The sequence below is a fragment of the Giraffa tippelskirchi genome, chromosome 8 (assembly GCF_054371585.1).
Source record: "Giraffa tippelskirchi isolate mGirTip1 chromosome 8, T2T-mGirTip1v1.2.pri, whole genome shotgun sequence".
Taxonomy (NCBI): Eukaryota; Metazoa; Chordata; class Mammalia; order Artiodactyla; family Giraffidae; genus Giraffa; species Giraffa tippelskirchi.
Window position 1 is genome coordinate 102870375 of NC_137282.1, and position 60948 is coordinate 102931322.

Sequence of the window (60948 nt, forward strand, 5' to 3'; positions counted from 1 at the left end):
AGCCCCTCTGATGGCAGAAATCTACCTATCCTTTCTAACCTGGCCCAGCTTGAATGCCTCACAAGGACTTATTAGTTCAGACATCTTCTCCCCAAAGGATTCTTGGGCCGAAGTTCTCACAATAATCAAATCCATCTAGAAGCATTACTAATTTTAAGAAAATTTACTGCATGCTATACTTGTTATATATTGATAGAATTTATAAAGCAAAATTCTAAGGGCCACACTTTTGAGTAAGTAGAGTAGCTTTCTACCTCCCTAGCTTTTAACAGGAAGGGAAGAGAAAAGATTTTCAGAATCACCCTATGAGTTCTTAAATGTGTTCATGCCAAGACAACCAAAGGCAATGAGTGATCTTTAATTGCATCAGAACTTAAAACAAACAAACAAACAAACAAAAAACAAATAGGAAGAATTATTTTAGAAACAAATAAGAAATTTGAATATGGGATGCATATTAGAAAGTGTGATTTAACAATGTCAAATTCCTTAAGTGTGATAATTGTATTCTAGTAATGTGGGATAATATTCTTGGGTGATACAGGTTTAGTTACTTTGGAGGGGAAGGTAAACTGTCATGATATCTACAATTTACATTTTAGTGATTTTTCTTATAATTTCAAGATAGGAAATACTCCCAAAAGCTCAGGCATTTTGATTCTTTAAAAGAAACTGAAATCTGATACCAAGAGCAATGTAGCAGCAGTATAGAAATTTGAGTGAAATAGTTAAAATAGAATACAAAGAAAAGAGTCGTGGCACTAACATTTTGAATTCATGGTAGAGGGAAAATGATGCAGAGAGAGAAGTCAGTCCAGGGGAAGTTGCAATAGAGTCTGCTTACGAGATGTTTCAAATATACCCTTGAGCTTTGATTCTGAAGAATGTAAATGACTCTTGGATAGATTGGGGAAGAAGAGACAAAAATCAGTGACCATTACATTCCTGTTGAAAGGGAAAAAGGAGATTTAAAGGAGTCTCTGAGACTCTTTAAACAAGGACCAAGAAAGTGAACTTTTAAGAACACTTAAGAAACAGAAAATTGTGGCAATTTTTTGCCAACTGTAAAATTGTTGATGTCTCCACAAATGACCTAGTCCTCTTTCTGTTTCAGTTAACTAGCTTCAAATAGTTGTATTTCATTGCTTCGTGTTACATAAGAAAAAAAAGTGTGTACCTACCAAGCTTTATCACCATAGACCAGGAAGATAGTCACTTTTGCATGCCTAACCGTATGCCGTGCTCTGCCCCAGATCCCATTTTCCGCCTGTTTCTTTCATTCATTTTGAGTAATAATACTATCATTTATTGCAATTCCATTCTATCAGTCACAGTGATAGACACTGTATATACATCTTATGAATAATTATCCTATGAAGTGTCATCACTATCCCACATATTATGCTGAGGGAAACAAAATTAGAGATGAAGCAATGTGCCTAATTCGGCCTTAGAAATGCTAGGGCTAGGATTCTAAACTCAGCTGACATCTCTGCTCTGACTGCTTTCTGTATGAACAGAGTCCCATATGTTCCTGCCTTTCTGATCTGCCTGTCTGGTAGCAGACATCAATTCTGCCTGGCATCCCTTACTTGCCCTGTGTCATGGCTGCACAGCATCACTGACAGACCCTAGAGAAACTCCCCGCTTCTTAGAGACCGTACTCAGGATATAGAATAGACTTGCTCCTGTCCCTGGAGGACACAAAAGGTTGTTAGAATCAATGTCTTATTACTGGCTGCCCTTCTCCTGATCTGCTTGCCCATGTCTGGTTCTATTAATCTTTTCTACATAATCATATCCGATATGCTTTTCTGCTTTTTTCAATAAAGGAGTCTTAATCAATGATAATTATAATTCTCTAATTAGTTTCTTAATAACATTTTTGTAGAAGAGTATAGAACTCTGGGAACACTTTTCAGCAGTTAGAAATATTTTTGCAAAAAAAACCTCAAAGCACCTTACCTGCCATTATATATTCCTACAGCATATTTTTAGTATTAATTGAGTTGGCAGATCAAGTTTATCCACACTTTCAACTCTCTTTAAGTTTCGTTAATGTCTTACCTTCCTTTAGCATATATTTCTCTGCAACCTCTCACACCTGATTAGCTTCAATCAGTTGTCTCTGAATATTTAACACTACTCTGTCACTTTCTAGTGCTTAGTTTGCTTTTTAAAATATTATTGACCTATGCATGCATGCCCAGTGAACTGATAAATTTTACCCAGATTTTTAGAGCTAATTGTATGAGACATGCTTGGGGAATATGCTGAGTGTCTGCCTTTTTCTTTGAACATTATCTTTGTTTCCTCTGCTGAAGTGATGTGCTTGGGAGGCCGTGAACTGCCACAGAGCCCTCTTGGGCATCCCTGATTGGATCAGTAGTGGGACACTTCATCTGGTGGGAACCAATCCATAGGCCAATCTATGGCAGATCAAAGTGATGAAGGGCAACACTAACAAGCTTGTGGAGAAAGCTAGTCCAGAAAAAACAAAAATGTTGCAGACATATGGAGTGAAGGGGAAATGATGGACTATGTGGCCACCCTAAGAGAAAAATATTATCTCATCATTTTCCTGGTTCTATGAAGCTTAGCTCTACTTCTAGCAGGTGGATGCTTTGTGAGTTTCTTTTGTCCTGTTTTTATCCCTCCTTCATTCTTTCTTTGCTGATATTCAGAATGATTATCATCTGTACTAGGGATATAATACAGCCTCCCTGGACAGTAGAAGAGAACAAAAGAGGTTTCAAGAATCTAGATGTGGCCACAGCCAGGAAATCAATCACTATAAGGAAATATATGTTTTTAATTTAAGAATGGGAAGTGAAGCAGAGACTGGGGTTCAAGGAATCAGCATGAATATAAAGGAAGAGTGTGTAAAGAAGGTACTAGCGTGCAAGCCATGCCATGAAATATTGATTAAGATAGGTTAAGCCTCAAGCCAGAAGCTTAAGCAACACAAAAGCATGAGGAAATTCTAACTACATGGCAGCCAGGAAGCATTGCATGAAAGGGGTGGCTTAAATAAGTTATTAAGGAGGTAGATGTCCCAGGAAGCTGAAATAGCAGTCAGAATCATCTTAAAAGCAAGGCCTGAAAGAGAGTACCACTAGAATTCTAAACTAAGGACAGAACTCACAGGTAGGGGTGAGTATTCATGCTTCCATACATTAGAGTCTAGAATAAGGATCCAGGCAGATCCTAAGATTTGAGGAAATATTTTGACCTTTCTATAAATATGAACATATAGCACACCTTGAATGACTCAGGCTCCAGACATAATAGGTCATTTGGTCACTGTCAAAGGAATCTGAGCCTGGAAAATGCAACTCAAGACAGAATGAAAGCTCAGTCCTTATTCTGAAAGTCAGTATCCCTCTCATGAACAGTCAGTTGGGCAGGTGAGATATGGCAGGAAAATCTGACAGTGTCTGTGGTCAGGGGCCAGATATGGAGTAGCTGGCTGCTGTTTTGTGTGGCAGATCTTACTTATTGGTGGGAGACACCTGGTCGAACCAAGACAGGATTCTATAGTACCAGTCACCTGTCTGGACAGGTGCAGAGAGGAGTTCCATCCTAGAAGTTGGAAGCAGCACAATCAATCACAATTAGTGTTGAGGGGACAATTCAGCCAGTGTCATGAACATGAACCAGGCATGGGAAAGAGGAAGAAGAGAGGGAGTAATGGATCTCAGAGGCAATGTGGGAACCAAGCTGACTCTTTCTGAAGGAACATATGTGTTCTATGCTTCCAAACAACTGGTTCCCAGCCTCCATCTCCTGTTTCTTTCAGAAAAAGACAGACAAATGCAGGCAAGTCTCCTACATTCCACACTAGAGTTGAAGTAAGGGATTGTTGCTGTTGTTTATTTGCTCAGTCATGTCTGACTCTTTTGCCGCTGCATGGACTGTAGCCTGCCAGGCTCCTCTGTCTATGGGATTTCCTAGGCAAGAATACAGGAGTGGGTTGGCATTTCCTTGTCCAGGGGACCTTTCCAACCTAGGAATTGAACCCACGTCTTTTTCATTGACAGGTGGATTCTTTACCACTGAGCCACCAGGGAAGCTCAGGAGTAAGAGGTAGGGGCTGAAAATTGGAGGCTAAATGTAGAAGCTGGTGAGACTTTTCCTGATGTGTATACTGTGAACAAGCAAAAAGAAGTTCACTGTACTGATTTTCTCTGGGGTAAGTGGTAAGGAAACCTGTTTTCTTCAAGGATCTTCATGCTTAAGGATATTCTATTTCCCAAAGTACAGGACATGTTGTAAGTTTCAGTACTGACATTCAGTTCCCAGAGGCAGTTTTGACCACCTCTTTGAGTTTTAAATGCAAATTAATTCAGCTGGATAACAGACATGCAGTTATTTATGGTGTATTCACACCTACACAAATTGCCCCTCTCCTAGTCAGTAAAGGGCGTCAGTCCCTTAGGCTTTTCATACTTTGTCACCTTCAATTAACATCAAGTTCCTCCATGAAATGATGCCTCTGATCTCTGGCTCAAATTCACCATGTTACAGACTGTATTTTATTCAGCCTTTTAGACTACGGTTGTGTAAGCCACAAAGGTGAGACCTCCTTACTTAGTGTCTTACATTCTGACAAAAATCAAGAATGTGACTACCTAAACTTCTTCTCTCCAAACACACACACACACGCACACACACACACAAAATCATCACCATTTTAGAAACATCTAGTGGGCTATTATCTTCCCTGGTCTTGCTAAGACTGAGCATTGCTACCCTATATGCCATCAAATAATGACTAATCTTGAAGGAGGTATTTTCTCATTACAGTAGTCCCCCTTATCCACTGTTACACTTTCCTTATTTTCAGCTACCTGCAGTCAATCCTGGGCCAAGAGTATTAAATGGAAAATTCTAGAAATAAGGAATTCTTTTTTAACATATAAATATTTTCAATCAAAATATAGTTGATTTATAATATTTTGTTAGTTTCAGGTGTGTGGCAGTTTTATATACACATATTCAGTTTTACATATGTACATATTCAGTTTTATATATACATATTGATTATTTTCCATTATGGGTTATTATAAGATTTTAAAAAGAGTTCTTTCTCTGTGCTATATGGTAAATTCATGTTGCTTATCTGTCTTACGCAAAGTAGTTTGCATGTGTTAATCCTACACTCCTCATCCCTCCCTTCCCTTTCCCATTTGGTAACCAATATATAAGTTTATTTTCTATGTCTGTGAGTCTGTATCATGTCATTGTTGTCATTGTTCAAGTCACTAAGTTGTGTCTGACTCTTTGTGGCCCCATGGACTGCAGCATGGACAGTTACCCATCTATCACTATCTCCTGGAGTTTACTCAAACTCATGTCCATTGAGTTGGTGATGTTATCCAACAATCACATCTTCTGCTGCTCCCTTCTCCTTTTGCATTCAGTCTTTCCCAGCATCAGGGTCTTTTCCAATGTGTCGGCTCTTTGCAACAGGTGGCCAAATATTGGAGCTTCAGCTTCAGCATCAGTCCTTCCATTGAATATTCAGGGTTGATTTCCTTCAGGATTGACTGGTTTGGTCTCCTTATAGTCCAAGGGACTCTCAAGAGTCTTCTCCAGGACTGCAATTCAAAAGCATCAGTTCTTCAGCATTCAGCCTTCTTTGTGGTCCAACATGAAATGGCAACTCACCCTAGTATTTTTGCCTGGAGAATCCCATGGACAGGGGAGCCTGGCGAGCTACAGTCCACAGGGCTGCAAAGAGTCAGACACTACTGAAGCAACTTAGCACGCATGCACGTTCACATACGTACATGACTACTGGAAAAATCATAGCTTTGAGGATTCAGACCTTTGTCGGGAAAGTGATGTCTTTCTTTTTTTAATATGCTGTCTAGGTTTGTTAAAGCTTTCCTTCCAAGGAGCAAGCATCTTTTAATTTTATGGCTACAGTCCACAATGACTTCAGAGCCCAAGAAAATAAAATCTGACACTATTTCCACTTTTTCCCCTTCTCTTTGCCATGAAGTGGTGGGACCGGATGCCATGATCTTAGTTTTTTGAATGTTGAGTTTCAAACCAGCTTTTTCACTCTCCTCTTTCACCCTCATTGGGACGTCTTTACTTTCTTTTCATCTTCCGCCATTAGAGTGGTGTCATCTGCGTATCTGAGGTTGTTGGTATTTCTCCTGGCAGTCTTGATTCTAGTTTGTGATTTATCCAGCCCAGCATTTCACATCATGTACTCTGCATATAGGTTAAATAAGCAGGGTGACAATATACAGCCTTGTCATATTCCTTTCCCAATTTTGACCAGTCCATTGTTCCATGTCCGATTCTAACTGTTGATTCTTGACCTGCATACAGATTTCTCAGGAAACAGGTAAGGTGGTCTGATATTACCATCTCTTTTAAAATTTTCCACAGTTTGTTGTGATCCACACAATCAAAGGCTTTAGCATAGTCAATGAAACCAAAGCAGATGTTTTTCTGGAATTCCCTTGGTTTTTCTATGATCCAACAAATGTTGACAATTTGATCTCTGGTTCTTCTGCTTTTTCTAAATCCAGCTTGTATATCTGGAAGTTCTTGGTTCACATATTGCTGAAGCCTAGATTGAAGAATTTTGATCATAACCTTACTAGCATGTGAAATGAGTTCAACTGTATTGTAGTTTGAACACTCTTTGGCATTACCCTTCTTTGGTATTGGAATGAAAATTGATTTTTTCTGGTCCTGTGGCCACTGCTGAGTTTTCCAAATTTGCTGACATATCAATCCTTATTGATCAACAGGAAAGATGTGAGGAATGGAAGACAAGGAAATCTGTGCATCTTACTGCTTCTAGTGAAAACAAAAATAGAATTTTAAAGCTCTATAATAATATACATTTATGATAAAATTATAAAGGAATAGAGAAAGTAAACAGGACAACCAACACAGGAAAAAAAGAAACTATGCCATGTGATTTTTTTTTCCAAAGTACAAAACACTCTCTGTCTAAAAAGTTATTTTCTATAAAAATTCCCTGTCTATAAAATTATGCTAGGGTCATATCATCTCTAGCAGTAGGGGGAGAAATGATCAGAGAAAAATCATAAGCAATTCATGAGACTTAGAGCAAGGCAGTGTGTTGATCAACAGCAAGAACATTATTACTAACTACAGGAGGGCACCCTCTGGAGTCCTGTAACAAGGTGGCCTAGCAAGAGACCAAATAAAAGAAACAGAGTAGGCTTCTCTGTCAACAAGCATTCTGAATGACAATATTAAAAAAAGATAATATTAAGAATTATATTTACCAGTAGCAGATAATGTGTACCATTAATTCTTAATGTAAGAAGTAAGTTCTTTTATAATTGTGCGACTTCTCAAAGGTTTGTTTTCAGTGACCGGAAAATGTTGCCCATGTTATGAGAACAACTATTTATAGAGAAACGTGAAAGTGAAAGTTGTGTCCTGCTTTTTGTGACCACATGGACTGTAGCCCACCAGGCTCCTCTGTCCATTGGAATTCTCCAGGCAAGCATACTGGAGTGGGTAACCATTGCTTTCTCCATGAGATATTTCTGACCCAGGTCTCCTGCACTGCAAGCAGATTCTTTACTGTCTGAACCACCAGGGAAGCCCATAAGTAGAGAGAGTGTAAATAAATCTCACAAGTCACAGGGAGGGCTACTAACTCCAAAATCAGATCCACAATCACTCCCAAACATTCAGTGATTTGGACTAAACCAATGGAGCCATCTGTTGGGGCTGTTTCATTTTAGGTGGGAGCTTTGCAGCACCTGAACTCCCTAAGCAGTTTCAACCACTTAGATAATACTTCTCAAGTCTTCAGCAACACTCTCAGTTTATGGGATAGAGGATGACTGTTACATTTCACAAATCTCATGGTAACTAAATGATCAGCTTAATTCAAATTAGTTTAGATGTGCTCAAGATCCTAAATACCAGAGATAGCCTGAAGCACTGGGGAAAAAATTCTGAAATGGAAATACACTGAGTTACAAAGAGGATTCTAATGTGTAAATACTCAAATCTTATTTAACAACTTCACTGGAGAACAATAAGGAAGAATAAAAATTAAGGTTATAGAAGTGCAGAGGATAAGGTACATTTGAAGTCACTAAATTACAAAAAGAGCATTATGAGAGAATTTCCAGAAAGGAAATCTCCAGAAACAAGAAATAAAATTAGATTCAAAAAGGTATAGTATAAACATGTGAGTTTAAGAGAAAGTAAATTTTCAATACAAAAGTCTTGAAATAGGTGTCTGAACAGTTCTAGCAAGAGAATCACGGATTAATTTGCAACATTAATTTGCAACATTGATCATAGTACCCTTGCCCACTGTTGTATGGGTTGCTGAAGAGGAAGTGACCTGTTCTGTCCAAGAGAAGAGCCAGTTAGTTCATGAAGCTGTGACGCTTCTACTCTGTCTGTTTGCACTGTGCCTCCCTCCTCTTCTACCATGGCTGAGAGAGAGGGTCACTTAAGACCGGCCCTTCCAGTCTTGAGAGGAGGTCAATGGCAGCTGAGATTGTGAACTTGGGATGTATGCAAACACAAGAGGTTTCATCTCTTGTGCTTTCCTTGAAGTTGGTTCTGTGAATATGTTGGTTTTGGTTCTTTGGCTTGCTCTGCTCCATCAGGACTGCAATTAAAAAATACTTGAGATATGGTGCTTTAATCCAAAGTAAGGCAATTTCAATGGTAGAATTTCAGATGGTGTGACAGATCGATGGGAGTGATATACTTGGGTGAAGGAGACTGGCATGTCTAGAAACTTTCCCAGAAATAATTGTCTTCCTTGCTTATGCAGAAGCCTGCTGCCTAGATGCTAGGACAGAATAGTAAGCAATTGTCAAGTTGGAAAAATAAAGCTTTGTTCTGTTTGTCTTTCTATGTTTCCTGTTCTACTCAGTTAGAACCTGTACATCATTAGTCTTGACTATATACTTTCCATGTAAAATTCAGTGCCTAAAATAATCCTTTTCCACACCCCTTGCCAAACTGCCATTTGTATCTCAGCAAGATTAAAAAAGGAAACTGTGAGGGAACAAGGATGAGAGATGGAAGATCTTGGAGCCTGTGACCCTGTGCTCCAAAGGGACATTGCTGGGAAAGTTTGTACCCTCAGTGGGTATCACAAGGACCAGGTCTCCCAAGGAAGCCCCAAGAAGGGGATAGTTCTACCAGAAAAGGAGTGGAGAAGGTGCCTTCGGAAAGCTTGACCTTCTCTACAGCTGTGTGTTCAAGGGAGTTCACACCCTTGAGATCTCACGTTCCCCCAGCTTCCTAAGAGCCAACCTTATCTTCTAGTTATTTTCAGTCATAGAAGACATATACTTCAGGACTTACTAGTTTAATCCTTGTCAAGTTCTACATGCCCAATCTGCCTACCTGAGTTGGTAACTTCAACTGATAAATACTTTCATTTATGAAATGCAACTCTGTTCTATTAACTCCAAATAACGTAATTATCATTTTCAAAACGATTTTCCCACAAATCCACACACTCTTTAGGGCCATGTAGTTATTTGATTGCTTTTGATTCATTTCAGTTTTCAAGCTCCTCCCCTCCTCTTTATGGGTCAATACTTCCAAGGCCACTGTGATGAAATGAAGGCAATCCTACAGCTCATTGGTGCCATTTGTTGAGGGGAGGGCAGGGGCCAGCCTATGAAGTCTCCTGAGTAGAGGTGTTCACAGATTGTCTTAGGTGTGGATACTCTGTTTCATCCCTTGTTTAGCAGTCCATTTTCCAAATCATCTGATTCTTACTTATCTCTGGGTTGGCTGTACCTATCTATCCAGCTTCACTATCATCCCAGACCTATATCCCTATGATTGCCCACATCTCTATCTTCTCATTAAGTCTTTTAACGGTCCTCCCAGTGACACACACTTTAGTTGGCTGTAGCCCCAAGACTGCTCATATTACCCATATCACAATGACTTAAAGGGCTCTGATAAAGCCAGATGTGCTCCCTGATAGTGAGATAGTTATGTCATCCACGTGGAAGGTGAAAGTGAGCTCTGCTGGCAGGACACAATCCACATGTGTGCACATAAACAGGCACACACACACACACACACACAGAGTCTAAATGTAGTACACGTTCTGCATAAAATATATACCATGTCTTGGCCTTACAGCTATTTATAGCATTATGTATAATATGTATACGTGTATGTTTATATAAGCAGGGCTAACCAGACTAAGGAGGAAAATGAACTGTTTGTACCCTTAGTTTGACTGTTCTATGTACTTCCATTTTCCTTTCTGGATGACGACTGTAACGAGGGACTTAATTTGAGTACTATGTCTAGCCCTTCCTATTTATCCTGATGCTGTATGGTACAGTGGGAGAACTGGAAATGTACAAAACATAATACCTAGCTTTCAGGAGGTTATTTTCTGTTAGGAAAATACAGAAAATAAAGACTTCCTTGGTCTTCTGATTTAGAAAAAACTTTTGAGGCAAGCAAATTTGGGGGTTCTCATTTCAATGAGAGTATTAGAGGTGTAGAATAAACGTAAAAAGATTGGTAACTTGCAGGCTGTTAGAGAAAGGTCATCTCAAGGCAGCAGAAGAACTCAAATTGTTGCCTCAAAGAATAATAAATAATGCAGTTAGACTGCAGGTGGGACCAGGCTCTCGGGTTTCATTTGTATTGTCAGTTTCCACAGAAAAATATAGTTCTCCAGGGTTTTAGCTTTTAATAGTTTAATGTGGTTTCAAAACACAAACAACAGATTATTGCTAGTGAAGTAGAGAAAAGTAGACAATAAAACAACTACAGGGAAAACAGACAACAGCAATTATCATTTAAAGCAGCCAAACAGCCTTGTGAAACTGTTATTGTTGGCTGGGGCAGTATGAACTCAAGCATGGAAAAAGAACAAAGTAAAATGCACCTGTTTCTTCAGTGATAGCATTACACTTTATTTGGCAGTGGTACACACAATTTCTCATCAAGTAACAGTCCTGTCAGAGATATTTGTGGCCCAAATGACTATGAAGTCCCTCATTTCTATCGTGTAGGGCCTTTTATCCTCTTTGCGGCCTCACTGTGAACAAAGTACATGCTCACCACAGGTTTTTGCTTGGTGGCAAATGGGTAGAAAATGGGTCAATAGTACCATCTCAAGTCTCTGATTGAATTTAGCAAAGTCTCAGAATCCTGAGATCAGCTCAATTTTCACTACCAGGGAAGAAACGCAGATTTTATAACTAGTCCAAAATAGACTGATCTCACTGAGGTCATGGTGTCTTTTATGTGTAGAAGTCAATGGCTCTGTCTATGGTGTGATGTGAAGAAACCTAGAAGTTAATTCTGCCTCCCCAGCCAATCCTCCACAGTAACTCAAATTCCCACCATGAAAGGGACTTATTTCAGTAAGTACTATGCTTCTCCAACATATGACCCAAGAGAGGTGATATATTATGCACATATCACACTCCTCAAAGTGAAAGTGTTAGTCGCTCAGTCTTGTGTAATTCTTTGCGACCCCATGAACTGTAGCCTGCCAGGATCCTCCGTCCATGGGGTTCTCCAGGCAAGAATACTGGAGTGGGTTGCCATTCCCTTTTCCAGATGATCTTCTAATTCAGGGATCGAACCTGGGTTTCCTGCATTGCCAGCAGATTCTTTACCATCTGAGACATGAGGGAAGCCTTATTATACTCTTATGTGAGCATTATTGAGTTTATAGAATGGGAGAGTCAGTCATCCAGGAGAACCACAATGGATAGGGATACAGCTCTCTCATCTAAACTAAATTATCCACCATATCTGTAACTCAGTTTCCTTATCCGGAAAGAAGGGATCCCTATGTTTATTTATTTATTTTAATTTTGTTGGAGTAGAGTTGATTTACAATATTATATTAGTTTCAGATGTACAGCAGTTATTCAGTTATACATATATTCATTCTCAGATTCTTTCCCCATGTGAGTTATCACAAGATATTGAATAGAGTTCCCTGTGCTATAGAGTAGGTCCTTGTTGGTTATTTTGTGTATAGTAGAATGTGTTGTTAATCCCAAACTCCTGATCTATCCCTCCCCTACCACGTTTCCCCTTTGATAACATGTTCGTTTTGATAATGGTAAGTCTGTTCCTGTTTTATAAATAAGTACATTTGTGTCTTTTAAAATTAGATTCCACATTTGAATGATATCATATGATATTTGTCTTTGTCTGACTTCACTTAATGTGGTAATCTCTAGGTCCATTCATGTTGCTACAAATGGCATTATTTCAATCTTTTTTATGGATAAATAATAGTCCATTGTATACATGTACCATATTTTCTTTATCTATTTCTCTGTTGATGGACATGTAAGTTGCTTCTATGTCTTAACTATTGTAAATAGTGCTGCAATGAACATTGGGGTGCATGTATATTTTTGAATTATAATATTCTCCAAATATATGCCCAGGAGTGGGATTGCTGGATCATATGGTAGTTCTACTTTTAGTTTTTAAGAAACCTGCATACTGTTCTCCATAGTATTTGTACCGATTTAAATTCCCACCAACAGTGTGGGAGGGCTCCCTTCTCCCCACACCCTCTCCAGCATTTATTATTTGTAGACTTTTTGATGATGCCCATCTTGACTGGTGTGAGGTGATACGTCATTGTAGTTTTGATTTGCATTTCTCTAATAGTTAGAGATATTGAGCATATTTACATGTGCTTTTTGGCCATCTATATATCTTCTTTGGAGAAATGTCTATTTAGATCTTCTACCCATACTTTTTTATTGTGTTGCTTGTTTTTTTATATAGAGCTGTATGAGCCTTTTGTGTATTTTGCAAATTAATCTCTTGTTGGTCACTTCATCTGCAAATATTTTCTCCCATTCGATGGGTTGTCTTTTTGGTCCTTTCTATTGTTTCCTTTGCTGTGCAGAAGCTCTAAATTTTGCTGTGCAGAAGCTTTAAAGTTTAACTAGGTCTAATTTGTTTATTTTTCATATTATTTTCTTTGGAGGGTTGATCAAAGAAGATCTTGCTGTGATTTATACCACAGTAGTCTCCCTATGTTTTTCTCTAAAAGTTTTATACTGTGCAGACTTACATTTAGGTGTTTGATCCATTTTGAGTTTTATTTTTTTTATATGGTGTTAGGAAATACTCTAATTTCATTCTTTTACATGTAGCTATCCAGTTTTCCCAGAACCTCTTATTGATGTTAGTGTCTTCTCTCTATTGTATAGTTTTTCTATTGTATAGTCTTGCTTCCTTTGTCATACATTAATTGACACTAGGTGCAGGGCTTATTTCTGAACTTTCTATTTTGTTCTAATGATCTTTATTTCTGTTTTTGTGCCAGTACCATAATGCTTTAATGACTGTAGCTTTGTAGTATAGTCTGAAGTCAGGGAGTCTAATTCCTCCCACTCTATTTTTCATTCCTAGGATTGCTGGGGCTACTTGGGGTCTTTTGTGTCTCCATGCAAATTTTTAATTTTTTTGTTCTAGTTCTGTGAAAAATGCCATTGGTAATTTGATAGAGATTGCATAGAATCTGTAGATTGCCTTGTGTGTATATTTGCTTGGACAATATTGATTCTTCCAATCCAATAAAGAAGGGATCCTTTTAAAATGACAATTTTGGCAACCTTTTAAAACAATTTAAAATCTAATTCTAGTAAAAACAAATAAACTATTGCTATTTTTCTTCTATACTTTGGTTTTATCTTCTAATCCCAATACTCTGACAGGTTATGAAACTTTTGAGTGCAACAGAATCACCTGGAGGATTGTTAATATTTCTGGGCCCCAACTCCAGGATTATTGATATAGTAGATACGAGGAGGATCTACATTTTTAACAAGCTTCCAGGAGAAACTGATGCTGCTGGTCCAGGGACTAGACTTTGAGAACAATTGCTCTAAATGTTAAGAATGGATTTCCTGGGTCATACTTCACAGTGAAGCACTGAAAAAAAAAAAAAAGGTCATATTCTTAATTATCCCAGACACTTATATCCTAATTTTTACAAAATTACTCCACAAACATTTATATATATATATATATTTTTTATTTTTGCCCAAAAAGCATTATTGTTTCCATTTGGTCCAAGGCTTGAGAAAGAGCTCCAAGGTGTTAAAAAGCTGCCTAGTGGTTGCGAGAGGGGCTTCGGGCAGCCCTGATGTTAGGGGGTTCCTCAATGGCCACTGGTCTTCAGAGGCTCCTAGTTGTGCTTAATGGTGAGCCTTTGAAGAGATATTTGTCCAACCCAGCCTGGGGACTAGCCACCCTGCAGAAGTTGGTCAAGTGGTCACCCATCTTCTTGATGAGTTTTACCTCCTCAGCTGGGAAGCAGTTCTCCAGGAAGTCACAGATGTGGGGGTATGCAGGGTAGAACCCAGATCATGCAGATCCAGAAGGGCCTGGCTCAGGTTCTTCTCTATGAGAAGGGTAGCTTCCATAGCATCCTGGGTTTTACCCATTCATCTTGAGATGGCTTCTGCATGTCCAGGAAGAGGGCACAGCTACCATTCTGGCTTTGCATTTTCAAGAGACTATGAACTCTTGTGCTTCTCCTTGGCCAATTCTCAAAAAAAGTGGCCCACATACTCCGGAGCCACATTGTCATGCTCAAAATAGAAGTCCAGAGAGGGGTAGGTATAGGAGGCCCCAGATGCATGTTAACCAGGTGGTTGACGGCGGCCTCCATCTTGGTGGAATAATTCTGACGAATCTGGGAGCTCATGGTTGATGACAATAAGGAGTTAAGCTCAAAAAATGGTGGCTGGTTCTGGTGATTGTGGACAGCTGAGTGGCTGATTCTGAAGGTTGTGACTGGAGAAAATGTTGGAGTGTGGTCGGAGGCTAGAGCAAGTGGTCTCCCTGCGTCTGTTCCATCCAAGCACTATTGAAGCAAAAGACCTATCCAAGGGACTGCCAAGCACACTTTCACTCCATAAACTTTTCACATATCAGCAACACCCAGGGTAATTTATCAGCAGGAATGGTGCCCAGTCATAAATCTATCCCAGGAAGCCTGGGCCACAGAGCTGACTAGGGGTTATATATGTACTGATTTTTCACAATGATTATTGTGAAAGAGGCCAAAAGATTAATTTATAATGCTGTGAAATCTCCCATCATTCAGGCAGAAGGATTATATAATAAAAAATGCCACAAATGGGTTCATTATTCACTCAGGCATTCCTTCCTCAAAACCTTTTTGAACACCTACTTGATGCCAAATATTAAGATAGATACTAGGGGAAACTGAAAATCTTTCAATCTAATTTGAGAGGAGAGTCAAATAATTACGAAAAAAGTTGGTACAATAATAAACATTTGTTTAAATATTGAGGTATATAAAGCATTTTCATATTTTATCTCTTGTGATCCTCTGTGGATATCTGGGAGGTAAGTAATATTCCTGACTTTTGCGAAATTAGGAACTCAGGGTCCTGAAACAGTAAGTGGCTTTATCATTGTCACTTGACTGCTAAGGTAGAGTCAATGTGCAACCAAGACCTCAAGATCGCAAAGAACATGGTCTTTGCCTTGCGCTGCACTGAAGTTCAGATCCTACAAGATGCATCACAAGGGTGCTAAAGAACTGAAGATGAGAAGGCCTTCCTCCCAGGAGTCTGACCTGTGGGAGAAATCAAAGTCAGTGATTATGGGATTTGATAGAAAAAAATCTCCATGGCCAGAAAAGAAATGGCTGAAACGCTCCCTTTTACAGTTCCTTGAGTCATGTTTCTTGATCAAATATTACATGAAGTTTTTTCTTGCAAACTCCCTATGTGTTTTAGCTCATAAAATTCATCCAACTGTGTCACCAACATTTTTTGCCAGTTACATTATTTTCAGCATAATAGGCAGAGAGAATCAGAGATTAAATCCACTGCATCATGTTACAGAGTCCAAACTCACTCTGCTCCCCACATGACAGGCCAATAAATCCGAGAGACAAGGTACTGAGGCAAGGAATAAGACTCTATTTGGAAAGCCAGCAGACTGGGAAGATGGAAGACTAATGTCTCAAATTAACCATCTTATCAGGTCTGAATGCTACCAGGTTCTTTTGCTAATCAAACCTGTCTAGTAGAGTAGCCATTCCTCATCACTTGAAGTCCTTTATTTAAATCCAAAGATTATAATACTATAGGATGTTGCAGTATCAGAGAGTTGATACAGAGATAGTTAATTTTGTATTGACCCAGTAACAAATGTGCTCATGCTTAGTCATCGTGCTTAATTGTTGAGTCATATCCGACTTTTTGTGACCCCATGGACTGCAGCCCACCAGGCTTCTCTGTCCATGGGGTTTCCCAGGCAAGAATACTGGAGTGGGTTACTATTTCCTTCTCCAGGGATCTTCCTGGCCCTGGGATTGAACCTGAGTCTACTGCATGGGCAGGCTGTTTCTTTACCACTGAGTCACCAGGGAAGCCCTAGTACAAACTAATTAAGCAAACAAAACTGGCTAATATTGTTATCCTCATTTTATAGCTGAATAAAAATATCTAGGGAGATTTAAATGCATGCTAAAATGATTTATTGAGGAGTTAAATGCAGACTAGAGATGTTTCAGTTAAGGAGGAAGAAGAGAAAGACAAGCTGAATAGTGAAACAACAGAACGAGGACTCTTGGAAAGCTCATTGGTGTCATATATGTTTCAAACTTTTTTCAATATATTACCATGCTTAAGTGTGAGAAGGAATTTGAAACAGGTAAAATTGCCCTTTTTTCTGAACTCCTCAATAAATTCATTTGAATTAACTTTGCATTGTTTATGCACTAAAATGAAGCAGGATTTCACTGATTCAGCTTTCATTATTTCTCTCACACCCTAAGCCAGCTCAGCCTGGGATGAATCTGGAGTTGTTTGGCAGATGCAGGCTCCAGAGAGTCAGAAACTGGAGCAAATAAAGAGCAAATGCTTTAGTTTTCTTATGTCATACTAAAGGAGGAATTTGGACATGTTATTATCCAATAAACTGAGATCTTTATAGCAGTCTTTTTAGAACTATCAAAGATGGTTTCTCATTAAAAGAACATATATATTAGAAGTGAAATATATATTAGAAGTGAAAACAGCACTCAAACCAGAGATAAATGTGTGTGTAATAATGTAGAAATGGATGGATTCATAAGTTTTCTAAGGAATTTCTTGTATTAAATACTGTTGGTTTCTCAGCTCTATAAAGCAAGAATAGCAACTGAAAAGATTTTTGAACACATCTCTCCTGCTGGGCATTAGTTAACCATTGCTGCCTAACCAATCACCACAAAATTTAGATGTATAAAGCAATGATATTAGTTTCTGTGAGTCAGGAATTTGGGATTAGCTTAACCAAGTGTTTTTGGCTTGGTAACTCTCATGAGGTTACTGTCAGATGGTGGCTTGGACTAGGGTCCTCCAAGATTTCTTCATTTGCATATCTGGGGCCTCAGTTCAGAAGAATTGGGCAGGGCCTGGAAGAAATAGGACTTCTTAGGTATCTCTGTCTCTTTGTGGTCCTTCCTCATGTTTGTCTAGTGACTTCGCAGTAGCCAGGACTCTTCCATAGCCTCTCAGGGATACAAAGTTGTGCGTCCTGAGTCATATCACATTCAATAAGAAAATCTCAGAAGTCACACAGGAAACCTTCCTCCACATTCTATTGATCTAGGAGAAAAAGGGAACTGATGAACTTCTCAGAAAAGTTGTAATATCACGTTGGAAGGAGAACCTGTAACATTTTCCATGTTTGTAAAATATACACTGCATAAGGATTCTTGTAGATGTATTTTTGATGCATCTGTGGGGGAAGGTGATCTTCACGTTCTCTTACTCTACCATCTTAATCTTGGTCTACACTGCTCATTGTATTTACGGTAGTCCCCAGCATCTGACACAGGGCTTTATTCAGGGTGTTTGCTTGATAAGTGTCTATGGGCCTAGCCGTGATGTGTTCCAAAGGAAAAAGAACAGTCACAGCTGAGTTCTAATTCTTATCCAACACAAGTTATTGTGTGAACAGATTTGGCCTCTATTTGCTTTTACTAATTCGTAACATGAAGACCATGTTAAATTCCCTTTCTATGTCACATATTTTATGAGAATAATTCATGTATTCGCAATCCACACAAATTTAAGAATAAAATAGGAAACCTAAAATAGTAGCTTGTTCCTTGAAAGACGCTGGTTCCTTGGAAGAAGGGCCAGTACAAACCTAGACAGCATATTAAAAAGCAGAGACCTCATTTTGCTGACAAAGGTCCGTATAGTCAAAGATATGGTTTATCCGGTAGTCATGTAGGGATGTGAGAGTTGGACCATAAAGAAGGCTGAGTGCCAAAGAATTGATGCTTTCGAATTGTGGTGTTGAAGAAGACTCTTGAGAGTCTTTGGATAGCAAGGAGATTAAACAAGTCTATCCTAAAGGAAATCAACCCTGAATATTCATTGGAAGGACTGATAACTGAAGCTTAAGCACCAATACTTTGGCCACCTGATGCAAAGAGCCAGTTTATTGGGAAAGATCCTAATGCTGGGAAAGATTGAGGGCAGGAGGAGAAGGGGATGACAGAGGATGAGATGGTTGGATGGCATCACTGACTCAGTGGACATGACTTTGAACAGACTCCAGGAGATAGTGAAGAACAGGGAAGCTTGGCGTGCTGCAGTCCACAGAGTTGCAGAGAGTCAACCATAACTTAGCGACTGAACAAAATGATAGCAGAACCATATTTTCATAGAATTCAGAAACTCCATCCCTATTCAAATTACTCTTTGTTTGTAAAGTTCCAGAGGGATGATTGGCATATGCTGTACTGTTTCCTTCTCTACAGTTTCCAAATGTGAAATATTAGGATTTCATTCTTACGCTCCAGTGGGAACACCACTAGCCATTTCTGTCAGTGCAACTTACTCATAAAGAATGTTTCCTTATGCTTCTTAGGATTCAGCTAGGGGGCTGTGGCAAAAAGAAATAGCACCTAGCAAATGCCACCCTGCTTTCAAAACCACTTTTTCCCTTTAACAACAATTCTTGTCCTGCAATCAAGCTGCTGTATATTAACCCCTCTTACTTTTGGAAGAGCTCCTTTCTGATAAGCTCTTTACTTCCCCATATAAATAGAAACCAGCTGACCAGCCTCATGGGCACTCCAAGCATGGTTAGACTCTCTAAATCTCCAGATTAGTTTAGGCTTTGCTGATTTCAACTGCTGCCAGTTCTAGTTGGTTAGGCATAGTGAAATGGAATAACCTAGAGGAGAGTATATGGTCAGGAGAAACAGTGCCTTGGATAGTTAATAGCAAATGCCAAAGGCACAAGAGGAAGAAAACAATAGCCAAAAGCCTCAGTGTCCCTAAAGCTAAGCGTGATCCAAGGGAAACTGTGCAGGATTCTTACACTGCTAGTTAAAGCAACTGAAGATAATAAGGTGACAGAATTACCAAGACAGTCTGAATGGTATCTAGGATCATGATTTGGGGATGAGAAGATCAAAATAGAAAACCCTATGTTATCAATGAAAATAATAAAATTATGTTCAAATAAGTTATTTTTCCTGATTACAAAATTATATGCTTAATATAAAAAACTAGAGGAAAAATATTTCTAAAATTATAATTTCCCACAACTTCACCATCCCATCCACTGTCGATATTTACATGCACTTCTTTCCACTCTTTTTCTATGCATATACCTAAAATGTGTGTGTTAAACTTAAGTCACAACCTAAGGCATTATTAACATTTGAAACAGTCAGGAGTCCACTCTCAGGACTGGAGCTGTGAAAGAGTCTTCAGATATCAATATTCAAATCTTCACTAGAAGGTTCATATATTATTACAAAGAACTTTGGAAGTAAATTTTCATTGGTGAAATAATATTGTTGAACATATGTCTTGGCTAGGAAAATTTTACGGGCACTTCTGTCCTTGTGTGGATGAAGTCTAAATCTCTGGTGAGCCCAGTAGGCTACCACTTTCAAAGTAACCCCCATGGTCTCAGACTCTATTTCATCCTGTGTCTATCCATTTAATGCTGATTCTGTTTCCTAATCCAACTGGGCTAGCTAATGCTGCTGACAGAATATTGTATTTTCACAAAATGAATGATTCATGTAAGGTCCTTGTCAGAGTTCCTAAAAGGACAAGAAGCAGAGGCTTCAGAGTGTTTGTAGGAAAAAGGTGTTTCAATGTTTTGTGCCTGCTGACTAAAGTAAAATACTATTTTGCTGGAGAAACTGATTTTCATTCGAACAGTTCATGTAGTCACGGCATTATATGGAGGAACTATGGTCTCCAGATCTCTTTAATTGTCAGACATCCACTTTACCAGAGTAACCTGACAATTGTAAATAGTCAATTGGCCAAATCAATTTACAAGTCAAGTACAGCACAAGATTACTGATTAATAAAATGCAATATGGAGTTTATCTATTTCCCTATAAAGCTGCTTATCAAGTGACAAATTTGGCTAAACAGGAATCTCATTTGTAGTATTTAGAGACACTTACCTGTTTTGGTGCATCTACTTTCAAAGCAGTCTCTCTCAGATATTCTAGAGATTTACAATTCTGAAGTACCAGTACTTCTAAGATTTTACTCATTGTAATTAAAAATGCACACCAGCACAAGAAGGTCTTTTTTCCCCCTGTGTTTGGTGTGTAATTATAAGAAAAATGGGACACCTTCCTAAGTCTCAGTTTTCTCATGGTTGAAATGAAGAATTAAACTAATTTCTATGTTTCATACCATTTCTAGTAATTTATAAATCTATTCATTCCAGAACCATTTATTGAAGGCCTATCCACTTAACCTAATACACTAGGCAGGAGGTAAATGAGGGTGGGAGAAATATAAGAGTAAAGACAAACACCGAGATCCTGAATCCAAGAAGTCTATGATGTAGCATGTGAAATGTCATGAAACAGATGAAATCAACATTTGGAAAACTAAGAGGTAGATTATATTACTGTCAATTTCTCCCTTTACTATTTGGTTTATGTATTTAGGTGTTTTTGTATTGGAGGCATAGAGATTAACCATAAGTGTGATATCCTCTCCTTGTATTGATTCCTTTATCAATATATAATGCCTTTCTTTGTCTTTCATTATAGCCTTTGTTTTAAAGTCTATTTTGTCTGACATGAGTATTGATATCCTTGCTTTCTTGTCATTTCTGTTTGCGTGAAACATCTTTTTCTATAACCTCACTTTCAGTCTCTGTATGTCTTTAGCCCTGAAGTGACTCTATTGTAGGCAGCATATTGAAGGGTTTTGCTTTGGTTTGTTTTTATTCAGTCAACTACCCTATGCCTCTTGATTAGGGAATTTAGTCTATTGACATTTAAAGTAATAATTGATAGGTATGTACTTACTGCCATTTTACTACTTGTTTTCTGGTTGTTTTGGTAGTTTTTCTCTGTTCATTTTTTCTTTTTGTTTCTTCCCTTTTGATTTGACACCTTTCTTTATTAGTAAGCTTTTGTTTCTTTCTTTTTTGTGTGTGTGTGTATGCATTGTAGGCTTTTGATTTGCAGTTACCACGGGATTCATGTGTTAATCCATAATTATATATACTTGCTTTGGTAGGTCAATTCATTCTAAAGGAGGCTTTCAAAGATTTTGAAAGGAAAGGACAATTAGATTGAAAAATCTTCAAGGAAATATAGAATTTAAACAGACACAAATGGAAACAGGAAAAAATGTTTATTAAGTACACGCAGCCCATAGGTGAGTGCATATAGCAAAGAAATATATGTCCTTCCCATTCATCCCCTGGCCTTTTCTTGAAAATTCATGTTACTATTTTTATTTGTGAATGTGGTTACAGATTTATTCATGGAACATTTGAAAAATTTACTAAAGGCAACTGTGAAAGTCTTACTATTAACAAAAAGAAAGAGCAGAGGTAATCATGGCCTTAGACATCATTATATCAGTTAATTATTGTATTGATTTTCCCTCTTGAAACAGTTGCAGATGAGACCCAAGACTGTCAGTATTTCTCAGCAGATAGTGACTCAAGAAAAAGGGAGGAAAGGAGGGAAAATGTTGCTAGCATTTTATATAAAGAAAAGCATAGGCTACTCAAAAAGGAAAAATCTAAAAAATACTTTTCTTTTTCTACTTTACAAGAATGACCCTGTGGAATATCAGAATTCACTACATTATATTATGTGTAGAAAATATAGAGTGTCATGGGCCATCTCTGCATGTGTGATAGTGAAACCAAGCAGATTCATTTTAAATAAACACTAATTAGAGTGATCCCTACACACACACACACACACACAGTGCTATATATATATGTCCTATTTTAAGTGCTTTAAATGTATTAACTATGTTCATCCTCCTACAACTCTATAAGGTAGTGATTATTACCAGCCCCTTTTATTGATGAGTAAATTAAAGCACAATAAGATTAAATAACTTTTCTAAGGTTATTACTAAAAAATGGGAGACCATGGTTTCAAACCCATGGCTGTCTGGTTCTAGAATATGCTCTCAATGCCCCTACACATGAATGCTTCTTAATATTTCCCTAATTAACAGAAACAGATGCAAAGTTCTATACCTGTTCTACCACAGGTATAAAGACAGCATCAAGCAAACCAAAGGATGAGACGTACACATAACAGTTTCTTCTCCTGAGATTCAGTAGCTCTGATGCAAATAATCAGAAAATGTATTTAACATTACAAGAGATTTCAATAAAAAGCTGAACGGCAAGCTGCATATATAAATCAGGTAAAACTTGAATCTTATAGGAGCCATATAAGTATTTCTGAACCTGAAAATGTTAATGCTAGCAAAGAGATTGAGACAAACAAGATGGTAATTTTAAACATACTGCAGGGAGACTAAATTAAGAAAAGTAAAAGCTGGCATCTAGAAAATACACATAGTGTTAATTTTAAAAGTCTGAGACTATTAAATACAATTTTCAAAAACTAAATCTTTATTGCAAAAAAGGAAATAATGGGTTTTGGCACACAGAAAGTCATAAAAATAACAAAAGTGCTTGGAATGTGTTATGTTTGTGAAATCTTCCAAGAATTCAATAGTTGAAGTAAAACTGATGAAGAAGAACTAGTATATAAGAAACTGTCAGAATGAATAAATTCTCTGCCTAGTATTATAAAATCAGAAGAGTTGATGACGATGTTTACTGATTCTTTCAAGTCATACATAAAAAAAAATACTGAAAGATTAACAATTTTGACACTAAAATACTTAAGAAAAAAGACTGAAATTTTGTGGAAATATTAGATAATAAAAACATAAATTATAGTTCTATGACTTTCCATATAAAAAAGTATTTCCTGTGATAAATAAAAAGCAATGTTAATACAAACATTCTCAAAGTATAATATTTCTATCTACTATTAGAAGCATCCTCATAATAGTTGGGAAAATATGATTTTAAAAGCAATAATTATGTATATAATTATAAGCACAATGCTCCCAAAAGAAGTTGTATCAAGACTTATGGACAGCTGGTTGAGTATATAATTATCATTTAATCTTAAATTAAAAAATAACCTATAGAAGCTATGAAGACTATCATTGAAAAATATATATTAAGGCAAGAAAAAATAATCTATATTACACATTAAAAAGGGAAGAGAGTAGTGTCCCTAAATAAAATGGACACTGAGCACACTTTAAGATATAGTGAGACTGATGTTTAAATGCATACAAGATGAGATTGATGTTTTGTATGCCTAAAGCAAACCTCTACCATGTTTCCAGCTACAGACTTAAAACTCTAAACCTCATTTTAATTGTCTGTAAAAAAGGAAATAATACCATGAAGAAAAAAATTAAAGGACACTATCGAGGGCTTCCCATAATATTGGGGACATAGTAGTGTTAAATAAATACTAGTTCTTTTCCTCCCATTCTGTTCAAAGTTATCTCCTCTGGAAAATAAAATTAATAAAAATTTAACTTTCAAGGAACTTGTGATGTTGTTAGAATGATGATTCTTAAACTCAGGAATCAGTTCAAAAATATAAGCAACATATGTATAAAAATGAGAAGTATAAACACTTAGGTTTCAAAAAGGAAAAAAATCAAGGAAAACATAAATTCTTGTCACCTGTAAGGCTTCAAGGAAGAAATAGGACCTAAAGAAGATTCTGATACACAGGTAGGATTAGATAAGTGGATGGGCAAGAGGGGCCTTTTACAAACCAGTTAGAGCAACAAGATCTGGAAATTGGCCCTGGGTCTTCATGGGATAGGGAGATGACCTATCCAGGCAACACAAAGCTTAACCTGAGGGAGCAGCAGTACCAGACACCATCTGCTTGCCAGTTACTCAACTAGCACATCAGTAGAAATCAGACATATGAATAGATCTGGACAGTAGAGTATACGTAACAGCTGCATTCAACAATGTGTGGTTATAAGGAGCTGAAGAAAATCTAGGCCAGAGTCATCTGTGTATGTCATTAATTGATCCATGAACCCAAGATACTGAAAATTTATTCAGAATTTTTCTGCAGAACGTGAGCTACAGGGCTGAGATTACCAAGTTTTTCTTTCCAAATGAAAAAGGGATGTATTCAATCTGTTCACTTTCTAAAACAGGATTATACATGGCAACAGACCTCTCAAAATCATGACTTTGGTCACACAAAGATTAGTCTTATGTACAATGTGGAAATGTCAGTTGATTCTGGATCAGAGATTCAACAACAGCCACACATAGTTATTGGATGAGGAATGTCAAAATGCTCATCATGACAGGTAAGTGTTTATGAAATGAGAGGTCCCTCCCCTTGCATGCAGTTGTCCACAGCAAGCAAAGCTTAAGAGCAATGTTACATATAGCTCAGGTTCACTAATATGCATACCAAGTGTCATGTTTGAATCCTAAAATGAATGCAAATTGCCCTGAGTACTTTTTAGACTAAAAATAGATGTAAAAATATGGTAATGAGTGTCATTTCTTTCATTTGTAAACATATTACTGCTGACCCAGCATTAGGAGGGCATACACTTGAGGTCACTCCACCCAGTGTTGGATAGTGATGGATTTGCAGGCTGTCTGTGACCACATAGCACACATTTTTGATGTGACTGGACAAGGAGACAGAGCAGAGCAAATCAACCTGAGCAGAAACGGCGAGTACACCTTTGGCCTCATCAGAGCTTGTATTGGTACTTCAAGGTCATGGTGAGACTCTACCAACTACTTCACAACCCTGACCTCACCTCCAGCCCATCACCACCCCCAGTGGCTGAAAATAAGGGAAATAACAATGCTTTCTGAGTGTTCAGCTCTAATACTAACATTTATTAATAGTAGCCTTGAGTCAGGAGATGCCACGTTACTTTTGAGGTAGAATGGCCTCTGGGTCTGTAGGATTTATGTGCTAGAATTTACTGACTTAGGAATGTTCTCAGTCTTCCAAACAAGAGATTTTTAGTTTTCTAGCTCACCTTCCCCATTGCTTCCCCCATGTACTCACTTACTATGGAAGCAGACCAGTCCTAGGCTTTTAGTATTACAGAAAAGGGAGAATAGGAAGAGAGAACCAACCTGGAAAGCCAGGAAGAAAGAGGGAAGGATTTTCACTTGCAGGGTGAATACCAAGGTTCCTAGGCTCCCTTTCTTATGGGGAAACTGGCAATGGATCCAAATACTGGAAAGCATTTTTTTTTTTTAAATAAGTATGGATCTGAGAATAGGGCAAAAAGTCACATGGAAGAAAGGAGGTTTCTTCTGTGAGCCTTTGAATGAGTTTGGAAGGAAAGAGAGATTAGAAGAAGTGTTATATAAGTTTTGGTTTGGGTCCCACTTAATTCTGTGTGGGTTTCCCAGGTGGCGCTAATGGTAAAGAACCCATCTGCCAACGCAGGATACATAAGAGACATGGGTTCAGTCCCTGGGTGAGAAATATCCATCCCCTGGAGGAGGAAATGGCAAGCCACTCCAGTATTCTTGCCTGGAGAATCCTCATGAACAGAGGAGCCAGGTGGGCTACAGTCCATGGAGTTGCAAAGAGTCAGACATGACTGAAGTGACTTAGCACAGCACGTATTGTTGTGTGCGAGATGAATAAAAGAAGGGAACTCATTTTTAAATCATTTCTAGTAACTGAAGATTTCATTAAAGATAACTGTGTGTGCAGAATGAGCCACTTGAGGCCAAAGGCTGTTTCATCCTGAGGACATTTGAGGCTGGGTGCTCCACTGCACGTGTTCAGTAGAAGAGAACATACTTCTGTCCTAGCATTCCTAGAAGAAACCCAAAGATACACCCTAAGAAGACTGCTTAAATAAGAAAGTCACACACACACACACACACGTATATATACACACAGCCTATATTGTGGATATGTGTGTGTGTTTAGTTGTTTATTTACTGTAAGGAATTTGCTCATGTGGTTACAGAGGCTGGAAGCCAAGAAGTCCCAAGATCTTTACTCAGCAATCTGGAGGCTAATAGTATAGTCCCCAGTCTGAATTCTAAGTCCTACGAGCCAATGATATGTTTCGGTTCAATGCAAGTTCAAATACACAAGAAGATACTCTGTCAGCTTGAAAAGTCACACAGTGAATTCTCTCTTACTCTATCTTTTGTCTTTTTTTCTCTTTTTAAGCTTTGAAGGTATCAGCTGAGGCCCTTCCTCACTGGAGACAGCAACCTGCTCTATTCAGTCTGTAGATTCCACCATCACCTGTGTGCAGACTCAATCGCTAAGTCGTGTCTGACTGCAATCCCATGGACTGCAGCCTGCCAGGCTCCTCTGTCCATGGGATTTCTTTGGCAAGAATACTGGAATGTGTTGCCATTTCCTTCTCCAGGTGATCTTCTTGACGCAAGGATAGAACCCACGTTTCCTTTGTCTCCTGCAGTCACACTGGCAGGCAAATTCTTTACCACAGTGGCACCTGGGAAGCCCACATTCCACTGTAAATTTCATTAAAAAAACACCCTCACAGATACACCAAAAATAATGTGTAACCATATACTTGAGCACCCCATGGCCCACTTAAGTTGACACAAAGAATTAACACTCACAGTTGCTGTGTTAGCAACTAAAGTTTTTCAATAGTTATGAACAATTATATTTCTGGTGGAAAATTAAAACATTGGTTCTCTGCTTTATAAATGTTGTTGTTCAGCTGCTAAGTCATTTCTGACTCTTTGCGATCCATGAACTGTAGCACATTCTTCAATCTCCTTCAATATTCCCAAAGTTTGTTTAATCTCATGTCCACTGAGTTGGTGATGCCACCCAACTATCTTATCCACTGTCACCCCTTTCTCCTCTTCAGTTCAGTTCAGTTGCTCAGTCATGTCTGACTCTTCATGACCCCATGGACCACAGCACACAAAGCCTCCCTGTCCATCACCAACTCCCGGAGTCTACTCAAACTCATCTCCATGGAGTCAGTGATGCCATCCAACCATCTCATCCTCTGTCATCCCCTTCTCCTCCTGCCCTCAACCTTTCCCAGCATCAGGGTCTTTTCAAATGAGTCAGCTCTTCACATCAGGTGGGAAAAGTATTGGAGTTTCAGCTTCAACATCAGTCCTTCTAATGAACACCCACTACTGATCGCCTTTAAGATGGACTGGTTGGATCTCCTTGCAGTCCGAGGGACTCTCAAGAGTCTTCTCCAACACCACAGTTCAAAAGCATCAATTCTTCTGCACTCAGCTTTCTTTATAGTCTAACTCTCACATCCATACATGACTACCCGAAAAACCATAGCCATGACTAGATGGACCTTTGTTGGCAAAGTAATGTCTCTGTTTTTTAATATGCTATCTAGGTTGGTCATAACTTGCCTTCCAAGGAGTAAGCGTCTTTTAATTTCATGGCTGCAGTCACCATCTGCAGTGATTTTGGAGCCCCCCAAAATAAAGTCAGCCACTGTTTCTACTGTTTCCCCATCAATTTGCCATGAAGTGATGGGACTGGATGCCGTGATTTCAGTTTTCTGAATGTTGAGCTTTAAGCCAACTTTTTCACTTTCCTCTTTCGCTTTCACCAAGAGGTTCTTTAGTTCTTCTTCACTTTCTGCCATAAGGGTGGTGTCATCTGCATATCTGAGGTTATTGATATTTCTCCCGGCAATCTTGATTCCAGCTTGTGCTTCCTCCAGCCCAGCATTTCTCATGATGTACTCGGCATATAAGTTAAATAAGCAGGGTGACAATATACAGCCTTGACATACTCCTTTTCCTATTTGGAACCAGTCTGTTGTTCCATGTCCAGTTCTAACTGTTGCTTCCTGACCTGCATACAGATTTCTCAAGAAGCAAGTCAGGTGTCTGGTATTCCCATCTCTCTCAGAATTTTCCACAGTTTATTGTGATCCACACAGTCAAAGGGTTTGGCATAGTCAATAAAGCAGAAATAGATGTTTTCCTGGAACTCTTTTGCTTTTTCGATGATCCAGCAGGTGTTGTCAATTTGATCTCTGGTTCCTCTGCCTTTTCTAAAACCACCTTGAACATTTGGGAAGTTCACAGTTCAGGTATTGCTGAAGTCTGGCTTGAAGAATTTTGAGCATTACTTTACTAGTGTGTGAGATGAGTGGAATTGTGCAGTAGTTTGATCTTTCTTTTGCATTACCTTTCTGAAGGATTGGAATGAAAACTGACCTTTTCCAGTCCTGTGGCCACTGCTGAGTTTTCCAAATTTGCTAACATATTGAATACAGCACTTTCACAGCATCATCTTTTAGGATTTGAAATAGCTCAACTAGAATTCCATCACCTCCACTCAGTCTTTCCCAGCATCAAGGTCTTTTCCAGTGAGTCAGCTCTTCCTGTCAGGGGGGGCAAAGTGAAACCATTTACCACAGACTGGGACTTGAACCCATGTGCCAGGATTCAAACCCAGCCAATACCTAGTTTGGAACTCGAACCCACGAGGCCAGGACTCCAACCAAGCCAAAACCCCACTTGGAACTCAAACCCATATGGCCAGGAGTGGAATCAGGCCAAAATCCTGCTTGGGTCTTGAACCCATGACCTTCTCATTAGAATCACTTATCTGGTGTCTGGATATACTGAGGCTCAGATTCTTTCTGTCTCATCACAGAAAGAATTCAGTGGAAGGCAAAGTGATAGGTAAGAAGTGGATTTTATTCCGAGAAAAACACACATCACAAAGTGTGAGCCATCACAGAGAGCAAGTGAAGCCTAAAAATATGGTGTGGTTAGCTTTTACGGACTGGGTAATTTCATAGTCTAATGAGTGTGTGGATTATTCTAACTATTTTGGGGAAGGGGGGGATTTCCAGGGGTTGGGCCAAGCCACCCTTTTATGTTGGTTGATCTTGGAACTGTCATGGCATCTCTGGGTATGTCATTTAGCTTGCTGATGTGTTACAATGAGCTTATACTGAGGAGCAAGTTCTGTTCAAGTTGACTTGTCTGCCATCTTGGACCCATTTGGTTCTAATCAGTTTCTATTGTGCCTTCAGGCTACGTCATTCTTTCAAAAGTTTTGCTCTGTCCCCTTCCCTCCTGTTTCAAAAGGATTGAAACTTCAACTTCAGCATCAGTCCTTCCAATGAATATTCAAGACACATTTCCTTTAGGATTGACTGGTTTGATCTCCTTGCTGCCCAAGGGACTCTCAAGAGTCTTCTCCAGCACCACAGTTTGAAAGTATCAATTCTTCAGTGCTCAGCCTGCTTCATGGTCCAACTCTCACATCCATACATGACTACTGGAAAAACCGTTGACTAGACAGACCTTTGTCACAAAGTGATGTCTCTGCTTTTTAATACTCTATGTTTGTCATAGCTCCAAGATGCACACATCTTTTAATTTCATGGCTGCAGTCACCATTTACAATGATTTTGGAGCCCAAGAAAATAAAATCTGTCAGTGTTTCTACTTTTTTCCCATCTATTTGCCATGAAGTGATGGGACTTGATGCCATGATCTTAGTTTTTTGAATGTTGCGTTTTAAGCCAACTTTTTACACTCTCCTCAAAAGGCTCCTTAGTTCCACTTCACTTTCTGCCATTAGAGTGGTATCATCTGCATATCTGAGGTTGTTGATATTTCTCCCAACAATCTTAATTTCAGCTTGTTATTCATCAAGCCTGGCATTTTGCATGATGTGCTCTGCATATAAGTTAAATAAGCAGCGTGACAATATACAGCCTTGACGTACTCCTTCCCCAATTTGGAACAAATCTTTTGTCCCATGTCTGGTTCTAACTGCTGCTTCTTGTCCTGTATACAGGTTTCTCAGGGGACAGGTATTCCCATCTCTTGAAGAACTTTACATTTTGTTGTGATCCACACAGTCCAAAGCTTTAGCATAGTCAATAAAGCAGAAGTAGATGTTTTTCTGAAATTCCCTTGCTTTCTCTATGATCCAGCAGATGTTGGCAATTTGATCTCCGGTTCCTCTGCCTTTTTAAAAATCCAGCTGTACATCTGGAACTTCTCAGCTCACATACTGCTGAAGCCTAGCTTGAAGGATTTTGAGCATTACCTTGCTAGTATATGCTGTGTGCTTAGTTGCTCAGCTGTGTCTGACTCTTTGCATGTGAAATGAATGCAATTGTATGGTAGTTTGAACATTGTTTTGCATTGCCTTTCTTTGGGATTGGAATGAAAATTGACCTTTTCCAGTTTTTCAAATTTGCTGACATATTGAGTGTGGCACTTTAACAGCATCATATTTTAAGATTTGAAATAGCTCAGCTGGAATTCCATCACCTCCACTATCTTTGTTTGTAGTAATGGTTCCTAAGGCCTACTTTACTTCACACTCCAGGATGTCTGGCTTTGGGTGAGTGACCACACATTGTGGTTATCCAGGTCACAAGACATTTTTCTGTAAATTTCTTCTCTGTATGCTTGCCACCTCTTATTAATCTCTTCTGGTTCTATTAGGTCCTTGCTGTTTCTGTCCTTTATTGAGGCCCATCTTTACATGAAATATTCCCCTGGTATCTCAAATTTTCTTGAAGAGATCTCTAGTCTTTTCCATTCTATTGTTTTCCTCTATTTCTATTTTTTTCACTGTTTTAATTTATTAATTGAAGTATAATTGCTTTACAGAATTTTTTTGTTTTCTGTCAAATCTCAACTTTAATCAGTCATAGGTATACATATATCTCCTCCCTTTTGAAACTCCCTCCCATCTCCCTCCCCAACCCACCCCTCTAGGTTGATTCAGAGCTGCTGTTTGAGTTTTCCTGAGCTATATAGCAAATTCCCATTAGCTATCTCTTTTACATATGGTAATGTAAGTTTCCATGTTACTCTTTCCATACATCTCTTACCCTCTCCTCCCTTCTCCCCATGTCTATAAGTCTATTCTCTATGTCTGTTTCTCCACTGCTGCCCTATAAATAAATTCTTCAGTATCATTTTTCTAGATTCTGTATATATGTGTTGCTGCTGCTACTGCTGCTAAGTCGCTTCAGTCGTGTCCGACTCTGTGCGACCTCGTAGACGGCAGCCCACCAGGCTCCGCCGTCCCTGGGATTCTCCAGGCAAGAATACTGGAGTGGGTTGCCATTTCCTTCTCCAGTGTATGAAAGGGAAAAGTGAAAGTGAAGTCGCTCAGTCGTGTCCGACTCTTAGCGACCCCACGGACTGCAGCCTACCAGGCTCCTCCACCCATGGGATTTTCCAGGCAAGAGTACTGGAGTGGGGTGCCATTGCCTTCTCCGGTATATATGTGTTAGGACACAATATTTATCTCTCTCTTTCTGACTTACTTCACTCTGTGTAACAGGTTTGAGGTTCATCCACTTCGTTAGAACTGACTCAAATGCATTTATTTTTATGGCTGAGTAATATTGCATTGTGTATATGTACCACGACTTCTTTATCCATTCATCTGTCGATGGACATCTAGGTTGCTTCCATGTTCTAGCTATTGTAAATAGTGCTGCAATGAACAATGGGATACATGTGTCTTTTTTCAATTTTGGTTTCCTCAGAGTATAAGCCTAGGAGGGGGATTGCTGGGTCATATGGTGGTTTTATTCCTAGTTTTTTAAGGAATCTTCATACCATCTTCCATAGTGGCTGTATCAATTTACATTCCCACCATCAGTGCAAGAGTGATCCCTTTTCTCCACACCCTCTCCAGCATTTATTGTTTGTAGACTTTTTAATGATGGCCATCTGACTGGTGGGACATGATATCTTATTGTAGTTTTGATTTGCATTTCTGTAATAATGAGCAATGCCGAGCATCTTTTCATGTGTTTGTTAGCCATCTGTATGTCTTCTTTGGAGAAATGTCTGTTTAGGTCTTTTTCCCACTTTTTGATTGGGTGGTTTGTTTTTCTGGTATTAAGTTGTATGAGCTGCTTGTATATTTTATAAATTAACCCTTTTTCAGTTTTTTCATTTGCTATTATTTTCTCCCATTCTGAGGGTTGTCTTTTCACCTTGCTTATAGTTTCCTTTGCTATGCAAAAGCTTTTAAGTTTAATCAGGTCCCACTTGTTTACTTTCATTTTTATTTCCTTTACTCTAGGAGGTGGGTCATAGAGGATCTTGCTTTGATTTACATCATCAAGTGTTCTGCCTGTGTTTTCCTCTAAGAGTTTTATAGTTTCTGGTATATTTATTTTTACTGTTCACTTAAAAAGACTTTCTTGTCTCTCCTTGCTATTCTCTAGAATTCTGCATTCAGGGCATATCTTTCCCTTTCCCCTTTGCCTTCTACTTCTCAGCTATTTGTAAAGGCCTCCTCAGACAATCACATTTGCCTCCTTGCATTTATATATGTGAATTGTTGTTAACTTGATTAATGTAAAACAGTACCTGAAAAGTAAATTTGTTTTCAGTGTGCTGATGTTTATAGAAACTGAGTCTCTAAGACTTGTGTTTAGCTATTAATGCATTCATGAAGATAACAAATGTTGCCTAGAAGATAGCCAGCTGACCTTTCTCTGGGGAGTGTAACTTTCCTGTTGTACATTGTCTTTATTAATACACAGACTAGCTTAAAAGACAAATTCAAAATGAACAATGGATTAAGCAACTATCCAGTAAAATTTGAAGGAGATAGTCACTCAATATTTTAAGTGCTATACCCAAAAAGCAGTTAACTCTTAGTGTAGAAAAAAAAGGAAATTAAATGTAACAGAAAGAGTGCCACAAATATTTTAGATCTTGTAAACCAAATGGTTCATTGATATTATCCTTAAAGAACAGTTGTTGTTGTTATTCTTTAGCTGCTAAGTTGGGTCCAACTCTTTTGTGACCCCATGGACTGTAGACTGGCAGGCTCCTCTGTCCATGGAACTTCCTAGTCAAGAACACTGGAGTGAGTTGCCATTTCCTTCCCCAGGGGATCTTCCTGAGCTAGGAATCAAACCCATGTCTCCTGCTTTGCAGGTGGATACTTTGTTGCTGAGCCACCTGGATAGCCTAGGAAAATAATGTTTTTGTTCAGTCGCTCAGTCGTGTCCAACTCTTTTGCGACCCCATGGACCATAGCATGCCAGCTTTCCTGTCCTTCACTATCTCCCAAAGTTTGCTCAAACTCATGTCCAACAACACATCCCATTAAAATTATATCATATTTCTGTCAGAGGGGAAAAGTAGATAAATTATGAATTATTCAGAATCTTGAATAAAATTTTAATATTCTTTGGTGTTGAGGTTTGACACATACTTTTTCATCTTTAAGACAAAAGATCTTCAAGTTTAATGGTCAGGTATGAATTATTACATCTTGGATTCAGAATAATTAGAAGAGATACTGAACTTCAGTTTTCTCAGGATAAAAATACATGCATACGTCAACTGGCTGTTCATCTCCCTTTAGTTCCAATACTTGGAGTTAGGGAGATTTCTTTTGTTTATTATAGACTTATACACTCATCAACCTATGCTAGAAACAGAACCACAGTGACTCTGCAAATACCCCTTTCCCTCATAAATTTGCTCTTCACTTATGATTTCCATCCTATCCATGTTGTCCTAACTGGTCTGTGACTTAATCTTTATTCTCTTGAGTGGCCTTGTTTATCTATGCTGAAGTGCAGAAACCTATATTTCTCACTGAAGGGAGTTATTGTAAGAGCTTGAGATGTCTATGGAGCCTGAGACTGTGTATGAACATAAAGGCTGATACCAGTTTATCACTTAGAGAACACTATAGCATAGAGGTTGGCCAGTTCAGCCTCTCACTGGAAAAGCAGAGAGGGAAGCAGTATGAAATCTTGAACTGTGATTATTATTTGCTATAGCAATAATGTGTGGTAGGTATATACCATGGGATATTACTCTGCCATGAAAAATGACATAATACCATTTGCAGCAACATGGAGATTGTCATACTGAGGGAAGTCAGATAGAGAAGGACAAATATTGTGTTATATTGCTTATATGTGGAATCTAAAAAATGGTACCAAATAAACTTATTTACGAAACAGAAATAGAGTTACAGATGTAGAAAACAGTCTTATGTTTATCAGAGGTTAAGGGGGAGAAAGATAAATTGGGAGATCAGGTTGACATATACACACTAGTATATATAAAATAGACAACTAATAATGCTTTACTGTATAGCACGGGTAACTCTACTCAGTACTATGTAATGATCTATATGGGAAAAAAATCTAAAAAAGAGTGACGTGAAAGTGTTACTCACTCAGTTGTGTCCAACTCTTTGCGACCCCATGGACTGTAGACCACCAGGCTCCTCTCTCCATGGAATTTTCCAGGCAAGAAGACTTGGGTGAGTTGCCATTTCCTTCTCCAGGGGATCTTCCTGACCCAGGAATTGAACCCAGGTCTCCTGCGTTGCAGGCAGACTCTTTACCAAGTGAGCCACCAGGGTATATTTACAACTGATTCATGGTGCTATACAGAAGAAAGTAACATAACATTGTAAATCAGCTATGTGCTTGCTGCATGCTCAGTCACTTTAGTCATATCCAACTCTTTGCGACCCTATGGACTGTAGCCTGCCAGGTACATCTGTTCATGGGATTCTCCAGGCAAGAATACTGGAATGGGTTGCCTACACTCCCATTTAAAAAAAAAAAAATGTATGAGTTTTCTGTGGCCCAATTAGAGGCCATACAGAGTAGGTAGGCTCACGTTATCTTGAAATGATTCTGCCCGAGAGGGCAGCTAACCAGGCAAGAGAGCTGTAGAGTGAGAGGTAATAGAATTTATAACAAAGGAGAATCAGAGAGGGTTTAGCTGTAAGAGTTCCAAACTGCTTGTATCGAGGAACTATATAGCATGAGCATTTTTCAGAACAGCCAAAGAATTCATGTTTCTATCCAATTAAAGCGTCAGACTTTGGATGCCTGCCACACAGACAGATTATTACACTAGGGACATAGACAGTTACTCTTGTCCCTCTGATGCCCTTTCCCCCCTGCCCAGCTCTAAACGAGCCAGAAAAAGCAGGGAAGGAATATGAGGAAGTGTGGAAAAACAAACCACACTTCCTGGATATGAACTTTCAGTTTCCATTTAGAATGCACAGGACCTCTCAATGCCCGAAAATGAAGTGTAATTATGGAGACCATGTTTATAACAGAAAACATCAAAAAAAGCTAAGGTGTCTTTCCAACATATCCCAAAGGGAATAGAAGGGAGATTCAACAGAATACATTTGAAGGCAGTAGCTGTTTAAAAATAGTCATTTTCTGTTTGAACCCCATCAATTTCAGATTATTCCATTAAAAATGATTCTATATGCACACACACATAGAACATGGGCTAGATTTTTTTCAGTTAATACTATGTAATGAATATTTCTCATGACATTAAATACTCTTCTATATCCTTTTCCTGGCTTTATAATATTCCTTTTAATAAACATACTATAATATATTTAATTGATTCTCTATTATTAGATGTTTAGATTATTTCCTTAATTTTGATGTTATAACCAATACAGTAATTAATAACTTTATATGTAAAGCTTTGCCCATAACTGTGATTAATTTGGGGGAGAAATCTCTAGAAGTGGAATTACTAGACCCATAATTATACACATGTTTAAAGCTTTGGATATATATTGCCAAATTTCAAAATGGATAATCTATTAATGAATGCATCTGTAATTAATATTCATATCAATAACTTCTCAAAATCTTACAGTGTTTATATGAATTTTATTTGCCAAAATTGAAAGTTAAAAATGAAATATTATAGGTACCAAAAATTATGTTGTATATCACTTAGGTAGTAAAAGATATTCAGTGCTAAATGAAAACTTTTACATTTTATTAAATTTATTTTATTAAAATCAAAATTTCGATAAATGTTTAAACAATTCAAATCAAACTACAGTCTACCATCACCTTCACAATAAAAATCCATCACATATTCATTTAATTTCTGGGCTGTCAGGTAAAATTTTTTTAATAACTACACTTGACATCTATTTGAAGTGTCCTCCCCAAGAAACCTGTAGAAAAGGGTCTTTCTTCTATGATTAGGGGCTTAGGGGGTATTAGTTAGATTCCATGAATACTTGGGTTAAAAATCACACCTCTATCCAAATAACAAAAATTATAAGACTTCAGTATCGTCATCCTGTGCTTTCTGGGGAAAGATAAAAACAAAATTAACTGACACTTGACGTGGTTAAATTGGCTAACTACCAAACACATAAAGCATTATCATATTTTCTGAACTTAGAAGAGTTCAATGGTCATAATTATTGGTCTGTGAGTGATAATAACAAATCTATTTAAATTAATGTTGTTTATAAGGAATGTATAAAGCATTTGCACATGTGCCATCTCATTTGAATCTCATAACACCCATGCAAGATAGATTTTCTTATTTCATATGTGAGGAAACTACAGTTCCAAAAATTATTTGACTCACCCATCGGCATACAGCTCTAGTACAAACATAGCCAGGAGTCAAAACTCTACCTTAATTTTAAATCCAAAATTTTTCTACCATGCCACCCTGCCTCTTGGTTTGTTTGTTTATTAATACTTTGAACATCAATACATGCCAGGAGCCATTCTAAATACAATAATAGAACTGGTGGAGATTGGTAAAATTCTACCCTCTCATATCTTGGGAGAGTTGGGGTGGTGGAGTGTGACAGGAAGGCAATAATTAAAAACTAATTTGTGATATCTCAGGGAAAGGTAAGTGTTGTGAAAATGATTCAGGGTTAGGGGAGAGAGAATGATGAAATATACTAGTTAAGATTATGTTCTCAAGGAAAGTTGCTGGAACAAGTTTCACTATTAAGTAGTATGCGTGCATGCTAAGTTGCTTCAGTCGTGTCTGCCCCTTTGTGACCTTATGAACTGTAGCCTGCTAGGCTTCTCTGTCCATGAGATTCTCCAGGCAAGACTACTGGAGTGGATTAGCCATGCCCTCCTCCAGGGGATCTTCCCAACCCAGAGATTGAACCTGCGTCTCTTATGTCTACTGCATTGGCAGGAAGGTTCTTTACCACTAGCACCACCTGGAAAGGTCCCTTCACTATTGAGTAGAGACTTGAGTTTAATGAAGGGTCCAGCTTTGCAGACAACAAGGGTGGGAGAATTCTAAGAAAAACTTGGGAACCTAGGCCTTGGTTGCTATCCTCACAGAATAACTCATGTCAGCTTTGCATTCTATTAGCAAGATAATTCCAGTTGCAGGGAAAATTCATTTTCCTTAAATAAATAAGACCCCTATGAAGAGAAGTAAAGATCAAATAGCATAACCACAGCACAGAAGCAAGAAAACGACAGCTGCTCAGATTTCTACCTCTAACTGACCTGGCTTTTCAATATTCAAAGCTTTCTTCACAGGACAGTGCTGGGGATATAGCTTTTTATTTCATTTTTTGAAAATAAAACTTGAAAATTCGTCATAGAATCAGATCACATAAACTGCAATCACAGTCTTGCAAGTACTTTTTGACAACATTTACTAAGAGAAGGGAGTTCAAAATTTTATACTTGTGTTAATTTTTATTGACATGTTAGAAAAGGATTTTAACCATTTTCCACCAGCTGTCTTTAAGTATTTAGCATCAATCAAGGGGGTATAATATTACTCACTTGCCTCTTTAGTATGATATATTGGAGATTTTAATTATCTAATTATTTAGAGAAATAAAATATGTTAAGGAAGAAGTCTAATAACTTAGGAAAGACCTCACAGAAATTCTTGTTTCAGATACTAAGTGAAAGAATCATCAAGAGATGCCAAAGCCTTAATTTTGTTATACGCATGACCTTATGACATAGAGTGTGTAATTGCTGAAATTTACCACCCTGATGACTGCTATCATTTCTCAGTCTCTTTCTGTGTGGCAGAGCACGTACTAAGCACTTCACATACACTGTGGTAAAACCATCTGAAGCATTTCTCCAAAGAAGACGTACAGATGGCTAACAAACACATGAAAAGATGCTCAATGTCACTCATGATCAGAGAAATGCAAATCAAAACCACCATGAGGTACCATCTCATGCTGGTCAGAATGGCTGCTATCAAAAAGTGTTCAAACAAGAGTGCGGAGAAAAGGGAACTCTCTTACACTGTTGGTGGGAATGCAAACTAGTACAGCCACTATGGAGAACAGTGTGGAGATTCCTTAAAAAACTGGAAACAGAACTGCCATACAACCCAGCAGTCCCACTGCTGGGCATACACACCATGGAAACCAGAACTGAAAGAGACATGTGTACCCCAATGTTCATCGCAGCACTGTTTACAATAGCCAGGACATGGAAGCAACCTAGATGTCCACTGGTAGATGAATGGATAAGAAAGTTGTGGTACATACACACAATGTAGTATTACTCAGCTATTAAAAAGAATACATTTGAATTAGTTCTAATGATAGGGATGAAACTGGAGCCTATTATATAGAATGAAGCGAGTCAGAAAGAAAAACACCAATACAGTATATTAATGCATATATATGGAATTTAGAAAGATGGTAACAGTGACCCTATATGCAAGACAGCAAAAGAGACACAGATGTAAAGAACAGATTTGGGGGCTCTGAGGGAGAAGGCAAGGGTGGGATGATTTGAGAGAATAGCATTGAAACATGTCTGTTACCATATGTGAAACAGATCGCCAGTCCAGGTTCAATGCATGAGACAGGGTGCTCAGGACTGGTGCACTGGGACGACCCTGAGGGATGAGATGGGGAGGGAGCTGGGAGGGGGGTTCAGGATGGGGGACACATGTACACCCATGGCTGATTCATGTCAATGTATGGCAAAATCCACTACAATATTGTAATTAGCCTCCAATTAAAATAAATTAATTAATTAAAAAACAAACCCCCCCAAAAATCTGAAGATCTTCACTGTAATAATTTTACTATATAATAACTGTGTAATAATCTTATGAAGATCTTTACTGTAATGATTTACCATATAACGACTGAACAATAACTACTGTAATAATTTTCATTGTACTGATAAGGAGGGGTTAAAGAAGTCTACCCAAGATCATTTAACTGGTAAATGGCACAGTCAGGATTTGAACTCACTGTAGGAGCCAAAGCTCTCAGACACCTGCTAAAGTGACTCCCTGCCAGATTCTAGATGGTACACTTGGTCTCTCTGCTGAGTATAAACAACTTTGGATGCTGATTAAAAGCAGCATGAGATTTAACAGCCATGCATAATCCAGTCCCTTCAACTCCAAATTTGAGGGCATCTCAAGCAGTTCAGTGCATGAGAATTGGAAAGAGAGATATAGGATCAGCTCCCTTTGGAAGTGAGTGAGATGCACTGAGCTCCTCTGAAGTAGGAGCTGCAAACTAGAACAGATTTATGAAAGGCACAGCCCCAGCCCTTTTCCTTGATGCTAGGCTGTGTCACTCTTACTGTGTCCTTCACCAAGCGCAACATGATGCCTGTTGTACTCAACAGCCAGCCCTCATCGGCTGACAAGGAAAGGAAGGGACAGAGGACAGAAGCTCCTGCAGAGAAGACAAAGCCTATGCAGAGAATAAGACTTCAGTTCACTTGTGCAGGATGCCGTCACCCAGGGCAAACTGGCACCGGGTATCTCAGCCATCCTCAGGAGCTGGCCCGAGCTCAGGGGCAGTCATTAGCGCCAGCAGGTGATCTCTGACTGTTGAGAGTCAACCCAGAGCAGGTCCGTTCTGGCACAGCTTTTCCAACTCCCTGCTTCCCTATCAGTACAGGGCCTGCCAGCATCTCCTCCAGGGTCTGGGGAAGTGTTCTGACATGTTTTTATTGTCTATTAATTATTGTCTTCTCCCTGAAGAGAAATATATTTTTGACAAGTTAAAAACCTCTCTCTGCAATAAAAATGCCTTCAGGCTTTCTGAGCAATCTCTGCATTTGAAGACTATCTCTGGGAAAGATGCTACAGTGGAATCTTCCAGTCATTTGTCAGGCCAGTATCTGTCCATCAACCTGGAGCAGCAGTTTTTACTTAAGGCTCAAAGTGGGATATAAGCATAACCCTTGGCAACCATGAGAGAGTCTCAGTTGCTCCTGTCCTGGGTTCCCGGGCTGACAGTGCACAATTCTAGGAGAGAAATTTCAGGAGAGAGAAGGGTCTCACATGTGAGTTTGTGTGCTTGTGTCTTGTTGGTGTGTCTTCACCCCAAACTTTTCCTTCTACCCCAGGTATACTGAGAACAGTGGCAGCCTTGTTATAAAGCTTGTACAGCCGTATTACCAAGTACTAGAACAGGTCCAGAGAGGTGTGAGTGATGAATAGGGATGAAGACTCTAAAGGGGCAATAGTGACTGCAGAAAAGAAAAGGGTAGGAGTGGAGGGGCATAACATGGTCTGTTTTCTGAAGATAATGAACTTCAAAGAGGGTTAGTAAAAAATAAACATCACGCAAAACAAACATGGTGAGAAATAAACCAAAGGGACACAACAGCTGAATGCAATGAGTAAAACCTAAGCAGATCCTGGAATAAAAAAAAAAAAAACAATTTTAAAATATATTTTGGGGATTATTGGCGAAATTTAAATTTTTAACAGTATTCCACCATAGTGCTAAATCAAAGAAAAATTTGATTCAAAATCCAATATAATTACTTAAATAGAAAAAAGTAAAAACACTTTGGGAATGTTTCAGCATTAAACACTATTCTACTCTTTATAAATCACTTCTCAGAGCAACCCTGAACCTGTATTGCCCATCCTACCCTATGTGAATCATAGCTCATCATTGGAACTCAGCCTACTGGGTTGGGAAGGGAAGAGCAGAATGGAGGTCAGTCAAAGCAAGAGTGAGGCACAAAGGCTAGAGATAGGAAGATCTAAATGACCAGGTAAAAGTCAGTCAAGACAAGCCCAGAAGGAACAAACAATGATTCTGTTCCCAGCAGTGCACTGCAAGGAGCCACGGTCCCCTGAACAAGCCATGGGATGCATTGTTAGAGCTAGCTGAGTCTACAAGTGGTGATTATAACATCGCCAGTTTAAAACAATAAATCCATTATTCATGATGATAACAGAGTAATGGAAGGGGTGGTTGTTTTAAACGAAAAAAAAATATTAATGATATAGATGATCTAGATCATCTAGACCTAGTAATGATCTAGATCTAGTAATGAGCTCCCTACCCTACCCAGCCCTGATTCTGGCCAGGCTGGCCCTAGTTGGGGTTGAGAATGCAGTTGCAAAGGAAACTGGGGGCACATTTGTGAGAAGAGGAGGAAAGTGAGGACAGGGAATCTGGTAAGAGCTGAAACACTGAAGAAGTATAAACTTCCTTCTCTGTCCCTCATCCTTTGATACTTTTACTCCAACAGTTACTAAATGCCCAGGGTGGTTTGTGAGCCGTGATGGCCAGTGAAGGGAAAAAAGAGACTCTGTTTTCTTTTCATTCCCAAGTCTATGCCCACAGGATGTAGGAAGGAGAGTCCCCGGAAAACAAAACATTGAACATAAGTAGATAGAAACTCCAAAAGCTTATTGGGGAGATCCTGTTACCTGCAAACTAGAAAAGCAAAACATATGACTTCTATTTATAGCACTTATTATGATGGTAAATGTTGCACACATAAACAGCATTAAAATCAGCAGGAGGGAGGTTTCCTCATGAGCTAGTGGGGGAGAGAAAAGCAGCAAATATTTCATTTACCACTGAGGTTGGTATTATAGGCAGACTTGGTCTGTGCCAGATTTCTACCAACAGTAACAAAGTATATGATGCATATGTAAGACCAAGGCTAAGACTTTACAGACAGCAAAGGGCCCAGATGTCTCTGTGATATCATAAGACACAGTCTTGTAGAGTCTACTCAGTGACTATTAATTGGGCACCTCTACTATTTACCAAACCATGTGCTCATTGCTAGAATGGTACTTTGTCTTCAGAAATTCATGCAATTTGTCAAAGTTCCTTATCACAGAGTCTCTTTACCATACTGAGTGTCCCCTGGCAAGAGAGTTATATGAGCAAATGAACAGTTTTGGGGAACATGCATTAAGGTTCAGTGGTCTTCCATATACACACAAACACACCCACACATGCATACACATATACACTATTTTCTTTAACCAGAGGCACTCTTATGTCAAAGCATACATGTAACTCAGAAACAACAAGCCCCCCCCCAATATCTTTGCAAGTTTTAAGTTTGGTTTGAACCCCTTAACTCCCTAACCTGTGCAGACACCTGCGACCTCCTGGGGGTTAGGTCATGCACAGTCTGCTTTGCTTGAAGACTCCTGTCAAATATGCTGCTCCTATTCTCTGTGATGTTGATGTGAAAACATTCCCATCAAGATTTTCACCATTAAGCACATTCACACAAATCATTTGGGGTTATTTTCCAATTATTGGTGAAACATAATGATGCATATTTTTCTTATTGAAATATAGTTTATTTACAATTTTGTGTTAATTTCAAGTGTATAGCAATCAAGTGTATAGCAATCAAATGTACAGTTAATTTCAAGTGTTATACATAGAGATATGTCTGTTATTTTTAAAATTCTTTCATAGGTTATTGCAAAATATTGAGACTAGTTCCCTGTGGTATATAGTAGGCCCTTATTGATTATCAATTTTATATATAGTAGTGTGTATATGTTAATACCAAGCTCCTAATTTATGCCTCTCCCCCACTTACCCTCTGGTAATCACGAGTTTATTTTCTATGTCTGTGAGTCTATTTCTGTTTTCTGAATAAGTTCATTTGTAGAAAAATATTTTTATATTCCTTTACATCACTTTTAAAAGTGATATCATATTTGTCTTTCTTACTTCATTTCATATGATAATCTATTCTTGTTGCTGCAGATGACATTATTTCATTCTTTTTTATGGCTGAGTAATATTCCATGCTGTGTGTGTGTGTGTGTGTGTGTGTGTGTGTGTGTGTGTGTATGCATGTGTATATACACATGTCTTCATTGATACCTCTGTTGATAGACATTGTTTGCTTCCCTGTTTCAGTCATTATAAATAGTGCTGCAATGAACATTGGGGTGCGTGTACTTTTTCAAATTATAGTATTCTCCATATATATGCCCAAGAGTGCACTTGCTGGATCATATGGCACTTTTATTTTTAGTTTCTCCATAGTGGCTGTACCAATTTACATTCCTACCAACAATGTAGGAGAATTCCCTTTTCTCCCCACCCTCTTCACCATTTAATTTTTTAGATGTTTTTGATGTTGGCCATCCTGTTTGGTAGGAGATGATATCTCATCGTAGGTTTTATTTGCATTTCTCTCATAATTAGCAATGCTGAGTCTTCTTTGGAGAACCATCTATTTGTATCTTCTGCCTATTTTTGAGTTCTTTCATTTGTTGTTGTTTTTTTGGTATTGAGCTGTATGAGCTGTTTGTATATTTTGAAAATTAATTCCTTGTCGGTAACATTGTTTGCAAATATTTTCTTTCATTCTGTAGGTTGCCTTTTAGTTTTGTTTATGGTTTCCTTTGCTGTGCAAAAGCTTTTAAGTTTAATTAGGACATGCTTACATGCTAAGTGTCTGACTCTATGAGACACTGTGGACTGTAGCCTGCCAGGCTCCTCTGTCTATGGGATTCTCCAATAAGAATACTGGAGTGGGTTGCCATGCCCTCCTCCAGAGGGTCTTCCCAACCCAGGAATCAAACCCGTATCTCTTAAGTCTCTCGCTCTGACAGGCAGGTTCTTCATCACTAGGACAGCCTGGGAAGCCCTCTTAATTAGGACACATTTGTTTATTTTTGTCTTTTATTTCCATTACTCTAGGAGGTGAATCCAAAAAGATATTGCTGCTGTTTATGTCAAAGAGTGTTCTGCCTACATCTTCCTGTAAGAGTTTAATAGTGTCTGCCTTACATTCAGGTCTTTAATCCATTTTGAGTTTATTTTCGTGTTGTATATGGTGTTAGGGAGTATTCTAATTTCACTCTTGTACATGTAGCTGTCCCGGCACCACTTATTAAAGAGGTTGTCTTTTCTTCACTGTATAGCTATGTATGCCTCCTTTGTCATAGATTAGGTGACCATACGTGCATGAGTTTATCTCTGGCTTTCTATCCTGTTACATTGGTCTATATTTCTGTTTTTAATGCCAGTACCATACTGTCTTGATTACTGCAACTTTTATATGGTCTGAAAGAGAGTCTGATTCTTTCAGCTCCATTTTTCTTTCTCAAGATTGCTTTGGCTATTCACAGTCTTTTGTGCTTCTACACAAATTTTAAACGTTTTTGTACTAGTTCCATGAACATTGCCATTGGTAATTTGATAGGGATTTCATTGCATCTGTATATTGCTTTGGGTAATCTAGCCATTTTGACAATATTGATTCTTCCAATCTAGTAACAAGGTGTATCTTTCTGTTTGTATCATCATCAATTTCTTTCATTAGTATCTCATAGTTTTTGGAGTACAGCTCTTTTAATTTGTTGGGTAGGCTTATTCCTAGTTTTTTGGTTGTTTTTTTTTTTTATGTGATGGTAAGTGAGACTGTTTCCTTCATTTCTCTTTCTGATTTTTCATTGTTAGGGTATAGAAATGCAACAGATTTTGGTGTATTTTTACCCTGCAAGTTTGCCTAGTTAATTGGTGAGCTCCAGTAGTTTTCTTTTTTCTTTTTTGTTTTTTTTTATTAAATAAATTTATTTATTTTAGTTGGGGGCTAATTGCTTTACAATATTGTAGTAGTTTTTGCCATACATTGACACGAATCAGCCATGGGTTTACATGTGTTCCCCTTCCTGGACCCCCCTCCCACCTCCCTCCCCATCCCATCCCTCTGGGTCATCCCATTGCCCCAGCCCTGAGCATTTGTCTCATGCATCGAACATGGAATGGTGTTCTGTTTCACACATGACAATATACATGTTTCAATGCTATTCTCCCAGAACGTCCCACCCTCACCTTCTCCCTCAGAGTCCATAAGACTGTTCTATGCATCTGTGTCTCTTATTCTGTCTCGCATGTAGGGTTATCGTTGCCATTTTTCAAATTCCATATATATGCATTAGTATACTGTATTGTTGTTTTTCTTTCTGGCTTACTTCACTCTGTATAATGGGCTCCAGTTTCATCCATCTCAATAGAACAAATTCAAATGTGTTTTTTTTTTTAATGGCTGAGTAATATTCCATTGTGTATATGTACCACAGCTTTCTTATCCATTCGTCTGCTGATGGACATCTAGGTTGCTTCCATGTCCTGGCTATTGTAAACAGTGCTGCGATGAACATTGGGGTACATGTGTCTCTTTCAATTCTGGTTTCCTCAGTGTGTATGCCCAGCAGTGGGATTGCTGGGTCATACGGCAGTTCTATTCCCAGTTTTTTAAGGAATCTCCACACTGTTCTCCATAGTGGCTGTACTAGTTTGCATTCCCACCAACAGTGTTAAGAGGGTTCCCTTTTCTCCACACCCTCTCCAGCATTTATTGCTTGTAGACTTTTGGATAGCAGCCATTCTGACTGGTGTGAAATGGTACCTCATTGTGGTTTTGATTTGCATTTCTCTAATAATGAGTGATGTTGAGCATCTTTTCATGTGTTTGTTAGCCATCTGTATGTCTTCTTTGGAGAAATGTCTGTTTAGTTCTTTGGCCCATTTTTTGATTGGGTCGTTTATTTTTCTGGAATTCAGCTGCAGGAGTTGCTTGTATATTTTTGAGATTAATTGTTTGTCTGTTGCTTCATTTGCTATTATTTTCTCCCATTCTGAAGACTGTCTTTTCACCTTGCTTATAGTTTCCTTTGTTGTGCAAAAGCTTTTAATTTTAATTAGGTCCCATTTATTTTTGCTTTTATTTCCAATATTCTGGGAGGTGGGTCATGGAGGATCCTGCTGTGATTTATGTCGGAGAGTGTTTTGCCTATGTTTTCCTCTAGGAGTTTTATAGTTTCTGGTCTTACGTTTAGATCTTTAATCCATTTTGAGTTTATTTTTGTGTATGGTGTTAGGAAGTGTTCTAGTTTTATTTACAAGTGGTTGACCAGTTTTCCCAGCACCACTTGTTAAAGAGATTGTCTTTTCTCCATTGTATATTCTTGCCTCCTTTGTCGAAGATAAGGTGTCCATAGGTGTGTGGGTTTATCTCTGGGCTTTCTATTTTGTTCCATTGATCTGTATTTCTATCTTTGTGCCAGTACCATACTGTCTTGATGACTGTGGCTTTGTAGTAGAGCCTGAAGTCAGGCAGATTGATTCCTACAGTTCCATTCTTCTTTCTCAAGATTGCTTTGGCTATTCGAGGTTTCTTATATTTCCATACAAATTGTGAAATGCTTTGTTCTAGTTCTGTGAAAAATACCATTGGTAGCTTGATAGGGATTGCATTGAATCTATAGATTGCTTTGGGTAGTATACTCATTTTCACTGTATTAATTCTTCCAATCCATGAACACGGTATATTTCTCCACCTGTTTGTGTCCTCTTTGATTTCTTTCATCAGTGTTTTATAGTTTTCTATATATAAGTCTTTTGTTTCTTTAGGTAGATATATTCCTAAGTATTTTATTCTTTTTGTTGCAATGGTGAATGGTATTGTTTCCTTAATTTCTCTTTCTGTTTTCTCATTATTGGAGTATAGGAATGCAAGGGATTTCTGTGTGTTAATTTTATATCCTGCAACTTTACTATATTCATTGATTAGCTCTAGTAATTTTCTGGTAGAATCTTTAGGGTTTTCTATGTAGAGGATCATGTCATCTGCAAACAGTGAGAGTTTTACTTCTTCTTTTCCTATCTGTATTCCTTTTATTTCTTTTTCCGCTCTGATTGCTGTGGCCAAAACTTCCAAAACTATGTTGAATAGTAGTGGTGAGAGTGGGCATCCTTGCCTTGTTCCTGACTTTAGGGGAAATGCTTTCAATTTTTCACCATTGAGGATAATGTTTGCTGTGGGTTTGTCATATATAGCTTTAATTATGTTGAGGTATGTTCCTTCTATTCCTGCTTTCTGGAGTGTTTTTATCATAAATGGATGTTGAATTTTGTCAAAGGCTTTTTCTGCATCTATTGAAATAATCATATAGTTTTTATCTTTCAATTTGTTAATGTGGTGTATTACATTGATTGATTTGCGGATGTTAAAGAAACCTTGCATTCCTGGGATAAAGCCCACTTGGTCATGATGTATGATCTTTTTAATATGATGTTGGATTCTGTTTGCTAGAATTTTATTAAGGATTTTTGCATCTATGTTCATCAGTGATATTGGCCTGTAGTTTTCTTTTTTTGTGGCATCTTTGTCTGTTTTTGGAATTAGGGTGATGGTGGCCTCATAGAATGAGTTTGGAAGTTTACCATCTTCTGCAATTTTCTGGAAGAGTTTGAGTAGGATAGGTGTTAGCTCTTCTCTAAATTTTTGGTAGAATTCCGCTGTGAAGCCGTCTGGTCCTGGGCTTTTGTTTGCTGGAAGATTTCTGATTACCGTTTCAATTTCCGTGCTTGTGATGGATCTGTTAAGATCTTCTATTTCTTCCTGGTTCGGTTTTGGAAAGTTATACTTTTCTAAGAATTTGTCCATTTCTTCCAAGTTGTCCATTTTATTGGCATATAGCTGTTGGTAGTAGTCTCTTATGATCCTTTGTATTTCTGTGGAGTCTGTTGTGATCTCTCCATTTTCATTTCTAATTTTGTTGATCTGATTCTTCTCCCTTTGTTTCTTGATGAGTCTGGCTAATGGCTTGTCAATTTTGTTTATCTTCTCGAAAAACCAGCTTTTAGTTTTATTGATTTTTGCTACGGTCTCTTTTGTTTCTTTTGCATTTATTTCTGCCCTAATTTTTAAGATTTCTTTCCTTCTACTGACCCTGAGGTTCTTCATTTCTTCCTTCTCTAGTTGCTTTAGGTGTAGAGTTAGTTTATTTATTTGATTTTTTTCCTGTTTCTTGAGGTACGCCTGTATTGCTATGAACCTTCCCCTTAGCATTGCTTTTACAGTGTCCCATAGGTTTTGGGTTGTTGTGTTTTCATTTTCATTCGTTTCTATGCATAATTTGATTTTGTTTTTGATTTATTCTGTGATTTGTTTGTTATTCAGAAGCGTGTTGTTTAGCCTCCATATGTTGGAATTTTTAATAGTTTTTTCCTGTAATTGAGGTCTAATCTTACTGCATTGTGGTCAGAGAAGATGGCTGGGATGATTTCAATTTTTTGGAATTTACCAAGGCTAGATTTATGGCCCAGGATGTGATCTATCCTGGAGAAAGTTCCGTGTGCACTTGAGAAAAAGGTGAAATTGATTATTTTGGGGTGGAAAGTCCTGTAAATATCAATTAAATCTAATTTGTCTATTGTATCATTTAAAGTTTGTGTTTCCTTGTTAATTTTCTGTTTAGTTGATCTATCCATATATGTGAGTGGAGTATTAAAGTCTCCCACTATTATTGTGTTATTGTTAATTTCCCCTTTCATACTTGTTAGTATTTGCCTTATATATTGTGGTGCTCCTATGTTGGGTGCATATATATTTATAATTGTTACATCTTCTTCTTGGATTGATCCTTTGATCATTATGTAGTGTCCTTCTTTGTCCCTTTTCACAGCCTTTATTTTAAAGTCTATTTTATCTGAAATGAGTATTGCGACTCCTGCTTTCTTTTGGTCTCCATTTGCATGAAATATGTTTTTCCATCCCTTCACTTTCAGTCTGTATGTGTCCCTAGTTTTGAGGTGGGTCTCTTGTAGACAGCATATATAGGGGTCTTGTTTTTGTATCCATTCAGCAAGCCTTTGTCTTTTGGTTGGAGCATTCAACCCATTTACATTTAAGATAATTATTGACAAGTATGATCCCGTTGCCATTTACTTTGTTGTTTTGAGTTCGTGTTTAAACATCCTTTCTGTGTTTCCTGTTTAGAGAAGATCCTTTAACATTTGTTGGAGAGCTGGTTTGGTGGTGCTGAATTCCCTCAGCTCTTTGCTTGTCTGTAAAGCTTTTGAATTCTCCTTCATATCTGAATGAGATCCTTGCTGGGTACAGTAATCTGGGTTGTAGATTATTCTCTTTCATTACTTTAAGTATGTTCTGCCATTCCCTTCTAGCCTGAAGAGTTTCTATTGAAAGATCAGCTGTTATCCTTATGGGGATACCCTTGTGTGTTATTTGTTGTTTTTCCCTTGCTGCTTTTAATATTTGTTCTTTGTGTTTGATCTTTGTTAATTTGATTAATATGTGTCTTGGGGTGTTTCGCCTTGGGTTTATCCTGTTTGGGACTCTCTGGGTTTCTTGGACTTCTGTGACTATTTCTTTCCTCATTTTAGGGAAATTTTCAACTATTATCTCCTCAAGTATTTTTTCATGGCCTTTCCTTTTATCTTCTTCTTCTGGGACTCCTATGATTCGAATGTTGGGACATTTCATATCGTCCCAGAGGTCCCTGAGGTTTTCCTCATTTCTTTTGATTCTTTTTTCTTTTTTCCTCTCTGCTTCGTTTATCTCCACCATTCTATCTTGTACCTCACTTATCCTATCTTCTGCCTCCGTTATTATACTGTTGGTTCCCTCCAGAGTGTTTTTTATCTCCTTTGTTTCATTATTCATTATATATTGACTCCTTTTTATTTCTTCTAGATCCTTGATAAACATTTCTTGCATCTTCTCAATCCTTGTCTCCAGGCTATTTATCTGTAACTCCATTTTGCTTTCAAGATTTTGGATCATTTTTATTATTATTCTAAATTCTTTTTCAGATAGATTCCCTATCTCGTCCTCTTTTGTTTGGTTTGGTGGACATTTCTCATTTTCCTTTACTTGCTGAGTATTTCTCTGCGTTTTCATTTTGTTTAGATTGCTGTGTTAGGCATGGCCTTTCTGTATTCTGGTAGTTTGAAGTTCCTCTTTATTGTGGAGGTTCCTCACTGTGAGTGGGGTTGGACGGGTGGCTTTTCAAGGTTTCCTGGATGAGGGAGCTTGTGTCGGTGTTCTAGTGGGTGGAGCTGGATTTCTCCTCTCTAGAGTGCAATGGAGTGTCCCGTATTGAGTTTTGAGATGTCTATGGATTTGGTGTGCCTCTGGGCAGCCTGTATATTGATGCTCAGGGCTATGTTCCTGCGTTGCTGGAGAATTTGCGTGGTATGTCTTGCTCTGGAACTTATTGGCTCTTGGGTGGAGCTTGGTTTCAGTGTATATGTGGAGGCTATTGGATGATCTCTTATTAATTAATGTTTCCCCTGGCTTTCAGTCTTATTCTTGCAGTAGCCTCAAGACTTCTCCATCCATACAGCATCAATAATAAAACTTTTAGGTTAATGGTGAAAAGATTCTCCACAGTGAGGGATACCCAGCAAGGTTCACTGAGTTACATGGAGAGGTGAAGTGGGGGAGGGGGGGTTGAAGTGACCAGGAGAAGAGGGGGACTCAAACGTGGAGAGAGCAATCTAGCCAGTAAGCACTTCCCTCTGTGCTCTCCACAGTCTGGAACCCTCAGAGCGGTTCACAGAGATACAAAGAGAGGGGGGAGGAAGGTAATAGAGGTGAGAGTGAGTAGAAAGGGAGGAATAAGAGGGGAGAGAGAGATCTGGGCAGTATTCTGTTCCTGAAGTGTTCTCCAGTACCCAGAACACCCTCAGAGATTCACAGAATTGGGTTGAGAAGAGAAGGAGGAGGGTGGGAGATAGAGGTTCCCTGGGGGAGAAGAAAGAGCATCAATAGGGGGAGAGAGTAATCAAGCCAGTAATCACACTCCTGAGTAAAAATGGGTCCTAAAGATTGGGTTCTTAAATGTACAAAATTGATATCAAATATGTAAAACAAAGATTAAAAATCTAGAGTAGAGGTTAGACTCTTATAAAACATACAATATAAAAAAAAGAAAACAGTGTAAAAAGAAAAAAAAACAGTAAAACAGTAAAAAAAAGAAACAGTAAAAAAAATAAAACAGGAAAAAAACAGGAAAAAAAAAAACCAAAAAACACAAAAGGTATAAGATATATGTATGCAGTTTGCTTTAAAAATAGGGGGTTTTTTTTTGCAAGGTAATAGTGGGTTATGAATATGAAAATTAAAGGTGTAATAGAGGACTTAAAGAAAAAAGAAAGAAAAAAAATTTTTAAAAAAGTTAAAATTAAAAAGAAAAATGATAATAGTAAAAATATATATCCCAGACTTTCTCTGGAGCTGTTGTGAGCAGTGTGGGGTCTGTTCAGTTTCAGATAGATCCTGCTTATACTTTTCAAGATCTATAGGCCCCTTTCAATGCAGTCGGTGTTAACTACAGGGATTTTAATCTGTTGGCCTGTCACTTCCAACACGCTTCCCTCTGTTTATTTGGCTTCTGTTTGGAGGTCTCTTCAGTATCTAATTTCCGCCCTGCCACAAAGGGGCGGAGGCAGTCTCTTTAGGTTTGCTTGTTCAGTCGTGCTGTGGGGAGGGAGGAACACTGCAAACCAATATCACTGGCGTGTGTGTGGAGAGCTCACAGTGTCTCGGCCGCACTGGGTTCGCCCCCGCTCACGGCGTGTGTGCTTTCCCCGTCTACCCTGCTCAGGCTTCAGATTTCTCGGCTGGGGAGTGGGCCCTGAGATGCTTGCACTTCCCGGGTCTAAGCCGCTCAGGTTCAGGTTCCCAGGAACTCCACAAAGGCGCAGACTCGGTTGCGCCCGCGGTTTGTGCCGTTCCCGGTCGGAGCAGCTCAGGCGGCCAGGAGTTTGGCAAACGCACTCTCCCCTGTTGGGGCAGTGCGGCTTATCACCTCCCTGGTCCCCGCCTCGGCTTATGCGCTCGCCCGGCTCCGGTGTGCTTTGTGTCGGTTCTGGGGAGCTGGTCTCTGGCTGCGACCCTCCCGGCGGCTGTCGACCCTCCGGGATCTCAGGCAGTCTTTGCTTAGAAACTGGGAGCCTGTTTGCAGATTGGTAGGGGGTGCCCTCTCTGGGGCCGAGTTTGCCCCTTTCCGGCTCTGGCGGACCCTGCCTGCCTGCTGTGTCCGGTGGGGGATGGGGCGGTCCGCAGCCGGCTAGCTCTCCTCTGGTATCACTCAGTCCTTTGTTCTGTGAGCGGGCCGGCAGTGCCCTAGATTTGGGCCCTTCGCGGGACAGTTCTCTCTCTCTGGCTGTCCCACAGTCCAGGCCACTATCCCACGTCAGCTCCCTCAGATTGCCCTCAGGGCGTTCGGGCCCAGTCCTCACCCCAAGCAGCGCCGCCTGCCCCTCTCCGTTCAGCCCCCACTTGCTGGTGGCGGAACGTCTGGGGTTCCTTGCTGGGAGTTGCCCCTAGGCACACAATCTGTGGGTTTTATTTATTTTTTCTCCCAGTTATGTTGCCTTCCGTGATTCGAAATCTTCCCCCAAACCTTCCGGTGAGAGGGTTTCCTGGTGCTTGGAAATTTCTCCTCTTTTTCGACTCCCTCCCCGGGACGGGTCTCCGTCCCCAACTCTTTTGTCTCTCTTTTTATCTTCCACAATTTCTCCTACCTGCTTTCGAAGACAATGCGCTGTCTCTCTGGATGCCTGACGTCCTCTGCCAGCGTTCAGAAGTAGTTTTGTGAAGTCTGCTCAGCGTTCAGATGTTCCCTCAATAAATTTGTGGAGGAGAGAGTGGTCTCCCCGTCCTATTCCTCCGCCATCTTAGCCACCTCCCCTCCAGTAGTTTTCTGATAGAATCTTTAGGATTTTCTATGTATAGTATCATGTCATCTATAAACAGTGAAAGTTTTAATTCATCTTTTCCAATTTGGATTACTTCATTTCTTTTTTTCTCTGTTTGTTGTGGCTAAGACTTCCAAAACTATGTGAAATGGGAGAGTGGGCATCTTGGTCTTGTTCCTGATCTTACAGGAAATGCTTTCAGCTTTTCACCTTAGCATGTGATGTTAGCTATGAGTTCGTCATAAATGGCCCTTATTATGTCAGTTGTGTCCCTCTGTGCCCACTTTCTAGAAAGTTTTCTATAGTAAATGGGAGTTGATATTTATCAAAAGCTTTTTCTGCATCTATTGAGATGATCATATGGTTTTTATTCTTTAATTTGATGAAGTTTTTTAAGATTTTTGTTGTTGTTCATTCACTGTAATGTCCAACTCTTTGTGACCACATGAATTGCAGCATGCCAGGCTTCCCTATCCTTCACTATCTCCTGAAGTTTGCTCAAATTCATGTAATTTTTAATTTTTAAGCTTATTGTGGTCTCTATTAGATCATACCACTTGTATGTGATGATCAAAACTTTTATTGAAATATAGTTGATGTACAATGTTGTGTTAGTTTCAAGGACACAGCAAAGTAATTCAGTGTTACATGTACATATATATATAATAGGCATACATAGGAAAGCATTTTGGACTATAATGCAAGATGTATCAGTGTGCAGTAGAAAAAACAGTTGGTGAAATATTTCTGTAGCATTTACACTTTTTGTACACTTATGATCAAAAATAATAAGGATAAAAATAGAATAAAATAATATATTGAAAGAGACCAAATGGTCCTAGTTTCATTGAAGAATTTTGGACATTTTGTTTGTTTTAGCTTTTGCATTTTTCTTCTATCATTTGTCATAACCAAAGATACCATAAACTCTCCTCACCAGAGTCTCATTTGAATCTAATCTATAGACTGTATTACTATACTCACATAAATTACTCAAATCTTAACTTAAACATCTGGAGGGAGACTAAAATAATAGAGACAACACAGTGTATGGTCTAGGAGCATGGATTCTGGAATTAGATAGCCTGGGTTTGATTTCCATTTCTACCACTTACAAGCTGTCTGACCTTAGACAAATTACTTAATTTCTCTGTGCTTTTGTTTTCTCACGTATAAAGATACTACTGACCTTGAAAGATTATTCTAATAATTAAATGAGCTCATACTTGTAAAGTGTTGAGATCAGTATTTGGCACACAGTAATTGGTCAGTCAGTCAATCCAGTTGCTCAGTTGTGTCCAACTCTTTGCGACCCCATGGACTGCAGCACGCCAGGCTTCCCTGTCGTTCACCAACTCCCAGAGCTTGCTCAAAGTCATATCCATCGAGTTGGTGATGCCATCCAACCATCTCATCTTCTGTTGTCCCCTTCTCCTCCTGCCTTTAATCTTTCCCAGCATCAGGGTCTTTTCTAATGAGTCAACTCTTCGCATCAGGTGGCCAAAGTATTTGGAGTTTCAGCTTCAGCATCAGTCCTTCCAATGAATATTCAGGACTGATCTCCTTTAGGATTGACTGGTTTGATCTCCTTGCAGACCAAGGGACTCTCAAGAGTCTTCTCAAACACAATTCAAAAGCATCAATTCTTCAGCACTCAGCTTTCTTTATAGTCCAACTCTCACATCCACAAAACACTACTGGAAAAAACCATAACTTTGACTAGATGGACCTTTGTCAGCAAAGTAATGTTTCTGCTTTTTAATATGCTGTCTAGATTGGTCATAACTTTTCTTCCAAGGAGCAAGTGTCTTTTAATTTCATGGCTACAGTCACCATCTGCAGTGATTTTGGAGCCTAAGAAAATAAAGTCTGTCCCTGTTTCCATTGTTTCCCCATCCATTTGCCATGAAGTACACTAGTGTTCATGTGCAGGGCATTATGTTGGCTGTTGAAAACATGGTAGCTTTTTTCATGGAGCTAACATTTTAATGGTGTCCAGCAGTCTACAAATAACTAACTACAGGAAGAGCTCATTTTCCCAGGATAATTGGGACCTGGTAAGGCCTCTTAATGCAGGGAACAGAAGTTCATAGTAACTGCAGTTTTAAAAAATGTGGCCTGGATTTAGTCTTTGAAAAATGAAACTCAGAACTCAAGGTCATGAAAAAAAAATCCATTCTAGCTTATGTTTATTAAAATATAGGATATAATTGCAACAAGGAATAACTCATGTGTTAGGTTTTAGTGTGTGATTTTTTTTCTGCAAAATGTTTATATTACAACCTTCACTTCCGAGTTGAATTTTTATAACACTATCTTAAAGAGAATCTCCTTTGTAAAATTGTTAACCAGGTTCATCAATTTTCCTGATGTTTGGGTGTGCAAATTATTCTCCTTTGATGATTTTGTTATTATCCTTGTCAATTTTCTATGCTTTTCAATACAGTCAATAGTTTTGTGAGTGATTTTAGCATTTATCAGGACTTCTTCATTTACAATATTTTTTGTAGTTCTTCAAATTTCACAGCAATCTATTCACATTATATCTGAATTGTATTATGAGATATTTACAACATTCAGGAACCAGAGAAAAGTGTAAAGATATTATGGTAATGAATAGATATCACTTACAACAAATGAAGAGAAGAGTTGGGATTCATATTATAAATTGTCAGCTAATTAGAGGCTATTTCTATGTCTCAAATTTGCTTTTTCATACAGACTTCCCTGGTGGCTCAGACGGTAAAGCATCTGCCTACAATGTGGGAGACCTGGGTTCAATCCCTGGATTGGGAAGATCTTCTGGAGAAGGAAATGGCGACCCACTCCAATATTCTTGCCTGGAAAATCCCATGGATAGAGGAGCCTGGTAGGCTACAGTCCATGGGGTTGCAAAGAGTCACATGACTGAGTGACTTCACTTTATTCACTTTACAGACTCAAAACTTTAGAGATTAAGTTAATTAATAATAATACTTTCTATATTGATATGTCAGAAAAAGTAAATATAACAACCATAGTATACACCAATACATAGTATACATCAATGCATAGTATTAACTTAGAGATTAAGTTAATTAATAATAATACTTTCTATATTAATATGTCAGAAAAAGTAAATAAAACAACCATAGTATACACCAAGTTCAATAGGGATAAGCAAGAAAGAACAATTAGGAAATGGCATGAGCTAAAGAAGAAAATAACTCTGGTTTTAGTGTGAAGATTGAACTAGAAAGATTAAATATTGGAGGCAAGAAGTCATATTAGGAAGCTATTTTAAATCACCTTATCATATCTGAACCAGGCTTACCTTAGACTTCTATTCTTTCTTTCTTTGTTCTTGACACTGTTTCTCTCTTCCCCCATCTCTATTCCTTTATTTCCTCCCCACATTCATGCTACCCCTTCTGTAAGTAATTCTGAGCCTTTTAGCCCTAAATATCCAGTAAGTAAATGAGGCCCCGAGAATGGTAAGAAAAAGGGAAAAAAGGCTACTAATGACCTCTGAGCCAGCATTTTAAGGAAAAGGGAAGCAGTGTTTTCAAGGTACTTATACATACCAAACTCTAAGCTGGCACTTGACAAATCTTAGTTCACTGAATCTTAAAAGCCTTTGAGTTAGAAACCCTTGATTTCACTTTTTTAGGTGAATAAACTGTAGCATAGTTGGGTATCAGAAATTCACATCCAGTTCCACTTGACACCAATCTGTGCTGTTTCTAACATATCTGTCCTAAGCAGTGGAGGAATGGGCAAAATGAGACTCTGATATGAAAATATCAGTTGGAAAGAGAGATCCAAGCATTAAAAGATACATTAATATTCTAAGTCACAAAGTCCTTACTAGTTTTGTTGTTGTCACTACTGTTGATTTTTGCTTTTATCTTTTTCCCAAGACACATGGTAGGATACTAGTCTGGGTCAGGTATCTGAATCAAGTCCCTACTGGAATTTTTTCAAGAAACTGTATCCAAAGTCTGTAGGTTGAAGGCATTACCGCTTGACCATTCCTTACTTATCTGAGGCTTACACTATTTTAAAAGTTACCTAATTTCCTCAAGGGCTTCCCAGGTGGTGCTAGTGGTAAAGAACCCACCTGCCAATGCAGGTAGACATAGGAGATGAGGGTTCTATCCCTGGATTGGGAAGATCTCTTGGAGGAGGGCACAGCAACCCTCTCCAGTATTCTTGCCTGGAGAATCCCATGGACACAGGAGCCTGGAATACTGCAGTCCATAGGGTGGCACAGAGTTGGACACAACTCAAGTGACTTAGCATGCACGCACCATTTCCTCAAGAAGCAGACATCCTGAATTAAGTTCCCAGAGTGAAAATTTTGGAAGGAAGTCAGAAGAATGCAGAGGGAATATATTATATTTAATTTCATTAATTAATTTATTCTAGGAATATTTTGAGAGCCTAAAATAGATCAGGCATGACATTAAGCTCTGGGGATAGAATGATGATAAAACCCGTTGAAATTCCTTTATTTGTGGCATTTATGTTTTAGTAGAGGAGCCAGTAGAAGAGTCACATCTCTAGGAAATAAAGTAGCTTCTTCCCACTACCATCCCATTGCAGCCAAGGAGCGACAGCTGGAGAGACTCTAAGAAATGTTAGTGAGGACTCAGGAAGAGCAGCTGGCTCTCTTAAAGAAAGAATGTTAGCAGGCAGACTCTTCTTCCCCTGTCTCCTCCTTTTCATTTCAAACACATCCTCCTCAAGCATTTATATATTATAGGAACTTCCTTTAAAAGTCACCATCTATTGATCTTCAAGTTAAATGAAGGAGTCAGTCAAGGAAAATCAGGCCATCCATACTCAGGATTGAATAAATTCCTTTCAATGTCATTTAATTTGAAAGCTCACTGTACGAGTGACTTCAAACATGGAACTAAGATTAAGTTAGTCAAAGCCATAATCCTTAAATTTCAGGGAGTTGTTTGACATTTCAATGGTATGTCCAAAGAGGTAACACAATGTCGAAACAGTAATAGCTTCTTGTATAGTAAATCTAAGAAGGTAGCAGGAAAGGTTTTCTGCTTTGTGGACTTGAAAAAAGTAGCAGAGAAGCAGGTAAATTATAAAAACTGAGGAATTAATCTCTATTAGAAATTTTAGACACAGAACCAAGCAAACTTTAGTCTTTGTTTCCAGAAAAGCAAGGTATCCTGTGGTCAAGAAAATGAAAGTGTTAGTCGTTCAGTTGTGTCCAACTCTTTGCAATCCCATGGACTGTAGGCCACCAGGTTCCGCTGTCCATGGAATTTTCCAGGCAAGAATACTGGAGTGGGTAGCCATTTCCTTCTCCAGGGGATCTTCCCAACCTAGGGATCAAACTTGGGTCTCCTACATTGCAGGCAGATTCTTCACTGTCTGAGCTACAGGGAAGCCCCTGTAGTCTAAGACGAAGAAGTATTTCTTGACTCCAGATACCCAGGAAATGTTTCTAGCATTTTTGAAAGTAGAAATTGAATTCTTTATTTGCCCCCTAAATAGTGTTTTTCTTGAATAGAACAAAAGAGTCTCAGCTATAACCTCTAAGGCCCAACCTAACCTTCCCTCAATCTACCACCATCATTACTTCAGACTCTACCCTTATTCTGCTTGTTTACTTAGCTTCAGCACCCCTGACTCATCTTCACTGTTAATCAAATACACCAGTTCATGCCCCTGCCTCAGGTTTTTTTCCACTTGCTGTTCCCTTGACCAGGTATAATTCTCCCCTAGTTATCCACATGACTTTCTCACTTCTGTCAGGTCTTTGTGCAAAAGTCACCTTCTCAGTGAGGCCTTCCTGGTCCCATTATAAACTGTAGTCCCTTTTCCAACACTTCCCAGCTTTATGTTCCTCCCTAACATTTGATCAGGATTTAACATGCTATTCAATATTTGCTTTGTTTATTGATTGAAAAAAATAGGCTCCAAAAAGGCAGGAATTTTTGCCTGTTTTGCTCACTGCTGCATCCTCAGAAGCCAGAATCGAGTTGGGCACATAGCAGGCACTCAGTAACTGCTTGCTGAGTGAATGAATAAATACCACAGTCAGCCATGGCTGGAGAAGCCATGATGGAAGCACTTCCAGCTTGGTGTGAAACCATCTGGAAATTATGGCTTCAAAAACCCTGGACACCTCTTTGAAAAAGGACCACTGGCCTCCTCACCATTCTTCAAACACACCAGAAGGTAAAATATTTTTGAAACTAGCCTAGGATGTTAGTACATTTATCTTCAGTTTGCACCTCCAAACAATCGTTATTAGGAAGAATACCTGTGTGAGAATATGAGTATTTGCCCATACAGTTCAAAATAAAATTATACTACACAGCCGTCAAATTTTGAATGGCATGAAATACAAATCACCTAGTGAGTTCATAAGAGTCCAGTGAGCTCCAGACACCAGGGTTGGTATTCTTTATGAGCAATCTCAAAAGCACATTAACAGGGAAGCATTAAATTAGGCATAAAGCACAACGACAAACAAAGATGGTTACTGCACCTCTTGGTGAAATAAAACTGTACAATTATCATGAATACAACCTTTCAACAAAAATGACGACCCTTCTTATAAACATTGTATTTACACTGTTAAGAGCAAACACATCAATGGAAAACATATATGACTTTAGAATTGACTTATATATCAAATAAAAAGGTGATGTTTAATATTCAATGCCTATTGAGGGCTCTGGCCTCCCCTATGGCTAGTTAAAAAATCACAGCATGAGGTTGAAAGTACCTTAGACTTAAGAAAGTACAAATGCAATGATATTTCCAGATGTAAGTGGTCTTGACTTTGAATTAGTATAAGTAGGGCAGAATATAGTCGATCCAGTATGTTGTCCCCAAAATAACTGCTCCATTTATTGGGCTTCTAAAGCCTTTGTTGGGCATAAATTCCATTTACAGAGACAGATTTTTCTCACACAGTTATGTATAAAGTTTCTCAGCAAATATTTTGAGAAGAGTAACTTGTTAACTTAAATTCACAAAAGTGATGTCTGGTCTCAAACCTTTTCCTTAGAACTTGTTTTGATAGTAAAGAGAATACAAGGTGTTCTTTCTCTCTTCTTTCTTTTACTCTCTTTTAATGTCTTGTTTTTGGTGGTGGTGTTGTCAGAGAAATAAGAATACAGTTTGTTCTGTTGCCAAAAGAAGCTGAAAAATAAAATCAACCACTGTGAACATGTCAGATGTGTGATCCTGTCTACTGGTGGAAGAGAATTAATAAAAGATAAGAAACAGGAGAAAAATCATACAAAATAATGAATGTCAGATTATTTTATAAAGTATAAATACAAATTTAATGGAATGCTATATAAGAAGAGACTTGAAAAGGTAAACTTCATTAATTTCACTTATTCTTAAAATATAATTTTTCCTTTGTCTGAGTGCCTTAAAACTCCTTAGTTCCTGTATGGTGAGTAGACTGTATCTGGAGTGATAAATTGGCTTTTCAGACATACTTTTGGCTCTTAAGTTTGGTTTTTTTTTTCATTGAAAAATGTATAAACAAGCTGGCCACACAGATAAACTACTCTGTCTTCAAAACACCTTCCACAGAGTAAAGGACTGAGTCATCTGAGATGCTTGCTAAAATGGAAGGGTGCTCACATTTCCTCTCATCTGTCCATCTGTCTCCTCCTCTACTGTGTAAGACCATCAGCTGTGTCTGTTCCTAAATGATTTCACTGCTCCAATGTGGTGGTGTAGGAGGAATAGCATGTGAGTCTGGGTCCCAATCTCACCCCTGTGTAATTATGCCACCAAACAAAGTTATTTGTCCTTCCCCAGTCTCAATGTCTCATCCAAAAAGTAAAAGTTTTCCTTCCTACCACCTATCAGAAAGAAAAATTACCAATCGTTCTACAGCCACTGCTTGTTTGGAATAGGAAACTTCCAGCTGTACAGGAATAGGTCTGGGACTTTAAGAAATCATTTTTCAAAAAACTTGTTTCATTTTAAATTTTCCTAAGGCAACTCTAAGAAGCAAAACAATACAAGAAACC

The 60948-nt window shown here is 38.6% G+C and overlaps 1 long non-coding RNA gene across 1 annotated transcript; it reads right to left on the reverse strand.

Annotated features, from left to right (window-relative positions):
• Positions 1 to 31025: 31025 nt before the first annotated feature.
• On the reverse strand, positions 31026 to 53136 carry LOC145516740 (uncharacterized). The gene is made up of 2 exons (XR_014061713.1): positions 52763 to 53136; positions 31026 to 34797 (listed from the first exon to the last, which is right to left on the reverse strand). It is a non-coding gene; the product is annotated as an uncharacterized LOC145516740 (long non-coding RNA).
• Positions 53137 to 60948: the final 7812 nt, after the last annotated feature.